The sequence below is a fragment of the Populus trichocarpa genome, chromosome 4, assembly GCF_000002775.5.
Source record: "Populus trichocarpa isolate Nisqually-1 chromosome 4, P.trichocarpa_v4.1, whole genome shotgun sequence".
Lineage (NCBI taxonomy): Eukaryota > Viridiplantae > Streptophyta > Magnoliopsida > Malpighiales > Salicaceae > Populus > Populus trichocarpa.
The window spans coordinates 21,885,088-21,956,639 of record NC_037288.2 but is presented as its reverse complement, the minus strand read 5'-3'; the positions used below and the strand labels follow the sequence as shown (position 1 = coordinate 21,956,639).

Below are 71,552 nucleotides of genomic sequence, written 5' to 3'. Positions count from 1 at the left end.
TTCTTTTTATATATATATATATATATATATATATATATGTCAAAGCCAAAAGTGCTCCACCTTTGACGAGACTACATACCCAAAAAATTTGACAAAGACTTTTTTTTTAAAATTAAAAATTTAAAAACTATCACAGTATCAAAAACATTATCGCAACAATGTTGTCTCAATAACTTTGCCGGAAAGTGTTACATCTCCGTAAAATCATTTTAATTAAGATTTTTTTTCTTCAAATTAGAAGTTCTAATGCTTTAAATGTCAAAGCCAAAAGTGCTCCCTTTGATAAGACTACATACCAAAGAAATTTGACAAAGGCCACCTTGGAATTCGTTACTTCGGTTTCACATTATTTCCACCTGCTGCTGATGTGCTCACCTTGGAAGCTTTGAAATTTATAAGCTATTTATGAGTACTCCCTTTTTATGCAGTAGGAGAATATCGCGGGCGAAGGCCAAAATTGAATATCAAGAGACGACGTCCCAAAAATTGCCTCCTGAAGTTCGCCAGTACCCATGCTTGTTGATATTGTTGCCACAAAGCAATGATAACCGTACGAATTGGTAAATGGTGAGATATATTTTCGGAATGCAAAATCTATTCTTCGATAAAAAAAAAATTATTGTTATATTTTTATTTATTCAAATTTCATGTTTCTTTAAATTATATTTGATACAGATTAGATTGTTTGACTTAAAGACGTGGATGATTTTTTTGAATAAGATCCATATAAAAATATATATTTTTTATTTTTATAAGATGCGTTTTATGTTACAAAAAAATTATATTTAAAAAAAAAACCGACCATACCTCTAAATCAAATACTAAATATGTTGTGATGTGTTTCATACAATTTAAATATAACAAATCAAGTTATGAATTTGAATAACCTTGAAGTGTAAAAACTTGAAACATCTAATTCATAAAAAATAAATAAAAAAGTGGAAACCCATAGAAAATTTGGAAAAATGAGTACTGCGAAGCCTATATCATTTTCATAGTCGTATCTCTATTTATATATGTAAGACTTTTTGGATATGATTTTATTTTTAGATTTTCAAAGTTACTTTTATTTTTTTTCTTTTTTTTCAAGTATTTAATGTTTTCATGTTTTATAGGTTTCTTTATGGGTATTTTCCACTGAAACTTAGGCGAATTTGGAAGAAAGAATGCATGGTTAGGTGACAAAGCATGCACTTGGATCAAATGGAAATGTGCCTGGAACATTCATATTTTGAGAAGTTTAGCCACCTTCTTATAATTGGCCACTTTCCTTCTGTGAATAATATCCATAGATTATTATCAAAATAAAATGCAAGCTTTAGATTAATTAAGAGATTGAAGGAGCTTAAAAACCAAAAATTGGTCACATAATATATCTATTAGGATAGTGTATGTTTATTATTGTGGTAGTTTATGCTTTTTTTAAGTGTTTTTAAATTATTTTTACCCTAAAAAACATAAAATTAATATATATTTTTTTGTGTTTTTAATATATTGATGATAAAAATTTAAAAAAATATATATAATAAAATATTATTTTAATGTATTTCGCTACATAGTCGGAGATATCTATCGCATCCCTAATGGATACAAATCCAAAACATTTAAAACTCCCATAAGGATGTGCTCCCCATGTAAGGTTCAATGCTAGCTAGCAATATCAATTTGGTTTTTCCCTCTCTTTGTTTCAACTTCCAACTCTCTGGATATCATATGTTGACCTTCAGAGCAGATGCAGGAAATTCCAGCAAGAGACTTCATTCCATTAAAAGGCCTATATATCCCTATAAGGGTGTTGACAATATGTAATTACTGTACAAGTTTGAAAATCTTTCGATGATTTCCTTGTACGTTCCAGATATTTGCAACTAGAAACTATGCTTGAAGATCCAACGATGAACAAGAAATCGTATTCTAGATTCTGTAGTTGAAGTTCCATTTCAAGATATTGGCTACTCCACGTCTGCCTTTTTAATCATTTACATCTGAATTTTTTTTTAATTAATTTCAAGAAAGAAAATTCCAAAAAAATGAATTATTTTTCGATGTTTGGTAATGTTAATGAAAAATAAATTAGAAAATATTTTTCAGTGTTTAGTTATATCATATAAAATGAGCTGGAAAATAACTTATTAATGTTTTATTTTTTTCAAGTTTATTAAAATAATAAGGAACAAATCTTACAAATTAAAAAGTTGAATGAGAATGAAATTGAAAAAAAAAATAATTTCATAAATTATCTTAAATAAAATAAATAATAATCAAAATAATATAAATCAAATCTAAAAAATAAAAAAATTGAAAGATGAAGAAATTAAAATAATAATAATTAACATTTCATAAATTATTTCAAATAAAATAAGTAACAATCAAAAGAATAAGGATCAAATTTGATAGATAAAAAATTTCAATTAAAAAATGATAAGGAAAAAGTAAATAACAATTATAAAAATTAAATTCTAAGGAATGAAATTAAAAAATAAATATTCAAAACAAAATATATATAACAATCAAAAATTTGAAGATCAAATTTGATATAATTAGCAAATAATATGACATTTCTAAATTTTTCACAACTTCCAGAAAGTGTTTTCTGTCTAAAATAAAAGAAAAATACTTTTTTAGAAACCAAGCCAAATTTTTCTTGAACTGGAAAGTATTTTTTGTTTTTAAAGGTAAACAAACAAAAAAAAAAATTATTTCCAAGAAACAAAACAAATGCTTATTCAAAAAGTCAAGTAAGAAAAAAAGACATTTGTTAATTTGAAAACTGATAGCTTGTACTAAGCTATGCACGTCATCCAATGGAACAAACCAACAAGTAAATGCAAATATTGATTTTTTCAAATTATTTGACTAGTTTTGCTTATCAATCCTCAAGGTACATAGAAGGTTCTCTTAAAAAGGAAAAATTGTATCGATCGAGCTTGTTAGTTAATCAGGAGAGGGGACTAGAGTCATGCTTGTTGCAAAATCATAATAATAAAAAAAATTTCTTGTTTAGAATGCAGTAACTTGCTGCCCGCGATTAGCGGCGAGGCTAAACTATATTTTTATATATAAAAAATATTTAGATATTAAAATGAAATAAAAAAATATATAAATAACTTTCATAATAAATATATAACAATGCTAATTAGAGTTAAGCCAACACGAGATATCTTGCTAAATTCGCAGTCCAGATTATATGATTAGAATAACTCAATAAAAAATAAGAAAAATTATAAAGCCTTTTTAAAAAATGTGATAACTTTTTTAAATCTGTGACTTGAGTCATTAGACTTGAAACATTTAATCTAGAAATACTATAAAGTTCAATTCCTAATAAATTAAATATACAACGATGAAATAAAAAAAATCTCAATCATATAAATTTTTTTTAAAAATAATTATTCAAAAAAAAAGAATCAAAATCACTATTACTATTATTATTAATAAATAATATCATTATTATTATTATCATAATCATCATACTCTTCATTAATATTATTATCATTACTATCACTGCTACTGATCTTCATCGCCTTCTGGTCCCTTCCATAAAACACTAAACAAATAAAATTAATCAGTGGTTATCAGGGTAGGGAGAGGCTTTAGATGTGGTTCACCAAACACAGATACGAGTTTCAAGAATTAAGGGAGAAGCTATCAGACAATTATAGAAACTTTTCCATTGAAAACACTGTTTGTGTTATTTTTTTTAGGAGACAATCGATCCAACAGTTAAAATTTAATTTATCACTAAAAAATATTAAAAAATAATATAAATCATATCTTGAAAGACCTCACCTGACAGTTTAAATTATTGGGTTGAGATGATTTTTTGACATGGTATTAGAGCCTTGATAACCAAGCAATTACGAGTTTGAATCCCACCATCCCTATTTATTTGATAAAAATTAAGCACAATGTAATATAGATCTGTGCAAGTTTTAAACTCACCTAACAACTTAAGCTATTGAGTTGAGATGATCATTAACACAAAAAAAATCTTAAAATCCAAACATAAAAAAGAAAAGGAAACATCTAATTAAGAAGATTCATATAAATATTATATATTTATATTTCTTCTGCTCAATTAGTGAATTGCGAGATCGAACTCAACCACCATAGCTTTGGTTGGGTAGATAGAAAACTAGGACTGCGCGTGAGTTAAAGAAATGTAAGAGTAAGGTGGTATAGAAAAATAATTATAACAATTTAAGAAAGGAGTGCCAAATGTAGTAATATTCAAATAATTTCTGTCATGCGGCACATTTCATGAAAAACATATACATTTCTTCTTCCTACATGAGCTCCAAGCTACCGACTGCTACCCACCGTACCACCGTAGCCAACAGGCATCAGACAGCAACGAGTTATCAATTATTATAAACAAAATAAACGAGCACGTAACCTTATTTTTTCAAACCAAGATTCGTCATCTTAGACGTTTAAAGGTTGAGGAAATTGTTAAATTTGGACACATCGAGAGAATACCACATGGATTTATTGTGAAAGTTCTATCAGTACTGTTATTACATGACTCCTGAAAATAATTCTATTGTTGACTTGCAACTTTCTCTGTCTTGCCATGTTCAAAATTCAAACCTGTCAGGTACATAAACCTGGGCACCATCAATTGTGAACGTCTGTCAACGTGTTGCAGTTGGCTTTTCCGGTGTTCATATTGCACATGGAAGCTATAAATAAGCAGATTACATGCCTCTCCATTCATCGTCGAACAACAACTTCAAAGTCGCATACCGAAGCAAAAAAGAAGAAGAAAATACTGCGAAGTAGTTTAGTCTCTGAGACATGGGAAAGCTAGCAATCCAGCTCCTCTTTTTGATCACTTTCTTCCTCGTTCTTGTTTCGCATATCCTCCCGATAACATCTCAAGAACTTGGTGAGCAGGCTGCGGTTATCATGGCGCATCACTTGTTCATATTAATTTTGTTCGCCACACACGTATAGATAGATGCACGCACACAAAATTATGAGATCAATGACATGAAACATGCAGTAGGCAACAGACATGCACGGCCTTGAATTTTTAAGCATTTCTGTTCAACTTTTCTCCATACATAAACTAGCATGTTGTTTCTTAGCTAGCAACTGCATTTCAGATTAGTATCATATATAAGTATTTTGTTTTCTTGGGCTTAATTTAATTATTAATTTTTGTAGTTTAAATAATCCTTGACAAAGCATTCATTAATTTCATGAAAAAAAAAAAAAAAAACAGAATAAGCTATAGTTTTGCATGCGACTCTCTTTTTTTCCAACTATTTTGTGAAGCAATTTTTAAGTTGTATCTATTACTACGTACGTACCAAACATGCGAATAATTTATATTTATAAGTTGGTTGATTGTTTTTTTTTTCCCATCTGTTATGGTGCAGAGGATGAAACGGAGTTTGATTACAATCCATATAGTGAGAGGGGACCGGCTCACTGGGGAAGGATTCACCCTGAATGGGTTGCATGTAGCAATGGATCTATGCAGTCTCCTATTGATCTGTTGAACGAAAGAGTTGATATAGTCTCCTATTTGGGGAGACTCAATAGAAGTTACAAGCCTGGCAATGCCACTCTTAGGAATAGGGGACATGATATTATGGTAAGAAATTAAGGGAGGATTGAACCTATAATATTAGAAAATAACTAGGAAGAATTACAGCATAACTATCAGTAACCTATTCCAGTTTATCCTGTTAAACTTAAGACAAAAGGCATTTTGGCTTGCAGCTACACCTTATTAGTTGCAAGATTGTTTTCAGAAACCTTGTCATGTTGAAAAAATGGTGTTCGGTGAGATATGTTTATCTACCCATGTACAAGCAATAACTAGGTAGCATTGAAATAGGCATCTGCCCCACCCCTATATATGATCTCTCGCTCTCTCTATATAACAATCTGCTGTGTTTTCTTTGTTTAATTTTAATAATTTTGTCTTTTGATGCAGCTGAAATGGGAAAGTGGTGCAGGAACTATTGAAATAAATGGAACTGAATATGTACTCAAACAGTGTCACTGGCATTCACCTTCTGAACATACAATCGATGGCAAGAGGTATATATCTGATATCAATTATCCAATCCCTCTCTTTCTCTCTATCGCTATGTATAAATATATTTATAGCCATATATAACTGATGACACAAAATCTTTCACGTGTGTAACTCTCTCTATATATGAATACAGGTTTGCTTTAGAGGCGCACATGGTTCATGAGAGCCTCGATGGAAAGGTTGCTGTTGTTGGGATTCTGTACAAGATAGGAAGACCAGACTCTTTCCTGTCATCTGTGAGTAGTGTATTTAGATGTCTCTCTGTAACTCTCTCTATCTTTAATTTTCTCTAATCATGTGCTTGTCCTGTGTTTCGTTAATTAGTTGACAGAACAATTAGAATCCGTTGCCGGCACAAATGAACGAGATACCGTGGTTGGCGTAGTCGATCCAAGGAACATTGAGATAGGCAGCAGAAAGTACTATAGATACTTGGGCTCCCTCACGACTCCTCCTTGCACTGAAAATGTTCTGTGGACCATTGTGAAAAAGGTTTTGATCTGCCCTGATAAGAAAAACATGTGCTTTCATTCATGATGTAGCTATATTTTGTTCTAAATATTACAATCTACCCTGACAGGTGAGGACTGCCACAAGAGAACAAGTCAGGTTGCTTCGTGTAGCTGTTCATGATGTGAGTTCCCAGGCCTATCCATGATTTCCCATGCATAACAAATGGGAAACTAGAATTCCCTGATTATTGATTGTTTCAAGTTTTAATTCTTTACTGCAACCTTTGTTTGTTCATTAGCTGCTGCTGCTGCTGCTGTTGTTAGATATATATGCTGATATCATTTGATAAACATTTTGCAGGACTCGGACACAAATGCAAGACCTCTACAACCACTAAATGGTCGATCGGTGAAACTTTTTGTACCAGAAGACAAACATGACTGAATAAACTATTTGTCCAGGCATTACTGATTACAGGATAGAATATATATATATATAGAATAAATGAAAGAGTTTGGATGAGCAGCAGAGAGTTTTTCGCAATAGGATAATATAACCTTACATGTAATATTTATTGATCAGTCGCATATGGTTTAGCTATTCTTAAGTTCCTATTTCTTATTATTTCCTCATTCATTTATTGCCAATAATTAAGTATTATACATGAAATTTACTTATTTATCTTCATAAATTTCAATTTTGTGGGTCTTTATATATTATATATATAGTTCTACCTGCTACAAGAGCATTACAATCAGTAGTGCAATGAATTAAACCTTTGAGAAGCTAATTAATCAACAGAATTTCCAGATCAACAAATATTAATTAGAGTACATAAAATCCTGTATAGCTTCTTGGAGCAAAAAATGGTTCATCTTTGAGAGCCTTGCGAACTCTCTTGAAGTTGTAAGGTATTGTGCTTTGGAGAGAAATCAGTCTGTCATTCGATTAAAGAAAGTGGCTTTAAATAGCCTTTACAAAGCAACAGAAATGGAATATTTTGGGCAATTAACACCCTGACAACTAGGAATTTATTGCAACTAACACCCTAACAATTAGGGATCTTATTTTAACAAGTCAATTCAACTGAAACTAAAAATAACTTATCATTCCCTCTCTTAAACTAAATGCTTTTAAGTATTTAGTTTATCTGAAACCTCACATACTCCCAGCATCTGTCGCAATTTCTGAAACTGATCTAACTTCAGTGGTTTAGTCATCACATCAGCTACTTGTTCCTTTGTGCCACAGAATTCCAGCTTAATAACATCATCTTTAACCAAGTCCCGTAGAAAGTGGAACCTCACATCTATGTGCTTGCTTCTACCATGCATGACCGGATTTTTTGAAATTTTAATGGCAGAGCTGCTGTCACTCATGATTACAGTGCTTCCTTCCTGCTGATAGCCAATTTTCTCTAGTATCCTTCTCATCCATATAGTCTGACATGCACAATTTGCAGCTGCCACAAACTCAGCCTCAGTGGTTGATAACGTGACCAATGGTTGCTTCCTTGATGACCATGCAACAGCTCCTGAGTTCATCAAAAACACATATCCAGAGGTGCTTTTTCGATCCTCAATATCTCCTGCATAATCACTATCAGTGAATGCAAGGAGTTCTTCAGCTTCTCCCTTCTTGTAGAATATCCCATAATTCACTGTCCCTTTTAGATATCTCAGTGTTCTCTTTGCTGCTTGCAGGTGTAGTTCAGTAGGCTTAGACATGTAACGACTAATTAAGCTTACACTGAACATAATATCAGGTCTGGTTGTGGTGAGGTACATAAGGCTGCCAACTATCTGCTTGAAATAAGTTTCATTGATTCTGACTCCTCCTTCATCACTATGCAATTTTGAACCTGGTACAATTGGACTACCCACAGCATTGCTATTTTCCATGCTGAACCGTTTTAGAACATCCATTGCATATTTCTTTTGGTAAATATATATGCCATCAACAGTTTGCAAGACTTCTATACCAAGAAAAAATCTCATACCTCCCAAATCAGACATATCAAATTCCCTTAACATGGACTCTTTAAATCTACTCATCATAATATCATCATCACCAGTATATATCAAGTCATCCACATAAATACGTACAATGAGAATCGTACCTTTACTGCTGGTTTTAACAAACAATGTTTGTTCACTGTGACATCTCTGAAATCCTTCACTTACAAAGTGTGCTTCAATTCTACTAAACCAAGCTCTTGGAGCTTGTTTTAGTCCATATAAGGCCTTCTGCAATTTATACACTTTGTGCTCATTCCCTTTCTGCTCATACCCCTTTAGCTGCTCTACATAGACATCCTCACTTAATGTTCCATGAAGAAAGGCAGATTTTACGTCTAGTTGGAAAATCTTCCATCCTCGCTGGGCTGCCAAAGCAATGATCATGCGAACTGTGTCCATTCTAGCTACGGGAGCAAAAACCTCAGTATAATCCACTCCTTGTTGCTGGGAATAGCCCTTAGCTACCAGCCTTGCTTTGTATTTGTCTACCCCTCCAAATTCATTGAATTTGGTCTTATAGATCCATTTAACCCCAATCATCTTGGCACCTGCGGGCAGCTCAGTTAGCTTCCATGTTTCATTCCTCTCGATTGACTCCATCTCAGCATCCATTGCCAGCCGCCATTTAGGACTTAGTTGAGCTTCTTCAAAACTGGTTGGATCTGCATGTTGCTACCCAATTTTTGACCCATGTTTTGATAAATTTTCAGAAAAATTCAAAAATAGCGAAAAACATTGAAAATCCAAAAAATACTTTTTTAATACATTTGCATCGTTTTTAGCATTTTTAGCATCGTCTCAAAAGAATTTAAATTTTCAAAGACATTTGGAACGCGTTCAACTTTTAACGCGTTATTTTTAAAATCATTGATTTTCTTCATTGAGTCGACGTTGATATTGCTCGTTTTCAAAAAATACAAAAAAATTAAGAAAAATCAAATTTACAAAAAAGAAAGAAAGTTGAGGGACCAATTTTGAGATCCATGCAACATTTTACCTATAAATACTGGTCCACAACTCAAACAAAGGGGGGGACAATTTTGGACAACATCAAAAAAATACCTAACCCTAAACCCATCTTTTTCTCTAAGGTGCCCCCCCTTCCCGTTGGAAAAAACCAGAGAGAGCAGGGGCGGCCGCAAGCCTCCCTTTCCCTGTTTACAGAGGCTGGCCGCCCCTCCCCTTTGATTATCTTTTTCCCCTCATCGTCTCCAACAGACCCAGCAGCCCCTCTCATCGCCATTTCCCCTGCCATTTCAGCCTTCGACCTCTGCCTCTCCACCCTCACAGCAGACCACCATACAGCCGCTGACCCTCCTTCCCCACAAACTAGAAACCAGCCTTCTCCATCCTCACCGATCTGTCATCCTCCAGCTCACAGAACAAGAGCCCCCATTTCCATCCTCTCCGAAAACCAGATCATCCTCTTCCTCCCATTCTCCCTTGGCCCCCAGCCCCCCGGTTGGAAACTTTCTTCCCCACAGCTGCCCAACGCCTCCTTTCTTCCACAGCCATCCCCACCTTCACCAGCCACACACCAGGTCTTCCCTCTCTCAGCCGACTTCCTCTCCTCCCCCACGACCGAACACGGCCGCAGCCAACACACGGCCGCCCACAGAGTCATCAGCGCCGGCCTCCACCAAGCCACACAGCAGCAGCCGATCCCCTCCACCACCAGCTTGGGAGACGCCATCCTCACCTTCCCAGCAGGAGTCCCCTTCACAGCCTCCTCCCACCGAAGAACCCAGCGGCGGCCGACAGCAGCAGCGCCCACAGACGCCGCCCCCTTCCTCATCCATCGGCTCTCCTTTGCACAGACCGGCATCCAGCAGCAGTCCCCGCTGTCTTCTTCATCTCCTCCCACCAGTCTTGCAGCGGCGGCTCCTTCCCATCACAGATCAACGTCAGCCACGGCAGCACCGCCCGATCTGCCACCCGAAGCAGAGGAGAAGAAGAAGAAACACATGACATACCGATCTGTAGGAGAAGCAGATTTGACAAAAAGAAGAAAAAAAACCGAAACAGATTTGAAAAAAACGAAATCTAAAATCTAAAATCGGCTGTTTGTGCGTTTTTGTTGTTGTTGCAGATGATGTAGCTCCTCACCGTTTGCAGGGAGGGGAAAAGGAGAAGAAACAGAGTCGGGCCAACCCATTTTCCGGTGATTCTCTCACGGCGCGTGAGCCCACGCGCCACCAGATGCGGTGGCGCGTGGGAAGATGCGCCACACTGTTCCCGGCGTCCATGGCTTCACAGACACGTTCCCAGCACATTCTAGGATTTTTTAGAGTTTGTTTTTTTGTAATTTCCAAAGTGTAATGTACTTTTTGTTTAGTGGTTTTTGAATTTGTATTATTGGTAGTGTTGATGTAACAAAAAGAACAAAAAAAAGAAAAGAAAAGAAAAGAAAAGAGAATAATAATAGTGAAAGTGTATGGGTGTGTTTGTATATGTTTTTATGGATGTTTTATTTTTATTTAAGATAAAATTGCAAAGATTAAAGAAGAATTTAATATTTTGATTGGATCACGGTGAAGAATTATTAACTTACATGTAAGTTGTATTTCTAATATCCGATGAAAAGACAATTATTAAAACTTCTTTAATACATCAAAGTCACGAAGCAGCTTACCTCAGGTAGGGTGCGTTAGGGGTGCTAATACCTTCCCTAACCACAACCAGTCCCTTACCCGCGAATCTCTGACAAGACCAGTACATCCGGTTTCCTAGTAGCCTTCAATAAATTACTAGGTGGCGACTCCAACGAACCAATCAAATCAAACATAACAAAGAAAAATCGCCAGCCGATGCCGCGCGGATTTTTGACGTGCGACAGAATGGCGACTCCACTGGGGAAGGTATTGTTTCTAACAATATTGGACTAAGCTTTGTGTATTTGATGTGTTTAAGTTTTTGCATTTTTGTCTTGTTTTATTTTTGTTTTATCCGTGTATTTTTAGAATTGTTTCATGCATCACATGTATTTATTTTTTAAAGCACACACAAGCTTCTAAGTTAGGTGGTGAATTAGCGATCTGCCCTATGACTATTGGTCAGGGTTCAGATGCGTGAAAAACCGAACTCATATCTGAGTGCCTGCTTGGTAATGGTGGGTAGACGTACCTTAACTATTCTTTGCAACGCCCCCATACTGTCTTTACGAAGAACGTCACTGGGCAGATATGAGACCCTTTTGAGACCAGGTAGAGAACCTACCCATGTTCACATAGTGAATAGAACATGTCCTTAGGTTGTATGTGCTATTTTTATTTGCATCAGGGCAAACCCTTCTTAAAGCATCTTGAACTCAAGACTTGTGGGTGACCCAATGACCGTCACTCAGAAAATTTTCATTGTAGAGTTTGGGCAAGAATCAAGATTCTTGTTTCATCATACAAGAGTTACGACCATATGTCACCCCTCGAAGGGCGAGTTCATCATATAGTTTACATGTTCATACATTTATCATGCATGTACCAAGTTGAAAATAGGTTCCCCCATCCAAGGTTTACTACATTGGAATGAAAAGATGGATAATAAAGAAAGGGGTCAGAGAGGCTCATTATCAAAGGGAAGTTGAGAGCATCAAAGGTGAAGTAACTAGACTCAGATCTCCCTGAACAAGTGTTGAGCATCAAATGGAAACAGAATGTCTGCACGATTTTCTGTGGGAACACTGTTTGTCCATGTCCGATGGAAGTTGCACCTCTCCTTTTCAGTCATGAACAACAACAGCAATGCCTTCAGTCATCAACTAATGACAACCTCTGTTCTTGTTCAGTTGCCCTGTTAATTGTTCATCACCTCCATATCTTCTAAATGGCACCAAATAACTGCTAGCCTTCTGTGCATGGTGCATTAGCCTTCTTTGAAGTTACCCCAACTATGAGCTCAATTCCAGTTCAGTAGCACAAAATGTAAAAAACCATGATTATACACTGAACTTCTATGTGGCAGAGCTCTCTCTGTAGAGATTTGTTTGTGGATCTGCCAGTGGGGAATGCAAGAGGGGATGTAGTAGTTTCATATGCTTTGAAACTTTCTCTCACCAGTGGCACCAGCAAAACATTGTAGTAGGCAGAAGAGTCAGACCTGGTCTGAAAATATTAGCAGTCGTCAAACTTCAATGTGGCAGAGCTCTCTCTACAAAAATCTGTTTATGGCTCTGCAAGTTGGGAATGCAAGAGGGGATTTATTAGTTGCATATGCTATAAAAATCTCTCATCAGTTTCAGCCCAAAGACACTGTGGCAGGTTGAAGAGCCAGACCTGGTCAGAAAAAAAAAAACATGAGTAGACATCAAACTTCTATGTGGCAGAGCTCTCTCTGTAGAGATTTGTTTGGGGATCTGCTAGTGGGGCATGCAAGAGGGGATGCAGTATTTTCATATGCTATAAAACTTTGTCTCACCAGTTTCAGCATCGAAACACTGTAGTAGGCAGTAAAGCCAGACTTGAGCTAGAAAACAGGAGCAAATATAGAACTTCACCGTGGCAGAGCTCTCTCTGCAGAAATCTGTTTGTAGCTCTGCAAGTGGAGAATCCAAGAAGGGATGCAGTAGTTTCTGATCATCTATAATTTTCTCTCATCAGTGTTAGCTTGAAAATGCAAAAGTAGAGAAAAGAGACAGACCTCGGCTGAAAAATAGAAAGAAGATTGAAACTTCAACAGAGCAGAGCTCCCTCTATAGGTGTCTGTTTGATGCACCATCAGTGAGGAATCAAAGAGATGTGTTGACTCCGACAAAACCCATGCAACCACCGTTTTCTAGGTGGTATAATCCAGACAAGAGATGTGTTGTCATGGTGGGGTCCTCAGCCATTTCAATTGAACAATTGCAAGAATCGAGTCCGGAAGTTGGTGAGCAAAAGACGAGAGGAATCTGGGAAGGAGCTTGTCATCGATCATTTTATCGCCAGAACATCCTCAGAATGACGAGTGATCGGAATTGCTTGGCAAAACAGAGATATTGCCAAAGAGGCTGATCTAAGAAGGGGTTAAACTGTCAATCATTTTTGTTATGGATTTTGCCATCTTGCATTTTGTTTTGGGGTCACATCTCATCCTTGAACAAAACATGTCTTTCCTTTGTCTTCCTGTTGTTTTGAAATCAAGAGATGCTTCTTTCAAAGGGTATTTTGACAAAATATGTTTGATCAAACTCCAACATGCAAAGTTTAATCATGAACATTAAAAGTGTTTTGATTGCAGAAATGACTTGATGCTTGAAAATGACATGAGGTGACCAAACAATTTCGAACTCATACCTCCTGAAACTGAACCACACATCATATAGCTAGTTTTAGCAGTATGCATAATGACATGTAGTGGATTCAATAGTTATGGACTCGTGAATCATGATTCTTACAAGTTCTAATCATTACACTGGATGAGGTCAAAATTTATCGATTCTAACCGACCTTGCTTGAAATGAGAAAAGGCCATCTTTGTTATCCTTTCACATTTCTTGAAATATTATCCCTTGCAGTCCCATTTTGAGTCTGGTAAAATATTTTCTTTCAAAAAGAAACCTTGACTAGGATCACACCCCACACTGGGGGCAATGAGAGATATGTTATTAGGAAGGATAAAGACACTGATAGAATCAATGATAAAAGAAAGGCTTAGAATAAAAGCCCAATGATTGAGAAAGGGAGAACAAGAAAAGCCATAGATTGAGGGCCATCCAAGAAAACTTTGAGGAAGGTTATGTAAAAAAAAAAAGTGGAAATGAAGGAGAATGCCTATCAATTCTAAGAGGGGCAAAAAAAGGTTTCAATGGAAGAAAGACACAACAAATGCCAAAAGTCAACACCAAAAAAAATCAAGTTTCATGTCTTTTGGTGTGTCTAGGATAAAGCTTTTAGTGTCTTCAAAAGTTTTTAGATCGATTATTCACCATAGAAAAAGTTAGATTTACATTATGACCTATGTTAAGAGAATTCTGATCTTTGAGATTAACAAGGTTATATGTCACTTTCTCCACAACGACAACGAGAAAGAGAGTTGATGAATAGTTGATGTTGATCCTAGGTCGTTGAAACCCTCAAACACCTTTTGAGCCTGTGAATTTCCCTTCTTTCATAAGCCATGAACCATGGCCTGTATTACGTGCTTTTAAAAGCCCTTTTTAATCAAGTAAGCAATCTGAACCGCTAATTGGCGCTCTCAAAACTTGAAGAGCTTTTCCATAAGAGTCATAGCTCCATGGATTAAGCTACTGGTTATTATGCATGCTGATAAAATTGGTGTAAAAAAAAAACAATCTTTCTTGATGAATCCTCAAGTTTTGACTTGAGTCTTTTGTTTTTTGAAATTCACATAAAGGTCACCTCATCACAAACCATCAAAAGATATACTCCAAAATCAAAGTCTAAAATGGATACAAAGAACCATGAAAAAAGTCATTTTAAACTTACAATGGGTCATTTATGTTTTCAAAATACAAGACAATCAAAGGACTATTTTGAATAGTGTGTGTTGGGTCTTTGACCAAAAAGCTTGATTTTCAAAAGATCTTTTCCAAAACTGATATCTCTTTGATTTCATTTCAACAATTAGACTTGAATTGACATGATCTTTGAAATATGAGAGTTGATTCCAGAACAAGAAAGATTGTCGAACAAAGAAGAACATCGATTGAATTTGCAAAATCCCTGACAGAAATGACATCAACACTTCTCGAAACTCTTTGAAAAGTTGACCACCTGGGGGCAATACAGTGGACCCTGAAAAGGAAAACAAGCAGTATTCAGATCAGCTGAGGGCAAAGAAAAATCAGATGATGAGTCGTCAAAGTCCATCAAAGTTATGTTTAGCATCTGACAATGACAAAGAAAAAAAACTTGTTGAGTATAAACAGATGAACAAGCATTCAGATCATTACTGGGGGCAATGTTGTTCAAAGACAGTCAGTGATTTAGTGAACTTCAGCAGCAATTGATGAGCAACGCTGCACTTGAAGGGCATTTTATTATCTTCATCTTGGGGTTACCCTTTGAAACATGGCTATGACAGATGTTATCTCATAGTTGCATTAGAATGAATGTCAGAAAGATGCACACCACCAAGACTGACTGTGGGACCATATGTTTTGGAGCTCAAAGATGCACTTCACCGTATGAATATGGGTGATAACATGAACATCATTGATGATGTCAAGACTTTTCTTTCCACTATCTGATTTGACAAGCTGAGAGAAATCCATGAGAAAGAACATTGAGCTTACAACAAAGAACTTTTCACTGCAAGCTATGAGATGCATGTCTGGACGACTGGATGATTTCCATGAAGACTGGTGATAACATTACTTGAAGAGTATTGTTTCAGCTTGAGGCAAGTTCATGACTGATTAACAATCTTGATGGGTGTTGGCATGATGCACACAACCAATCGAAAGATAATTTTCAGAAGAATCCAGGAGAGAAAATCCTTCATGATGAATCAAGCAACACCGCACTTGGGGACAGAGTCAAGCTTGATAAACAACAAGAGCAGTAACCGTCGAAGACAGCCCAGGATGGGCACTGCACTTACAACTGAGTGGATGGCTAGCACATGAATGAGCCAATGCATCGAAAGAACCAATAAAGCTTTGGAATGCAAACAAAGGCACCCTATGACGATGGATCATCAAAGGGGGGAACCTATATTTCACAACAGGTAAGGATGCATGCATGTCATCTAACCTCAAAGCATTGCACATATTTGTGATTTGTTACAGAAAGATCCTCAATGAAGTCCAGCAAGATTGTGGACAAAGAAAGAATCATTGAGTTGATGATGACCGAGAATCGGTTTAGATCCTGGAACGAGAAGAGAATGAGATGAACCCTGCCAGTAGGAGAATCTCAAGGAAACGAGGAGATTAACCCCAAGTCTTCAAGTCAACCTGCAACCAGAAAGCGCCAAATTTGTCAGCCTTATCCTGCCAGGACTGCTCCAACCAAGTCTTTTTGCCAGGTAAGTCACATTCTATCTTTGGGTAGGTCACCCATTATAACGCGACCGCTTCATATTTTTTCTATCCTCCACCTGGGTAGGTCACCCATAACAATGAGACCACTTCACATTTTTTCTATCTTCCACCTGGGTAGGTCACCCATAACAATGAGACCACTTCACATTTTTTCTATCTTCCACCTGGGTAGGTCACCCATTATAACGCGACCACTTCACATTTTTTCTATCTTCCACCTGGGTAGGTCACCCATTATAACGCGACCACTTCATATTTTTTCTATCTTCCACCTGGGTAGGTCACCCATTATAATGAGACCGCACTTCACATTCTTTCCATTTGGGTAGGTCACCCATCATAATGAGACCGTTTTCCACATTATTTTTCTTGGGTTCGTCACCCATACAATGAGACCATCATTTTTCTTGGGTTCGTCACCCATACAATGAGACCATCATTTTTCTTGGGTTCGTCACCCATTACAATGAGACCATTTGTTCCACATTCTTTGTTTTGGTTTAATGAGGTCGCCAGATGGGATCTCATGTAGCTTTGGTTAAAGGGAATCGCCAGATGGGATTTCAGGTTAACCGAGTTACGTAATATCTTTTAGTTTTGGTTTAATGAGGTCGCCAGATGGGATCTCATGTAGCTTTGGTTAAAGGGAATCGCCAGATGGGATTTCAGGTTGACCGAGCTACCACACATTTTTTAGTTCCAGTTGAATGAGGTTGCCAGATGGAATCTCATGTAGCTTTGGTTAAAGGGAATCGCCAGATGGGATTTCAGGTTGACCGAGCTACCACACATTTTTTAAGTTCAAGTTGAATGAGGTCGCCAGATGGGATCTCATGTAGCTTTGGTTTAAGGGAATCGCCAGATGGGATCTCAGGACAAAACGGAAAAAAAAAAAAGATTTTCTTTACAAAGCTTACTATGCAAAACATTGAGGAGTTTTGCTTCGTAAGCATTGTAAAGAGGGGGCATCTGTTGCTACCCAATTTTTGACCCATGTTTTGATAAATTTTCAGAAAAATTCAAAAATAGCGAAAAACATTGAAAATCCAAAAAATACTTTTTTAATACATTTGCATCGTTTTTAGCATTTTTAGCATCGTCTCAAAAGAATTTAAATTTTCAAAGACATTTGGAACGCGTTCAACTTTTAACGCGTTACTTTTAAAATCATTGATTTTCTTCATTGAGTCGACGTTGATATTGCTCGTTTTCAAAAAATACAAAAAAATTAAGAAAAATCAAATTTACAAAAAAGAAAGAAAGTTGAGGGACCAATTTTGAGATCCATGCAACATTTTACCTATAAATACTGGTCCACAACTCAAACAAAGGGGGGGACAATTTTGGACAACATCAAAAAAATACCTAACCCTAAACCCATCTTTTTCTCTAAGGTGCCCCCCCTTCCCGTTGGAAAAAACCAGAGAGAGCAGGGGCGGCCGCAAGCCTCCCTTTCCCTGTTTACAGAGGCTGGCCGCCCCTCCCCTTTGATTATCTTTTTCCCCTCATTGTCTCCAACAGACCCAGCAGCCCCTCTCATCGCCATTTCCCCTGCCATTTCAGCCTTCGACCTCTGCCTCTCCACCCTCACAGCAGACCACCATACAGCCGCTGACCCTCCTTCCCCACAAACTAGAAACCAGCCTTCTCCATCCTCACCGATCTGTCATCCTCCAGCTCACAGAACAAGAGCCCCCATTTCCATCCTCTCCGAAAACCAGATCATCCTCTTCCTCCCATTCTCCCTTGGCCCCCAGCCCCCCGGTTGGAAACTTTCTTCCCCACAGCTGCCCAACACCTCCTTTCTTCCACAGCCATCCCCACCTTCACCAGCCACACACCAGGTCTTCCCTCTCTCAGCCGACTTCCTCTCCTCCCCCACGACCGAACACGGCCGCAGCCAACACACGGCCGCCCACAGAGTCATCAGCGCCGGCCTCCACCAAGCCACACAGCAGCAGCCGATCCCCTCCACCACCAGCTTGGGAGACGCCATCCTCACCTTCCCAGCAGGAGTCCCCTTCACAGCCTCCTCCCACCGAAGAACCCAGCGGCGGCCGACAGCAGCAGCGCCCACAGACGCCGCCCCCTTCCTCATCCATCGGCTCTCCTTTGCACAGACCGGCATCCAGCAGCAGTCCCCGCTGTCTTCTTCATCTCCTCCCACCAGTCTTGCAGCGGCGGCTCCTTCCCATCACAGATCAACGTCAGCCACGGCAGCACCGCCCGATCTGCCACCCGAAGCAGAGGAGAAGAAGAAGAAACACATGACATACCGATCTGTAGGAGAAGCAGATTTGACAAAAAGAAGAAAAAAACCGAAACAGATTTGAAAAAAACGAAATCTAAAATCTAAAATCGGCTGTTTGTGCGTTTTTGTTGTTGTTGCAGATGATGTAGCTCCTCACCGTTTGCAGGGAGGGGAAAAGGAGAAGAAACAGAGTCGGGCCAACCCATTTTCCGGTGATTCTCTCACGGCGCGTGAGCCCACGCGCCACCAGATGCGGTGGCGCGTGGGAAGATGCGCCACACTGTTCCCGGCGTCCATGGCTTCACAGACACGTTCCCAGCACATTCTAGGATTTTTTAGAGTTTGTTTTTTTGTAATTTCCAAAGTGTAATGTACTTTTTGTTTAGTGGTTTTTGAATTTGTATTATTGGTAGTGTTGATGTAACAAAAAGAACAAAAAAAAGAAAAGAAAAGAAAAGAAAAGAGAATAATAATAGTGAAAGTGTATGGGTGTGTTTGTATATGTTTTTATGGATGTTTTATTTTTATTTAAGATAAAATTGCAAAGATTAAAGAAGAATTTAATATTTTGATTGGATCACGGTGAAGAATTATTAACTTACATGTAAGTTGTATTTCTAATATCCGATGAAAAGACAATTATTAAAACTTCTTTAATACATCAAAGTCACGAAGCAGCTTACCTCAGGTAGGGTGCGTTAGGGGTGCTAATACCTTCCCTAACCACAACCAGTCCCTTACCCGCGAATCTCTGACAAGACCAGTACATCCGGTTTCCTAGTAGCCTTCAATAAATTACTAGGTGGCGACTCCAACGAACCAATCAAATCAAACATAACAAAGAAAAATCGCCAGCCGATGCCGCGCGGATTTTTGACGTGCGACACTGCACATACAACTTGAGCCAAATTAGCTTCAAAGTCCTCATCAGAGAAGGCCTCTCCAGTGACATAGTCATTCAAGTATGATGGGGTTCGATGAGGTCTTCTTCCTTCACTGCCATTTGTTTCTGTTGTTGACCTCTCATTGCTAGTACTGTCTGCTCCATTAGCTGCTGTTGACCCCTCATTTCCAGCTGTTGACCCCTCATTTCCAGTGTTGTCTGCTTCATTAGCAACATCACTAACATCAGCATTATCTCCCATGCCATTATTTTCAGCATCTTCACTTGTATTAGCATCATCTCCATCATCTCCAGAATCAGTATTTCCAGTATCATCTTCAAATACAACATCATCATCCCATTCCAGATTCATCAAAACCTGTTCTTCAACACTTTTATCCCATTCCCATTGTTTTTCTTCTTCAAAAATAACATCTCGACTGACTACAATCCTTTTTGAGATAGGATCATATAGTCGATATGCTTTAGATTCATCACTAACCCCCAAGAGAATACAAGGAAGACTTTTATCAGTCAACTTAGTTCTTCTAGCATCAGGAATATGGGCATATGATAGACACCCGAACACTCTAAAGTGTTCCACAACAGGTTTTACTCCACACCATGCTTCCTGTGGGGTAATGTCTTTTACAGCCAAGGTGGGACTCCTATTCAATACATATATTGCCCAAGTTACAGCCTCGGGCTAAAAATTCTTTGGGATTTTCTTTTCAGACAGCATGCTTCTTACTAAATTCATTACTGTTCTATTTTTCCGTTCTGCGACTCCATTTTGTTGTGGAGTGTATGCTGCAGTTAACTATCTCTTAATACCATGTTGTTTGCAAAAATCATCAAACTCTTGTCCATTAAATTCCCCCCTCTATCAGTACGCAAACATTTAATGGACAAACCAGTTTCATTCTCAACATGTTTCTTAAAACATTTAAACATGTTCAAAGCTGCAGACTTCTCACTCAAAAAATATATCCATGCTTTTCTACTGAAATCATCAATAAAACACAATGAATACCTCTTCTTGCTGTTAGAGATTGGAGAAATTGGACCACAAATGTTTGCATGTATCAGCTGCAATCGTTGTGTGGCTCTCCATGTGCTTCTCCTCGAAATTGGCCTTCTGTGTTGTTTCCCCAGAATGCAGGCAGTACATGTCACGGTTGATGCAGGTAGTTGTGGAAGACCATGGATCATGTTTTTAGCTTGTAGTAATTTTAAGCCTTTATGGCTTAAATGCCCATACCTGCAGTGCCAAAGATGAGCTATGTCTGAAGTTGTTGTCTGAAAACATGTAATCTTCTCCTTCGTGTGCTGAGTATTTGCCAGCAATAAGAACATCCGGTTTGCTGTCATCTCAGACTGTATCACAAGGCCTTTCTGTGGATGATATATATGACATTTTCCTGTCTTGAACAGAATCTCAAAACCTCGCTCTTGTAATTGCCCAATACTTAGGAGACTGTTCTTCAGTTCTGGAACATAGAACACCTCAGTGATGACAAAGTTGTTTCTATTTAGAAGTAATCTCACTCTTCCTTTCCCAAGAACAGACATCTTGGTATTGTTTCCCAACTTCACGGTCTCCCGAAATGACTCATCTATTTCACAGAATGCAGCCTTGTTTCCACTCATATGATTTGAACAGCCTGAATCTAGAAACCAAAGATCTCCTTGAGTTGCCTGGCTCATCTCAACAAATGACATTAAAAGCATTTCTTCGTGCTCATTCAACTGAGCATAATTGGCCTCCTTCTCCCAAGCTGGGCACTCATATTGAAAGTGCCCAAGCTGATGGCACTTGTAGCATTCAACGGTAGCTTTGTTCAAAGCTTGACGACCTCTCCCTCTGCCTCTGCCTCTATAATCACCTCTGCCTCGTCCTCGGCTTCCATATCTATCACCTACTGTCACTTTGAATGCCTGTTCCTCACCATGGCTTCTTGAAAATTTTTGTTCATGCACAGTGAGCGAACTTTGCAATTCGTCAATGGTGAGAGTGTCAATATCCTTAGATTCTTCAATTGAAACAACTACATAGTTGAATTTTTCAATTAAAGTTCTAAGGATCTTTTCCACAATAATAGTATCCTTCATTTGTTCTCCATTACTCCTCATTTTGTTCGCTATACTCAGGACACGAGCAAAATATTCAGTAATAGTTTCACTTACTTTCATTTCCAGAACTTCAAAATCTCTTCTTAAAGCTTGAAGAGTGGATCGTTTGACCCTTGCGCTGCCTTCAAACTTCTTTTTCATGGAATCCCAAATCTGTTTTGAGGTTCGCTTCTCCAGGATTTGTTCAAGGATTGTTCTGTCGATGGACTGGAACAAATAATTCTTGACCTTGAGATCCTTCACCATCAAATCATCCAATTGCTTGTGCTGTTCTTCAGATAACTGGTTCTGGGTAACCAGTTTCAATCAAGCTCCAATACCCTTTGGACCTCAAAAGGTTTTCCATGAGCATGCTCCAATGGTCATAATGACCATCGAAACGTGGGATAGCTGGTTGTAAAAAACTCTTCTCTTCACTCATCTCGCTTTTCGCTCTGTGTTTGGGTCTCTCAAGAGAAAACAACTGCTGTGTTTTCTTCTTCTCGCTCTGTGTTTGGATCGCTCAAATGGTCTCTCTTTTCTCTCTGTGTCTGGATCTCTCAAGGAAGAACAACTGCTTGTGTTTTTCTTCTTTCGGCTAGGGCAAGCTCTGATACCAATTTGTAAGGTATTGTGCTTTGGAGAGAAATCAGTCTGTCATTCGATTAAAGAAAGTGGCTTTAAATAGCCTTTACAAAGCAACAGAAATGAAAGATTTTGTGCAATTAACACCCTGACAACTAGGAATTTATTGCAACTAACACCCTAACAATTAGGGATCTTATTTTAACAAGTTAATTCAACTGAAACTAAAAATAACTTATCAGAAGTCACCAAATTCAAACATGAATATCATCAACGTGTCTGCTGATATTGCTAAGGAGCAAAAACCATCGATCTCTCCATTGATCTTTAACAAGCATGTAAAAGAAAAGATGATCCTCCTCCTGCTCTCGCTTTCAACATTGCAAAATTCACATGTTCGAGGGAGTTATCGCCCTACGTACCCTTTCTCACCTGCTTTTCTTTACTTGTTAGCTGACCAGGCGACAGAGCTGTGTTTGAAGGAGGACCCGAAGGCAGGTTAAACCAGTCAACCCTACAAGTTTTTTTTCCTCGAAAATATGAATATAATCCCAGAAACTTCTACGAGAAAAGTCACCATTAGGTGTCATTTTCTAACTAACACTCCTGCCATGACTTTAGAAGGAAAGATAATACCGCTGCTATAACAATTAAAATTAACAAAACATTAAAAACGTGCGGCTAAATTGCTATAATCACATCCATAAAATATTATTTATTAGAATAATATTTTTTATTTTTTTCTTGTTAGTTTTTTTATTATTCAACAACTCAATTCTTTTTTAATTTTATTCTAAATTATTTTAGAAATTATGCTTATTCAGATATAACTTAATTACTATAACCACAAACATTATTCATTATAATAATGTTTGGTATTTTTATTTTTTTATCCATTAAAAATTTATTTATTTTTTAATTTTATCTTTTAATATTAGATTTATTAGGTATTAGACTTTATTATTTTTTCTCTTTCTTTTTTACGATGTTATCTGATCTTATATGCTGGATTATAAGTTTTGTAAGTTAATCTAATTTGATTTAGATTTTTTATTTATTTATATGATTTTGTTAATTTTTTTTATCAATTATTAAATTTATTAAATATAATCACATAAAATAACCTTGACTATTTTTTTTTTGTTTATTTAAAAACACTAGTATCACATAAACATTCTTGGGCCACCTGTAAAAGCTAAATAGATAAAATTGAAGATACGGTAGTCAAATAGAACTTTAATTAAAGGTTAGGTTAATAGACATGTCACCACTTAATTTATGTAATTCACGCGGTACCATCATGTTAGGGGAATAAAAAAAAAAAAAAATCAAAGAGAGGATGCTTTGAGAAAGGTTTTCTATTTTTAAAAATTTTCTGTATTTATTTATTATTAAAAAAATTGATTAATAGAAAATATTTTTTAATTAATAGAAAACACTTTTCTGTCAAAAAAATTTAGCTTGATTTTCAGAAAAGTATTTTTTTTTTATTTTGGGTGAAAAATACTTTTTAGAAGTTGTGAAAAATTTAAAAATATCATATTATTTGCTGATTATGTCAAATTTGATCCTCAAACTGTTGATTACTATATATTTTGTTTGAATTTTTTTTTTCAAATTCATCCCTTAAAATTTGATTTTAATATTAATTTTTATAATTGTTATTTGTTTTTATCTTATAATTTTTTAAATTGAAATTTTTTTATCTATCAAATTTGGTCCTCATTCTTTTTATTGTTACTTATTTTATTTAAAATAATTTATGAAATTGTAATTATTATTATTTTAATTTCATCATCTTTTAATTTTTTTATCTGTTAGATTTGATCTCTTTTATTTTAATTATTATTTATTTTATTTGAGATAATTTATGAAATTAGATTTTTTTCAATTTTATTCTCATTCAACTTTTTAATTTGTAAGATTTGTTCCTTATTATTTTAATAAACTTGAAAAAAAAACATTAATAAACTATTTTCCAGCTCATTTTCCACCATAACCAAATACTGGAAAGTGTTTTCCAACTTACTTTCCATAATACTACCAAATATCGAAAAATAATTTACTTTTCTGGAATTCATTTTCTAAATAAACAACTTTCCAAAAAAAACTATTTTTTTGTAAACAAACATGATCAAGATAGATAAAATTAAGAGTTCCGTAATGTAATAGAAAATAAATTAAATGTCAAGTATCAAATTTGCATTTTTGTCAAAAAAGAAAAAAGAAAAAAAACTTGTAATTCTCGTCGAGAACGATTAAGTTATTTGAGTCGTACTAGTTTAGCTTACGATGCTAAAGGGATCATCTTAATCGTAGCTATTTTTCTTGTAACAAAATATTTTTTTTTGCTTTTCACAAATTTTGAGAAATTATTAGGTCATAAAAATAAAAAATTATCACAAAAATATTTTTTATAAGAGGTAAGAGTTCAAGTATAACCAGACATAAACAAGAACGAATTTATTTAATTATTTTATTACAATATTATTTTATACTAATTTTATAATAAAAAAACTGAAATAAAATATCAAAATTAGTATTTATATTAAGATAAAAAAAATTGTAGAAGGAAAAAAAGAATGAAAAATTTAAAATATCAAAATTAGTATTTATTCTTTAACATCAAACTTTATTATGACATCAATTTGAGGAATTTAAGGAAAGATATGGATATAAAAAAATATATAAAATAAAAAAATTCCTGGCTCAAAGTAATAGTTTTCTATTTTATATTGTTTAAACTATAATTACAAAATTAAAATATAGTTTTTTTTATTTGAATAGGTATTAACTATTATTTAAATTTTAACTTGACTCATAATTTATCAAATCAAAGTGCGGATTCAGTAATTTTTTTTCTTTTTTAGTTTTTTTTGAAAAAAAATTTAAAATGTGTTCATTTATTGAATTTATAGCTGGATTTATTCAACAAAAAATATAAAAAATACATTAATACTACAAATATTTTATAAAAAATCAAAATAAAAATTATTTTGTTATAATTTGTATTTATGATAATCTAATTTTGGAATATTAATTTTATTTTATTCAAATTAAGAACTACAATAAAAAAATTATATTGTTAACTTTTAAAAAAGGGATTTTTTATAATAAATTTATAATAAAAATTAAATTTATGATAAATTTTAAAATGTATAAAAGTATTAATATTTAACATTGTTAAGAAAATGTTTGCATGTAAAGAAAAAAAATTGTATTTGTTCATGTTTTTTTCTAAATTTTAAAACAGTAAAAAATGTATATATTTTTTTAACTAAAATGGGTTTTTTTTAACTAAAAAACTCGTTTGTGAATGCCTCCAAACACACTCATATGTTTCACTCTCAGGACACTAAAAATCTCACTCTCATGATTCTCACACGGATAAATTGGAATTCTAATCGCACTAATCCCTACTTCTTATACTCCTCCTCTTAAATTTCATAATCTAACTTCAGAAGAACGTAATATTTTCAGTGCATTAGGGTTTCGTTAGGTAACGTTGGTGTGATTGCTGAAGATTTTGGTACTGCCCTTTTTCTTTTGTTTTTTTCCTTCGTGCAGTAAATTAGGGTTTATGGTTTAATGATTTTGAATGGCATTGTACTGATTTGCAATGTGGTTATTTGCACCAAGTCTTTTGATTTGTTGAGTTAGGTTTTCTCTTTTGTTTTAGCATTACACACATGCCTTTTGGTTCTTGATGTTGGGTCTGAAGCAGAACACACACACACACACACACACACATATACTTTGCGAAAATTTTAAATTTACAGTGTTAGATATTTTCTGAGCCTTTGATTGATTTTGATTGTATTTTTTTTGGTTAATTAAAAATATTGTGTTTTGAAATTCTCAGAAGTTGGTATAATATTTTCGTTTTGTAACATTTTCGTGCCTTCATGTGTTGCACAGGATGAGCGAGGCAGCTTAAAGGATCCGGCCTATTGGAGTGATACGAGATATTGCGGCGAACAGGTGTGCCCTTTATAAGATTGCTTGGAATTCTAGTAAATTTTTGATAGGTTGAATAACACAAGGAAAGATAGGACTTCTTAGCCATGTAGGGATGCTCGAATTTATTTTTCTTGGTTGCTCGTTGAAACATCATTATTAAGCATTGCCTGGTTCAATAGAATCTTATATAATTTTCTGTGGTTTACAGCTTGAAGGATGGCAAATGATACTAAAGCTAGTTGCAAAGCTAAGGATGAGGAAACCAATGGTTCAAAAAGGGAAAAACATTGTTAGCAGATCATCATCTAGTTCAGGTAGTGCGCCTGATACATCTGCTCTAAGAAGGTCAGCCAGAGAAACATCATCAAAGAAAAGCATGGCTCCAAGCCCTTCAAGTACTAGGAAGTCTGAACGTCTTGAGAATCGGACCCCTACAACTCCTGCAGTCATGAGGAAATCCGGGAGAGTTGAGAAGCAAAGCATGTTGAGTCCTTTGAGAAGGTCTAAGAGGGGTAAGAATCAGTCATCATCCAGTTCTTTTGGTTCAAAGAAGTCTGGTAAAAGCTTGGGCTCATCAGTTATGAAAAAAAAGCACAGGAAAGAGAAGAGTGTGAAACTGTTGACTCTTGAACCTAATGAAATCGGCTACAGTGAGAAACATATTATCAAAGCTGTTCAGGTTGAAACAAAGATAACTGATGCTCGTGTTTACAGGTCATTGTTCAAACAGCAACAAAAGAAAGCTAATCTGGAAGGTAGCCTAGTAATTTTTCTTCATTCTATCTTACTTTCCATTCATAAGTTGTTTCAAATCCTTTTTCATGACTAGTAAATGTATTGCAAAATCTGCAGCATTTAATGATGTCATGAACAGTGCAAGCAGGCTTTTATTCTTTCAATCCAGCGTCAATCAAGTTATTTCTTTAATCATTCTTATACTTTTCTGCTGGACTTGCTAGGTTTTTGTGAGGAGACGAAGAACAAGAAGGCTAAGTCATCTCAAGGATATTGCAGCAATCTCAGAGCTAGTGCTTCTGAGAACGTTGATGGGGGTGGTGACTGCAGTCAGAGGGAGGTAGAGGAATTGATTGAAGAGTGCATTTTGAAAGATTCTGAGAAAAAAATGTTAGGAAATTCCGTTGTAGGTGAACCTGTGAAAGAGACGTTGGAAAATAATTTTCTGTTCTGATAAATCTTTAGTTCATGGCATGCGCTGTTAATTCTCTTATGTCTATAAATCCTGTCATGTTGGTTTGAAATTTGTTGCCAGCAGAAACTTGAGATGAAAAAGGTTTCATTGGTTAAATTGTTGCAGTTGTCAGCTGGAGGTTCACCTGAGTTTGATAATAATCATCTGGACTTTGTCAACTATCTTTTAGAGTGCTGGCACAGGGGAGAGAATGTTGTTCTTATTGATGATCAGGTGTGTGATCAGTTACTCTTTGTTCTAGGCTTGCCAGTGAATCTTTTACTTCATATCTGTAACGGACCAATGAATGGATGGTGCAACCTTGATGGTGATCAAATGATCAACTGTTAGTTAAAAGACATTTTGAAAATGCAGTCTAATGATATTGTTGTCTATACTATGTATGTTTTTATATAAATGAACTTTGTCATATTCCTTTGTCTGTAACTCAAAGATTTAGCATGTTAGAAGTTTCTTTTCTTTATGATTTGCACCTAACCCCTTTTATTGGCACCATTCAATTTTGCCATGCTATTGTGGTTCCACACTCTATCATACAAGGTCTGGATGATCATTAGGTTGTTGATTAACTTTTGTTCGTGGTTTAACTAACATAATAGTTGTTCAAGATCTGTCTTAGGAATTAATGTAAATGGCTGTGATGTGTTTTTTGCAGGAACAAATTGCAAAGGTGATTTATTTTATTTTGTCAATATCATCCAATGCCACTTGGCCATTTCTTATCATCACGACTTCTGCTGCACTTCATTCATGGGAAGAAGGGCTATTTCGTTTGGCGCCATCTCTATATGCTGTGGTTTATCATGGAAACAAAGACATACGGAAAAGTATTAGGACGTTGGAGTTTTACAGTGAAGGAGGTTGCATTATGTTTCAAATACTTATAACCTCACCAGAAGTTATTATCGAGGTCAGAATGCATGATTATGTGGGATATCAGTTCTCATGTTGATTTTGATTGCTTATTAAGTCGTCCTTGGGATAAAATAACCAACTGATTTGCGTGGATTTGATTATCATAGTGCATGCTGCTTCTATAGTTTGACATGCAAGATGATTTATTCATGGAATCTGTTGTGATAGAGAAAGAAAAGAAAACAGGAAAGAGAGTTCTATGCTACTCTACTTGCTTATGAAAAAACTATTGCCACATATGCAGATTCTTATTTGTTGATTTGCTGTGGCATTTATATTGACCTCTATATGGATCTGCAGGATCTAAATATGCTTGAATCAATGAAATGGGAAGCCATAATAGTTGATGAGTGCCAACGCTCCAGAATTTATTCACATTTTAAACAAATTAAGCTGCTAAGCACTGCTATGCGGCTTCTCCTTGTAAATGGTCAGCTTAAGGTGGGTGCATTTGTTTTCCTCCTTTTGTTCCCCATATGCTTTATTCTTGCTTTCACAGTCATTCATGCACTGGATTTGCAGGATGGCATCACTGAGCACTTGCTGTCTCTGCTTGTTCAGCAGAGTGATCCGGATGGTAGTGAATGCTTGGTGATTGATTCCAGCCATAAGACTGGCATTTTTAAGGAAAGGCTGTCACAATACATTGCAAATGGTTGCAAACCAGATTCCTCAAGGCTTAAAGAGTACTGGGTTCCTGTACAGTTATCCATCATGCAGCTTGAGCAGTATTGTGCCATTCTACTTTTGAACTCCTTATTACTTTGCTCATCCTCAAAGAATGATCTTGCTGGTTCCCTACATGATATTCTTATTTCTGCTCGAAAGGTAGGACCGATATGCCTTTTATATCAACTTCATTTGGTGATTTTTTGACTCTTAACAATGTGAAATCTATTATTTTGTTTCACCTCCGACTGCATTCATTCATATGATTTTGTTTTACATCTGTTTAGGCCTTGGCATTAAAATTCATAATCATAACCTGGTATATCCAGTTTCTTCATTTGGAATTATCAGAAACCATGATTAATAAATATTTTTGGGTAAACTTGTGGATTGGGACTCTGACAATATCTTTAATCATGGAGATTTGTTGCTCATTGATTGGATCAATAGGATTTTTGTATCTGTTAGAATTTTGATATGTTTATCAGTTGCTAATGAGATATAAGGTAGATGTTGTACTTGTGCTTTTCCAATAGCAAGTGATGTATGCATGGTAATTGTGGACAGTGCTGTGATCATCCCTACATCATGGATCCATCGCTACAAATTTCATTAACAAAAGACAGTAAAGAAGCTGACATTTTAGATATTGGAATAAAAGCTAGTGGCAAGCTACAACTCCTGGATGCAATGCTTTTCAACATAAAAGAGAGGGGATTAAGAGTGCTAGTTCTTTTTCAGGTACATGATTCATGATCTGATATCATTTTTGTTTGCAAAATATCTTTTTTTGCACAAGTTTTTTCTTTAAAGTCTCAATTATACACGCTCAAAATCATTGTTAGTTGCTATTATGATTGCTTTGAATATTTATGTCCATTGGTTTGGGACAGTGTTATTTTCTGTATTGGAGTACCAGACAAGGTTCTTACATTGACTTTCCTCCAAGAAACGGGCTTTCAGTTTCTCATTATGTTCCATAATTTCTTTGAGAGAGAGTATGCAAATAACCATGCTGATTGCTTTATGGAAATTACATGAACTGGTCTTTCAAAACAGAATATCATTGGTATCCATGGATCGGGTTTATTCTATTTCTATATAATGCATATTACTCATCAAGTAAGAAATTTAGATATCTATATCCTCCTATTCATCTTGTTTCGAGTGCTATTTATTAGATATATAGTACTCAAAAGATGAAATTATAAATGTCATACATATATACTTGTATAATGTTAATATCGGGTATACTTACATATTATTTTAGATTAAAAAAACTATTAATGTTCTACATAATATTAATGTATATATTTTGGATCGGACTTGGATTAGGTTTCGGGTTGGGTTTGACAATATTCATATCTTATTCATTACCTATTGACTAAAAAAAACTATCCAAAACAAGCCCACCCACTCGGATCAGTTCAAGTTTTTATTTATCAGGTTTGGGTTAAATTGTCATCTCTAAGGTAGCATTTGGTTATGATGAAGACAATGGAGAGAACAGTGGAGAGGGGGCATTTTTCCATGTACCTCCAGTTTTAAAAGGACATAAATTCACTCCAAAATTATCATAGAGACATTTATTATATGTCTATCTTTGTTCCTCCAACCAATATTTTTTTGTCCCTTCTGTTTCTATCTTTTTTGTTCTATGACACTAACCAAATAAATTCTAAATGTCATGAAAAACTGTTACGGTTTTCACAAGTGGTTTTTTGGCCAGCTCCGCTTATTTTTCATTTCACTCCATTACAACTCTTTTGCTGTGTTACATAATGATATCAGCTGTTATGCTATAAAAACCTAGTTTTTTGTCCAATTTTTTTCTTTTGGTGACTGACAATCATCTTCAACCATTCACATTTCCACACACACACACTCATTTCTTTTAAGTATTTTCAACTAGATCAAGCTTCAATCTTCAAATTTTGCTTCTACTAATAAGAACCAACTGTTTATTTGAAGATGAAGGTAATAAATCTCAACATCTTTACATTTTTCCCCCAATATTTTTTAAGAAACTTAGAATTAGCAAGATTATGTTGCATATTCTGTAGTTGTAATCTGTTAGATTGGTGCATGCCTAATCCTGAGTTTGAGAAATTATTTATTTATTCTGTACAGGATTTTTAATAAGTTTTTGTGATTAGTTTTTTCAAATTAATGTTAAATTGAGCTTCAAGTTTTTGTCCGTATCCTTTTATTAGTCATGACTCATGGGTCATGTAATCTTAATTTAATTTGTTCAACTTTTTAATTTATTTTGGAATTAATGTATTAGAAGCTTTATGAGTAATATTTTCAGATTTATGTTTAATGAAGTCCTTTCTTAATTTTTTTAATTATCTATAAATATCATAGATTCTCATGAATATACATGCAATATCCTCAATGCATGCTTGTAAACCGTGTCTACTGTAAAGTTTTCAACATTTGAATGGATAGAATAGATGGTTCAAAATATCATGTAATAGATCATTTGTTGTGTTTTAATAGCAGATCATAAATCTATATTCATTACTCTTGCTGAGCTATGATGCAAATCTAAATTAGTTTTTCGATGATCATCCCTTGGAAGATTTGAATAAGCCTGCCTGAGTCAAGCATTGTTGAGCCTTGCAATATGAGGTAAACATTGAATTCCTCGACATAAAGAATCAGGATGCAAATCTAATGCATGCGCTGAATCTCCTGTAAAGACCATTTTTCACTGATTCCTCTATCTAAACTATCAAGTATAGTTTAAACAAAAAAGTCATATCAAAAGGGCTCCATTTTCACTGATCTTAATTTAATATGAAATGGTTGCTCAATTTTTGGATATTGAGAATGATTTCAAGTCCTTGCACATGATCATTATGATATCTGGAAAGATTCCTATGATTAGTGATCTTGCTTACCTTTGTGAACAGCCTGTTATTTGTTTTACTATTCCTCTCTTTTCGATGTTTGTTCTTGCCTGATATATTTTTGTTCTTAGTCAAATTATTCTGTGCATATTTTTCTTACATAACTCATTAGTTTTGATTTACAGTCTAGTGGAGGTTCTGGAAAGGATAATGTTGGAGATATTTTAGATGACTTTATACGTCAAAGATTTGGCAAGGGTTGTTATGAACGTGTTGATGGGCATGTACTCCCTTCAAGGAAGCAAGCTGCTTTGAAAAACTTCAACAATCTTCAGGAAGGGAGGTTTGTGTTCTTATTAGAAACCCGTGCTTGTAGTCCCAGCATAAAACTTTCATCTGTGGATACTGTTATCATATTTGCCAGCGATTGGAAGCCAAATACTGATATAAGGAACCTGCAAAAAATAACGCTTTATTCAGAGTCTGAACAGATAAATATATTTCGTCTATACTCTTCTTGTACTGTGGAAGAAAAAGTTTTAATTGTTGCAAGGCAAGATAAGACACTTGATAGAAATTTACAGAGGATAAACCAGGGTGCTAGTCACATGCTTCTGATGTGGGGGGTTTCATATCTGTTTGACAAATTGTCAGAGTTTAATTGTGGCAATGACCCTGCCTCCAGTGGAACATTGTTGTCTGAGCAGTCACATATGAAAGATGTTATACAGGAGTTCTTAACCATAGTAACTCAGAAGGGAAAAGACAAGAATCTAATTAACTCTATAATTTTGAATGTTAAACAAAATCAAGGAAGTTATACTACTAATCTTCCATTGCATGGTGAGCCAAAAATTCAATTGTTGGATGAAGAGCTGCCTCATGTATTTTGGGAAAGGTTACTTAAGGGAAAACAGCCACAGTGGAAATATAGTTCTGGTTTGTTTCAGAGGAACAGAAAAAGGGTTCAATATTTTGATGACACACAGAAGAACCCTGAAGTCGAGGCTGATGAAGTTGTAAAGAAGCGCAAGAAAGTGGCCATTGATAACTCCAATTCACCATCTCTAAAAGCTGCTCCAATAGGTAAATGGATAATTGCATTGTTGATTCACCTTGTGTTGTTCCTTATCCTGTATACACAGGTGGTTGGTTCTCTTGTTAGAGTATTGCCGCCCTAACAATGCGAGGATTGCTGAATTACTTGAATCAACTTTCACAGTGTCTCCTGTTCATGCAGGAACTTCTGGAGCTCCAGTGTGTAGCATGTCTCAATTCATGCCAAGTTCAACTGGTTGTCTTACTACAACTGATGCAAATCATGTTTCCAACTTCACCCATTTGAATAATAAATTATCACTTCTACCAAAAGCTAATACGGTTGATTATAATGAAAGAATGAATTTACATTATTCTCGGAAGAGTCTCCATCTCGTTTTGAAGCCAGAGATAGAAAAACTTAGTGAAATTTTACAACTCCCAGTATGTATCTCATCCCTCTGAAGAAGTTACTTTACGTAGCACATGTTAATGAATTTTGCAGCAGGGTCTTTGATATGGTATATTGGGTCTGCCTATCCACTCTATTCTTAATACTTTGAGTTGGTTTCAGAATTGATTTTAAGCATACAAATGAAGAAGAAAAAAATCCTGTAAACTAACTTCTTTTTGTTCATGCAAGCATCAACCTTGCAATGATCCTTACAACTGTCAATATATCGAACAAGTGTTTGAGGTCATAATAGGATAATATGAATTTCCAAAACCTGGAGAGCATTGTTGTATTTCCAAAACCTGGAGAGCATTGTTGTTGGACACTATAATTTCATTGAATTCCTATTTGAAATTGAGTAATCTCCAAAAATATTGTTCTTGAAATTGGTTTCTGTCTCAATGGTTTCACAAATTTTCTCTCTTGTCCTCCCTTGAAGATGGATTTTTTTTTCTATAGTTTATGTATCTAAGAATTCTGATAACATTGATCAGGTACCTTTGCCCTGTCTCCTCAAGTTTCCCTACAGGTAGTGAGAGGCAAATCTCACGGGCCATGTTGTAACATTGCTTCCTCTTTTTGATTGCTGAGAAGCAAAAAGGAAAGCTTGAAAGAATAAAAGAAAACCCTCTCTGGCTTTAGTTTGCATACCAGAATTCAACCAACCAAATTCTACCCTCACTTTACTTCTGGGAAAATTAAATTTCTGTCTTTCAAGTAATCACTGCTTTTGATGGGTTCCTTTTCTTTAAGGATATATTTGTATGCTTTCTGCTACTCTCGACTTACGAATTTATTGGAAGTTTCTGGGTCATTGATCTCAAGCTTATGCTGTGGTCTTTCTTTTATAATGTCATTATGTTGATATGTTTCACTTTTGTTTCAGGAGGATGTCAAGGTCATGGTTGACCAATTTCTGGAATATGTACTGAATAATCACCATGTCAGTAGAGAGCCAGCTAGCATATTGCAAGCATTTTTGATATCCTTGGTTAGAGCCCTTTTTTCCTGATATTTCCCTGCTGTTTGATCACTTATTTACTTGTGATGCAAATTCCTCCCCTCTGATTAACCAGTTATTCACCACTAAAAAACTGTGCCTTACCATGTCTTTATCAATTTGGATAATAGATATTTAACATGCCTGTCTTGTTGAGGAGGTTTTTAAAATGTTCATTCCATTTGCAATAACTTTTATATCTTCACAGTTGGTTTTGAATTTGACAGATCTCTAAATTATCTGCCTTTGCCAAATCAGTTCATTCCTTTATTTTCCATGGCTGTCTTTACAAGTGTACATCAACCGAGTTTCAAAAGTCAACAAGCAGGGCTGAAGCTTTGTTTCCTCTGTTGGGGTCAGATTGACATCTTGGATCTAAAACAGTAGTACATAGGAACTACAAGGAGGAGGGGTCGCAACAGATACAAGATTTGCAGCCTAAAATATTAATCCGTATATTGAGGAAACAGAAAGGAATTGTATCTTTAAATAACCAACCTGATGTGCTAGTATGCCTTTTGCTGAATGCACTTTTCATTCTCTTTGTGAATATGGTGATTGTTTTAGGTGTAAGCCCATGACTTGTGAAGGATTATAGTGTGGGCTTTTGATCTGAATTAAGGATTGAAGTTATCATATCTGATTATTTTGGAGATAAAAAAATCTTCTGTATTCTTCTTCATCCTCTATTTAAGATTACCAGGAAGACGTAGATAAAAGGAATTATGAACATGAAATAAGACAATTAGAAATGTGAAATTCAAAATGCACTTGGAAGTACAGTCTTGTTTCTTAATTCCTATCTTTTCCTTCAGGAAAGAGATGAAAATAATGTCAGTGAAAAATATGCAGCTGATAAATTATTCTTTTCCATTTTGAAAGGGCCTTGAACAAAATTAAAACACGTTAAACTGAAATTCTACTGGTAGGACTTTTTCCATGAGAAGGAAAGAACATAGTTGATGAATTGTTTTCTTTTTGTTTTTCCTACTAATTGGATTTAAGAAATTCGATTCTGACATTCTTGAATCCAGTGGTCTCTCTCTCTCCATGTTTCTGCACTGCCTCCCTTTCTGGTGCCTCTGCCTTTTCATTCGTACATATTTTGTGCCTGAGCATTTCTATATTTGGTGCTTCTGCTAACAGCCTACTGTACTTTGTGCTGTTCAAATTGCAGTGTTGGACTGCAGCTTCCATGATTAAGTACAAACTTGATCGCAAAGAATCACTTGCACTGGCAAAACAGCATTTGAACTTTTGCTGCACGAAGGATGAGGCAGATTTTGTTTATTCAAAGTTGCGATATCTGAAGAAAGTATTTCTTTATCATACAGGAAATTTTAAGTTGGCTGGCTCTCCAAAAGCTGCAGAATTTTCAACTAAAGATCTCAGTACAAATCAGTCAAATGGAAGACCTTCACTGTCAACACCATCTAACATGCAAAAGGTTAGAATAGAGGTTGAAAACCTGAGACCTAGTCAAGAATTCTTCATTGATCAGGCCCTTTCCCATCTAGGATTGACACAGAAAGATTACTCAGAAAACATTGGAGAGAAATGTGATGAACAGATGAACAAGCTATTGCAGAGGCAACGAGAAGAAAGGGAAGAGTTCAAAAAAAAGTACGAGGAAGAAAAGGCAGAACTTGAGCTTATGCAGAGAACAGAGGCAGCTGTTATTCATTTACACAGTAATAGTTCAATGAGAACAGATAAACTCAAGGTACTGGATAATGTATTTGCAAAAGAGTTCAGAGAGCTTAAACGGAAGATGGAGATACGCCTTAATAATGTTTTGGAATTTCAACTGGCTACAAGGAACAAGTTGCAAGAGAGGAAGGCTCATTGGATTGGAGTGAAATTGTCTGGATTACTAAATAAACCACTTGCAGATGAGTCTGGATATGATCAACAAAACGCTGCAACTTTGAATTCTTGTTCCAAAGAACAGACTTCTGAACGAGCCCAAAGCATGCCAGATGGAGAGGTTCTATTGGAAGCTCTTGAAACTGTGAGTTTGAATGAGGATGTATTTTCTGGGGTATTGTCTGCATCTGAACCAATGTTTGATGGGGCTAGTTCCAGCATGCTAGACAGAGAGGTTCCTTTGGAAATGCCCCAGACTGCAAGTGTGAGGAATATTTCAGAGAATATTGTCTATTTGAATGCATCTTCAGGTGAAGGACAAATTCCTGTTACACAGGTTGCAGTGAGAGTCCTTGAGGCTATCAGCTCTAGTGATGGCCCAGAGAATACCATTCATAAATCATCATCTGAAAGTCGTAATAGAGATGCATTAATGGTGCCTGATAGTGAATTTCCCTTGGGAGTGACTGAGATTGTCAGTTCCACTGGTGGCCTGGAGAATGCTGCTTCTGCAAATCCTTCACCATCTGAAGGATGTACTGTCAGAACAACTTCATGCATGGATGGCAGAGAAGTTCTGTTGGAAGTGCCTGAAACCGCTTCTTTGGAAGCTGAGCATGGTAACAGAGTTATGGAGAAAGATGGAATATCGGCTATGGTATCTGATAATGCCACTGAAGAAGATCAGCAGAATGGATTGGTGTCTATGCTTAATCAAGATTCTCAATCTGATAATATTATTGCAGTCAACCAGCAAAATGGAGAGGTTCTTTTAGGAGTGCCCCAAACCAATGAAGTTGGCCTGCAGGATGAGGAGGTTCCATCAGGAGTTCATGGAACTCCTGTAGAAGGGAGTGCTAGTAATGGTGGAGAGAACACTGGTGTTTATGTTACAGCCTTTTCTATCGGTACTGGAGTTGATCAGCTGGCTGGAGTGCTTCCATCAGGAGGGTTTGAAACCGCTACTAGTGCAGAATTGGAGGGTAGCCGCACTCAGCGAGAGATTGACAGCATACATGCTGTAGCCTCAGATACTAGTCAATCAGCGGAATCCTCTAGACTGCAAGATGGAGTTGCACAAGTTTGTGATAACCAGATTGCTTTTCAACAAGTTGATGCCTCAGCATCCCAACCTCTTGTTGTAGCTTCTGGCCAATCTCCTAATGATGCATCTGTCACTGAGCATCTGCTGGAATTGTTACTATCAACTGGCTCTCCTACTCCTAGTGGTTCACAGCCTGCAACTTCATTTGCACAACTTTCACCTATTGACTCGATAGCTGTTGGTGGATCAGGGATGCATATTTCAAACATGAGGGCTGCACCTGTTACCCCTGGAATTAGTAATCGTCCTGGAACTGCACTTGCTGTGCGAATGCCTGTATCTATGTCTCAAGATCCACTTCAAAATGAGTTGGATAGATTAAGCAAAGAAACTGAAGAAATCATCAAGATCCATGAAGATACAGTTTGTTTCCTTTTCTCTTAGTTGTATTTCGGTGCTCAAAACATGCCTTGGGTTTTTGCTTTTATATGAAAAATCATTTTCTATTTTGCAGAAGCTGCAGTTGAAATCTGATTGCGAGAAGGAGATAGTGGAGGTTGTAGCTCAAATTCATAAAAAACATGATATTAAACTTCAGGAGATAGAATCTGATTTCCAGTGTAAGAAGAAAGAGATGAATGACAATCAAAACAAAGTTCTTATGAACAAGATATTGGCTGAGGCTTTCAAGACCAAGTGCATGGATAGTAGGGCATCTAGCACCCTTGGCAAGCAGCAAGGTGGGTATTATTCCTTATATTGAAAATATGGAATTGAAGAAAAAGATGAGTCATGAAAACATAACTAGGAATGCATTTAATCCTTGATTGATGGGAACCTAAACTTAGTTGTCGGTTGCTTGAATGTTTGCCTTCAATATTTGCTTGTATACTATGTCATCGCTGGTGAACTCCTGACCTTATCTTTCCTGGCAGAGATCACCTCTAGTGCTGTGCAGCAGCTACTTCGGCAATCTCAACCCACTGCTCAGAGGCCTCCTATTGTTGCTTCATCTGGTGTTTCTGCAGATGGTCATCAAACAAGTCCCTCACTTTCCCCTCCCTCCCCACCTCTAGAGGTTGTTCGTTGCTCATCACTTTTATCAGGCACCCCTACCAGACCACCACATATTGGTTCCATCTCTCCTATCACTAACAATCTCCAACTTGGTAGTGGGATTCGAGCTCCTGCCCCACACCTGCAACCTTTTAGACCTTCAGCATCCATATCAACAACTGGTCTTTCTTCCTTTCTACATGGGATGCAAAGTCAACAAGTACCTTCAACTTCTCCCACGCTTTCTGAGATTCCTTCACGAGCTCCAGCATCTGTGCAACAATCTGGTCCTCAGACGACGACAAATTGTTGTGAAAGCATGGGGGTCTCGCCTTCTAGCACATATCTCTCTGGACTTGATTCGTTAATGGATGGAGGTTATCAAACAAGTACAAATGCAACTCAACCCTGCAGTTTTCCTCCAGTAACAAATTTGATTTCAAACCCAAACCAGTTGACCCAGCCAGAGCTTAGCATGCTACATAGTGTGAATAGTGTGCTGACAAACCCAGCAAGTGAGGTCTGTTTATCAGATGATGATTGACATGTGGTTTTATCTATGTACTTTATATCGTTTAGTTTCATTTCCGTAGTATATAGTTCCTTTTTTTGTCTTTTTTGGAACACTATTTTCATGAGAACTCAGGGCGTTGCTAACTTTTTGGCTGCAGAATTTGCGGGTGTAAATAGTTGAATGCATCATCTATGTATAAGCTCGTTTTTTATCTTGTAGTTTCTCATGCGGTTTGAATTTTTGATGTATTTTATGCTTGTAGTTTTATCATCTGTGCAGTGCCTTGACCAGGTCTGCTTCTAAAGTTGTACCTGAAATGTTTATGAAAATATGATTTTTGCTTTCGGAGTGGTGGAGAATAATCTTTTCGGCTGCGTAATGATGAAAGCTAAGCCTTTACGAAATTACATTAAAAAAAAAAAAAAAACTATAGGGCCTTGGAGAATCAAGGCGAGATGTAGAGACAATTTCCTGTTCACCACAACAGTGACTTCCTTTTTGGGTTGTAGGGACTCTCCAGGCCTACAAAGCTCTGTTTTGCTGAGCTGTGGGATTGCCTTTTTGGGTTGTAGGGACTCTCCAGGCCTTCAAAGCTCTGTTTTGCTGAGCTGTGGGATTGCCTTTTTCGGTTGTTTTTAATTGCTTTTTATCTGGGTTGTTGGATCACTCAGGTTTTTTGGGGCTGGGGCTAGGGAACATATTGATCGGTAGAGCTTCTGATGTGTTTGGTTGGGCTTGGAACACAGTTTGTTTTTTCTTAAACTTGTGGTTTAGCTGCTTAATATTGTTTAGGCTGCCATTGTTTCTGTCACAGGAATTGCAGTTGTCTCCAAGCTTTTGTTAGTAGAGTTTCATGCTGCCTATAACTTTCATCCTTAAATCATGGCACGCGTGTGTTGGGTAGCTGCTGCCTAAAATCCTGAAAACCATTCTCTTGGCTGCTGCGTTGTCAATGAGGCATTATACTGTGACAAGAAAAGGTGAGAATTTAGATGTTTTTGAGTTGTGTGAATAGACACCCATTAAATACACGTTAAGGCCTATATGCTTCTGGTGTTGTCCTTTACGGGGGGAAGAGTTTTTCTTTAGTTAACATTAATCTTTTCTGGCATGTCAGGACTCGACTGTTCCTGTTCAATCAGTTTGAGAGTGTCTTGCTTTGTTTATTTTTTATTTTTTTTATCTTGGCATAGCATCCATACTAGTTGCGTCTTTGTCACCAATATATAAGGGCTTATGTCCTGTTTTAGAGTTTTTGGCTTTGGGTGCTTTCTGTGTCTAAAGTTTAAAAGAAAGGTTAGGTTAATTAAAATATATTCTTGCTTTTCGTTTATAAGCTTTTTTCTCAGAATGTTTGTCGAGCAGCCTATCGTTTTTTACCCTTTATTTCCTTCTGTCTTGTTTTGTTTGGTTTATTGCTATTGGCTTCGCAAGGCTTGAAATTATTTGGCTCCTGCTGATTTTCTTTTTTTTTTCTATTCATCAGGTTGCAGTGTTGTTTATTGTCCACCTCAGCCTACGGGACCTGTGCTGCTTGTTGGCTTTGGACTGTCCTTTCAAGGTCAGTGAAACAGGCTTGAGGGTGTCTAAGTTTAATTTTAACATTTCTTCCTTTGTTGGTGCTGTTGGTTGAGCAGTCCTTGCTTTTTTACCTGGGATTGCAGACTGACTTTTATTTCCTTATGTCTTCTTTTGGTCTGTTTATTGTAATTGGCTTCGCATGGCTGGGAATAATTTGGCTCATGCTGACTTTCTCCTCATTTGTTCTTTTCATCAGCTTCCAGAGTTATTTGTGGTCCAGCTCAGCCTACGAGAGTTGTTCTGTTGTTGGCTTTAGTATGCCCTTTCAAGCTCAGGGAAGGAAGTTTGAGGGTGCCTAAGTTATATTTAAACTTTTCTTCTTTGTTGGTGTTCTTAGTAGGATTGTTATTGTTGTTTGAATGGGGTGTTAATTTGAATTATTTGTACTGCACCTTATGAATGAAGTTACTTCTTATTTTCTACTTGATTGACTTAAATTTCATCATTAGGTGTCTTGTTAGCTTAAGGTTTGTTGGATATTGCATTATCAGGGAGAAAAACAAACCAAAGTCCAATGCCTTTTTATTTTTTCTCCAAGTTGTTAGGAATTTGTAGAAGGTGATTAGACCGTCGGTTAATTTTAAAGTTTTTATTATCATATTTTTAGGTTAGTTATTTTTTTTTTTTCTAGAATACACGTTGACCCTTAGCTTAGCCCCCCCTCCCATCTTTTCTCTTTTCTAACTCTTTAGCTATGTAGTATTTTGTTTCTTAAACTCTATATCTTTAATTTAATTTAACCCATTTCATCTGTGAGTTAATATTTTAATATTCAGAAAATACCCTTAGCTTAAGATTTGATGTATATTTGTGCTAATTTTTCTTTCATGCCAAAATATAATGTGTTTTTAGGGAGCGACCTTTAAAAACACTTTATCCTCAATATTAAACTCAAGAGGTCTTCTTCTAATTTTTGCATAATCTTCTATCTATTTTAGGCTGCCTTCATTCTATCTTTTATGATCCTCACTTTCTCAAATGCAATTTTCACCATTTCAGAACCCATTATCATCTTGTCACCTACCTCTTCCCAACATATAGGTATTCGACACCATTGACCACACAAAGCTTCATAAGGAGTCATTTCCATTGTAGTTTGATAACTGCTATTGTAGGTGAACTTTACAAGTGGCAAATGGTCCTCTCAATTTTTTTCAAACTCTAAAACATATGCTCTCGATAAATCCTTAAAGGTTCGGATTGTTCTTTCAAATTGTCCATCCATTTAGGTGAAAAACAGTGCTGAAGTTTAATATCGTTTCTAAGGTATTTTGTATATTTGGCTATAAACGAGATGTGAACCTGGGATCATGATCTAAAACAATTGACATAGGTATCCCATACAATCTTATTACTTCGTTCACATATAATTTAGCCAACTTATCAATTGAGTTTAACATCTTCATAGGAAAAAAAAAAAAACAAGACTTAGTTAATTTGTATACTATCACCAAATGGTGTCATTACCTTTTTTTTTTCCTTTGAAAGAAGAAACTGAAAAGAAAAATAAACTTAAAAAAAGATAAAAAAAAAAAAAAGACTTGAGTCAACTCAGGTCAACTCGTCAAATCAAAGACTTAGATTATGAGATCAGGATACCTCCATATAAAAAAAATTAAAGAAAATCACGAATCCTAATTTTCAACAAACTTAATGCCAAATGATGAAATTGAAAAATAAAATGAATGTAAAAAAAGATTTTATAAAATATCGATGTCAACTCAGGTTAACCTTTTAAACTTGTGATTCAGGTCATTAGACTAGGGTTACCCCATATAAAAAAAAATCACAAAGCCTAATTTCAAATCAACCCAATGTTGAAGGATGAAATAAAAAAAATAGACACAAAGCAAAAAGAAAAAAAAAACAGAGCAATCAAAAGAATAAAGATCAAATTTAATAAAAAAAATTAAAATGGCATGACATCTTTTAATTTTGGTTCGACTAATATGAATTTGGAGGAGATGAGAGAGAAAAGAGGGTGGAGAAGGAAAAAAATGCCATTGGCGCCTTGCTATCGATCATTGACCTATACGCGTCACCCTGACAGACATAACTCAACGCATCACTTTAAATGCTACTACGAACAACTATGCTTGTCCACTAGAGGAGGGTGCACCCACTAACTGAGCACGCTAGTCTTCCTCCACATGCTAGAACGTATGAACGCCGGGCCAACCATGTTGTCATACTCATCTACTTTAGTCAACTATATTTGTTTTAGATTCAATTTTGGTCCTTTAAAACTTAATTATTTTACATCAACATTATTTTATTTTATTTTGCTAAACTGACCATCAACTGAGTGCCAGATTTTTTTCTTGATATTGTGAGAACCTCATATCTAGGTAACCAAAATAAACTACAAAGTCTAAATCCCAATTAAAATCGATTAGAATGGATTAAATTATAAAAAAAGTTGAGTGACCGATAAAAACATAAACTCTTCCACCGACCTTTCAAAGTAGTCCTTGATATTAACAAAAAAGGAACTGGATATTTGTCTAAGCTTCAAATCTGATTTTCGAAGCTATAATTCTTTTAAATCAATAAAATTAAATTTTATTTTATCAAACCAAGCATCAACCGAATGATGAAATACTCCTTTGACATTGCAAGTTTCCTATACACAGAGATAAAAACAAATCACCACGATCAATTCCAAATCATTACAATGTTTAAGAACTAAATTAAAAAAATAAATTAAGAAATAAAGTGAAGAAAAATTTAAAGACCAGAAAATAAAAGAGATTTCACTGTGTGCATCCAAAATGAAAACTAAAATACTAATGCGTTTTAGTTTTTATTTTAATTTTTAATAAATAAAAAATTTGGGGCTGAGGAAATTTAACAACTTCCATATTGAAAGTTTTGATTGTGTAAGGTGAAAAAATAGGAAAAAATAGACTGTAAAAAGGTAATGTTTAACAAGCAATGGTCAAACTAACAGACAAGCTTCAGTGGGAATGTTTACTTTTGTCTTGATGTTCGAAGCAATATACTTTAGAGTAAAAAGTTCATGATTTGTCCTCCAAAGAATATTAAGGTCCAGACTTGTTACACGGCAAGGATTATAATGTATTCATATTTTTTTTTTTTAGTTTAATGTGGATGTTCGGGCTAGCTTGCGCACACCTCAACTAATCCCACGGATCCTGAAGTTAACGACCATGTAAACTTCCAGTGGTCATCATATGAGCAACCACATGGTTCGAACCTGAGACCACAGAAGGAGCAAAGCTCTTGATTCCAAGTTCTTACCACTAGACCACCACCTAGATGATTTGTATTCATATTTTTATTATTAAGTGAAGGGGTTTCGAATTTTTTTTCAACATATTTGTTTTTTAATTGATGAGAAAAAGGATTTTCTCAGCTTACTTATTAGTTACAATAATCTCTTTCTTGTACGAAGGATGTTTAATTTCTCTATATTCATTTAATATTTAATAAATTTTTAAAATACTAATCCAAATATTTGAATTAAAAAAATAAACATATCTTATTAATTACAAAAATGATATTGTTTTTTATAAATATATATAAAATTTATTAGAATTAACTTGGCGGAGTTTCATGGTCTGTTTGAAAATATAATAAAGATATATTTTAATATTTTTTAAAATTTATTTTTGATATTAAAAAATAATAATCTTAAACTAAAATAAATATTTAAACACTCGAGTGGCACGTGATAGCCTGCAAATGCTGAAAGATGGCGCCACCTCGTTTTGAGTGTTCAGGATTGATATGACTGACTCTCTTTGACCATTAATAACCTCCCTGGTCTCACCTTCACTTCCCTCCTTCCGCTGCTCCTCACTTGCTAATACACTACACCACACATACATACAGATCCGCATTTGCATTTCTCCGGTACGCAGACGCCGCAGCAGCAGCAGAAACGATAAACACAGGTCAGTCTCCACCTTGCTTCTTTCTTTCTGAAAACGAGAGGTAGACATAATCCTAATCTCTCGCACCTTCTTTTCCTTTTACTCTAATTCGAATTTCTTAATTTCTTTTTGTATAAATTAGCTAGTACCAGCGATATTCGTGAATTAAATCGAAAATCTCTTGCTATCGTGTCGGCACCATGACAGCTCTATACAATCCCAATGGTAGTGTGTTTTTGGCCACATTCTCCCTCTCAATTTTTCTTAATCAACATATCTCCGGCCGTTTGATTAGTTGAAATTTGAATGCATTTGGCGTGATTATAATTTGATCAAACGGTCAACATCTAGGTGGGGCCTAGTAGTGACAGCCGACTCGCATTATAAAAGGTGGTGTGTGTGTCTGTATATATATTTGTATATAATATTATATGACAAATCTGTCTTTGAAGGCAAGTCTTTTTTTTTTTAATTTAGAAATTGTAACCGTTACATTGAGGCTAAATTATTTTTTTCCGATAATTTAAAGTGTCATCTATATAATTTATTACATTATTTATTTTTAACAAATTCTACTAATAAAATCTGAATTTTAAAGCAGCGGTTAAAAACACGCGGGCAAACCTGAAATTTTTAAAAATTTCAAATCTTTTTTATATTTTAGATTATTTTAATACACTAATTTTAAAAATAATTTTTAAAAAATAAAAAAATATTATTTTAATATAAAAAATATTTTAAAAAATAATTATAATTACACTTTCTACGACTACGGGTTCTTTTAATAAAGGAGCTGCCACAATTTTCAACTCTAGCAACCACGTCCAGGACCGGAGTTAAATTAAAGTTTTAGCATTTAAATAATAATTTTAAAACCCAAATCCAACTCGAGTCACGACAAATCTAAATTAGTGGTCGGAGGATCGACCCGGATTAGGAGGGACGTCCCTAAAATGATTAGTCAGCAGGGTCAGTCCTTGGAGCTATCTAAGATATTACAAAATCATGGGATCTTACAAAAGAAGATGATCTAATGAGATGTTTTGTAATAATTATAAAACAGAAACATAAAATTATGTAAAGTTTCCACTTTTAAACAGAACCCACATCACAAAAAATGATTGGTTTCTGTTTAAAATTATTTAGTGAAACTCTTAACTAAAAAAGGTTGAAGAGTCACTTTCATGTTTGCAATTAAGTAGCTTTCAAAGAGGTGGTTTGTGTATTCCATCCCATTTTTCTCTTTTTGTATGTAATATAATTAAAATCTTGATTAGCATTTGACCAGTTGAAATACTACTACTGATCGGTATCCATCTTGCTGTCAAATGTCTGTTTCTCTTCCCCTTTTCGGACCTTGTATTCCCACCTGCTCTTCATAAATTGTGATTAGTTTGCCGTCTCCTTTAGAATCATCCGTTCTCCTTCTTTCAGCTTCTTATAGGTTTGTTTCCACTTTACTTAGCTTTCATTCATTGCCAATTGATGTTTGAGATTTGAGGACCAGTTTGGATTGTTTTCCTTTAATGTATTTTTGGTTGGCTAAGTTGGGCTCTTCCTTTCTCTTCCTATGGTTGATTGGGGGAGTTAACTCCGTGTTGCCTCTACTCTAAAAGTGCTTATGCTATGCATTTGATGTGTAACCGTACCAGGGCTCCTCTTTTAATGAATGGTCTACATGTCTTCGTTTCTTTGGACACTTCCATTTTGAAAGCCGATGTATGGACATATTTCATCATCTTACTGGAAATTTATCTTAGAACTGTAGATGACTGCTTAATTAATAATTTCCGTGGAACAGTTATCACTGTATTTTGCTGTTAGCACCGTAATTGAGTGCAATCTAGCACAGTGTAAGTAGTATCTTGCTTTAACAATTAGCATAGCGTGTGTAAAATTATTGGAACCTTCAAGTGTTTGTTGACCAACTATGAATTTACCAATTCCTAACTACCAATTTCTAGTTACTGTCGGTGCTTTGCTATATATGCAATAATACATTGAGAAACCTGGGGGCTGTATTGGTGTCCAGATCATCTTGGAATGTGTGAATTTGTATGTATGAAGCATGTCATCTATCCGTATGTTTAAGCTTTTGTTTACTCATTCTATAGAAGTTCCAATCACTCTCGTTTACCCTGGAGTTTTATAATTCATGTTTTGAGTTTTCTACTCCACTCATATGTACTCAAGCTTTTGCAATCTCTTGTTTGGTGCAGATTGGACCTGTTATGATTAAGGAAGTTGGATGAGCAAATGAAGGTTTCTGTTTTCCACCATGAGTTTCTCTCTTCTTCTTTTTTTTATCATTTACTAGTCAGACTTTTAGCCTAAACCAGCAAAAACACACCCGGGCGCTGTATAATTTTAATATGATACCTTGTTCCTTTAATATAATTCAACTGGAATACTGAAATTTTGTTTTGTTTTTTTAATACTATGTTATTCCTATTGTTACTGATAGGCAGAATAACTTCCTGCAAACTTTGCAAGATCAGTCTACTATTGTTAGTTAAAATGATTCAGATGCTCTGCGACTTCCTAGAAACTAAACTTTGTAATCTGATGTTTTAGTCTTTGAGCTTGTTCTCTCTCTTCTATTCAGCAAGTATTTGCCATTTCGTCTTCATAAACTTTAGATTTTTTTTTTTGGAAGGCCACTAAATATTAGCATTATTGCTAAAGCTAACTGTTAGTATGCTGAACAAGTAGAAAATTTTCGTTCTAAATTGGGACATTGAGTTGACTGGCACTTTTGTTTTATGCTAGTGTTTGAGTAGATGAAGCTTCAACTGAAAGTTGCGTTTGCTTGTCTCGTTGGCGTAGTCTGGATCCAGCAAGGCTTTTGTGGTCAGTAATAAAATCTGTTCTATCTGTAACATTTGATTCTCTACCCTTTACTACAATTAAAACTGCCAATCCCATTTACAAGTTTCTTTTGTATATCTATAATCCTGGGAAGGCTAGGCATCTCTCGTCAAACATGTTTGAGTTAAGGTTACATTGCATTAGGTGTGACAACCATTGCTACTACACATGTATCAACAGTGCAACCCATTGCTTGAAGGTGTTTGCTCAAAGATGCCTAGGCACTCAAGGCTACCTCTATTATTCTCCTACTAGGCAATATATTGAAACATATGTAGGCTACGTAAGATGTTTTTTTGGTTGCAATTTACTGCATTTGTTAATTTCAAAATGCCTAATTGATGGTGCTGCACATACTTTTTCTTCATCTACATAAATGCAGCGTGTTTCATTTCTAGTTAATCGGATGGTGCAGATGAACTTTCCACTAAATCAGGCATCAACAATTGGACATGTACATGTTCAGCATCATATCAAGGAAATCAGAGCTATACTAAATCTAATTGTTCTACATCCTGTTATTGCAGTCCAGGTATGCCGCTTCATTATGCTATAATCATCCAGGAGTTCTACAACTTGCTTGATCTGTAATAGCTGTTGCTCAACAGTTGACAAAGCATACTTCTGACTCTCTTTTTTACACTAATAAATATTAGCCATTAGAAATCTCTCCTTGTAGTTCTTAGGCTAATTTCCCTATCATCTCCCAAAAAGAAAGAAAGAAAGAAAGAAAACACTAAACGTACCCTGTGTGTATACCAAATGTTTCATGACTGTTTCAGTCTGATTCTTAATTAGAACTTTATGTTAACCTAGGAAGCAAGGAAGAAATGAATAAATTATTGTAGTGTTTAGCAAATTATATCCAAAGCTGATATGCTACTATTGAAATATAAATAACTTCAGTTTTTTTTTTCCCCCTGGTGACAGTGTTCAACAACTAAAAGAAGCACAGAGTTTTTCTTATAGATTTGCTGGGTTTGTTCAAGTTATTTACTGTGTAACCTCCACTGGCAGATTCATAAGGCACTGTATTGCTCTAATATGCTCCAACTAATTGTTCTCAGAATGAGTGGTTTTATGATTGGTGAAAGACTAATTTTATTTGGATCCACAAACGTTACCATGACTGACTTTTGGACCCAGGCTTTTTATGAACAAGTCCACCTTTTACCATACATGTCTGAGTATGTTATGATTTCCTGCATGAAAACTATTGGTTATATTGTCTTATAGTTGGTATCCATGATAATTGTCTGCTTCTGATGCATGAAACCTTGAATGAAGTAGCCGGTCGACAAAGCAGAGGTACTTGGACATGTACATGTTCTACTGATGGGTTACCAAAAGTTGCTGCTGGCAGTCAAGATACTACCTGTTTTACAGCTTGCAACTGTACCTCTGGTACTTCTTTCCTTTTAACTCCTGACATAATGTTTTTCTTCTGCATAATTCAGTCCCTTGGATGCTGCTCAGTTAATATTTAAAAAATTGATTTTTCATGGTATATCTCCGCTAGTTTCTTTTGGATAAGATTTTTGGCTGCTTAACTTGTTTGATGTTACGATGAAGAAAGGATGTGAAGCAAAGTTTAACATCTAACTAAATGATCTCTCCAAATACCTGTATTGGCTTTGAAGCATGTTTCTGTTTCAATCATGGGTCTAGCCAGTTTTACAATATTCTATGTTTCTGTTTCAACATTGGATTTTGCGCGATTAAATGGGATAATGAAGCTCATAGGATGGTGGAACTAAGAGCTATGTGATTGTTTTTTGTGTCATCAATGAAATTAAAGTTCGCTGGTTAAGAAAATATATCATTGATGGACAATTCACAACTTTATGATTTGATTTGTTTTGTTCATCTCAACTGTGCATTATAGGAACAGAGGTTAAGTGAGATGGACCAAACCATACGCGCATAATGTGCTTGTAGATGCTCATATATACATTATCATAGTATTTTATTTCCTTGTCTCTCTGTGTTCTTGTAACAGGGACAAATTTGATGAATATCATACTGATCCAAACACTTAAAAACCTAGTTCTTTCTCAAGTTTTGATTGAAACTGGAATAACAATAACCATATAGAACAATCAACTAGGATATCCAGATACGATATAATAAGAACAAAATGTTATTCTTTTTTGTATTTATCCCAATGACATATTTATATGTTTTTATTATGATTTTCTAGATGCTTAAGAGTGTTTAAATCCACTGGCCAGTGGTGAGGTGAGTCATCCATTGCCTGACCTGTTCGCGTATGCTTGCTTCTTAACAGGATCTCTTACTGATGCTCAAGCTACAAGAAAACATATTTCTAGCAAAATAGTTGTGGTCATCCTATTATGTGTCATACTCACAACTCTTGCATTTCTTGCTTCAACAACATGGTATCTCTGCAGAAAGGACAAGTGCCCTATCCAGTCACCAACATTCTTGTCAGACAGAGAAACAAGTTGCAATAGTGCTACTAACTTAATTAGTCATAGGGCATCTTCAGTGTCGGAAACTAAAATCCGTGTTGATTCCCCTATTAATCCTATATCAGGTAGATGTCAATTGTTATTCCCCCATCAATCCTATCAATTGTCCATTGCTTGTCATGATTCATCATACAAATGTTTTCCATTTTCTCAGGGTGTTTTCGCAAGGCTTCTTTCTTGTGTAGGAGCAAAACAGAGATTATACATGGAACTTTAATCTGTTTTGCATACTCTGAATTGGAACATGCCACCGATAAGTTCTCCCATTCAAATCTTATAGGACTTGGGGGAAGTAGTTATGTATATCGTGGTCAGCTCAAGGATGGTACAACTGTGGCAGTTAAGCGACTGAAAGCTCAAGGTGGAACTGATGCAGACCTCCTTTTTTCAAGAGAGGTACCGCCTCAGCTTGATACCACTTTTTCCTTATTTGCTAAACAACAGCATCTGTATTTAGTTATTTCTTGAAGTGTAAACAAACTGTTTGTGCCTCACAAATCACGTGGAACCTTGTCATGTTGTTATGAACAGGTTGAGCTGTTAGCAAAACTCCACCACTGTCATGTTGTGCCTTTGCTTGGCTACTGCTCGGAGTTCCGAGGGAAGCTTTCTGAGAGGTTGCTGGTATTTGAATACATGCCTAATGGTAACCTGAGGGATTGTTTGGATGGAATTATGGGGGAAAACATGAACTGGCAAACTCGTGTTACCATTGCAATAGGAGCTGCAAGGGGCTTAGAATATCTCCATGAAGCAGCTGCTCCAAGAATTTTGCATAGAGATGTCAAATCAACCAATATCCTTATGGATGAATTATGGAGGGCAAAAGTAAGAATCTGTTTCTTGGGTCTCTATTAAAAATGTTGACTCCAATTAGAAAGACAACTTATTTTAGCAAGGGCAGACTCGAACTTCAATCCTAGCCCCTTTCCCCCTTTTTCAAGGAGAAATTTTTTTCCTACTGCAACTTTATTTGGGACAACTGTCAAATATTCATTAGAATGGGCAGGTTCTTATTCAAAATAACTAAGTTGAACAATGAAACCATAAATGCAATCAAACATTTATTTATGATGACAGCTAATATACGCAGATTACTGATCTTGGTATGGCTAAACGTTTAAGAGCTGATGGAGTTCCCAGCAGTTCCAGTTCTCCAGCAAGAATGCAGGGCACATTTGGATACTTTGCACCAGAGTATGCAATGATTGGAAGAGCCTCTCTTATGTCAGATGTTTTCAGTTTTGGTGTAGTTCTACTTGAAGTTATCACTGGTCGGCAACCAATCCATAAAACAACCAACAAAGTAGAAGAAAGCCTTGTCTTATGGGTAAAAAGCATCTTGATTTTGTTGCATGTATTTATATTTTATATCCTCTGGTTTGGGTAGCTCACGAAACTACATCTTTTCCCAATTAATTATTTCTGCTGACTATCCCAAATTGTGATATTCCTTGATTATGCTAAAGATGATGTCTTTAGCAGATGAATCATCATTGATGTTATGGAAACATAGAAAACTGTCTCGAGTACTATACTAAGCAAATTGTGCCTGCAGAGTAATATTACTCATATGCAGTTTATAATCCTCTTCTTTTGTTTTTGTAGGCTACCCCTCTTCTCCAGGATAGCAGGCGAGTAATTTCAGAGTTGCCTGACCCACGCTTGAAAGGGAATTTCCCAGAAGAAGAGTTGCAAATAATGGCTTACCTGGCAAAGGAGTGCCTGCTGATGGATCCTGATTCTCGACCAAGCATGAGTGAGGTTGTACAAATCCTCTCAACTATAGCACCAGAAAAATCCAAAAGGAGAAACATTCCCGTGAGTCTTTTTCAGGTAATTTAATAATAGCAAGTCAAGCTTTTTAATTTACTCTTTCTTTCAAGGCTACCAACTATCTATGATGGTTTTTTCTTACTATTATTCTTGGTAAACAATGAGAACAATTTTGATGTAAATTCTGTGTTTAATTGCTTGAATTTTGTGTGCCTTTTGGAACTGGAATTGCTGGAAAACTATTACTTATCTATATTTCTTGCTTATGTATCAAATCTGGTTTTCTCATTTATTTGTTTAGTTATTCTCTACGGAGGTGAGGTAAACGTAGTGCTGCATTAATAGATTCTGAGAACATAGATGCAGGCAAATCATGCTTCTGTATGCCAGTGATTGAGTGAAGTCGTCCCCACTAGCCAATTTTATTGTCTGAAATTTCCTAAAATGCCTCCCGCAGACATGCACATTTATCCTTTTGATTCATGTTATAAATGTCACCGCTTATGTCTGACGCAGATGTCTTCAATCCAGAGTGTGACAACTGATCCATACAAAGAAAAACCTGACAGTCGAGCTGAAGATCCTGTTGATGCAGAGGAAGTACTGAAACGAGACAGGTTGTCAATTCAACAGTCAGCTTTTGATGTAGACCGCAACCTTTTTGTTGGAAGCTACATTGAAGGGGCAGATAATATTTCAACCAAGTATATGGAGAGGTTAATCATCTCGACTTCAAAAGCTCACAGTTGGGGTGCCGCAGATGATGAGGCCGTAGATTTAACTGAGCCTCGGTTAGAATCTTTCTGTGTGGAAAATGTTGAATCTACTTGAAAGCTGCTCCCTCCCATTGAAGGCAAAAAATACTTTGTTCCGGTACAAACTCTTTTGGTTTCTTACACAGAGGAGAAGCATGCAAGTTTTAGAGGATTACCCTTTCTAATGTTGATTTTTTTATTCATTTAGTTTGAAAATGAAAAAGGAATCTTGCTCATATCTTTATTTATTTGTATTTAATTGTTCCTGTACAAAAAAAAAAGTTATAGAAAGCTCGTTTTGTGTTTATAATATGATATATCTCACTAACAAAAGTTGATATAGTTTTATGCATGTGAAATGGTGCTGATCAGGAACAAATGAGATATGTCATATTCAATTGCCAGTGAAACGAATGCTTTAAACAATAATAATACGTAAATATTTCATGTTTATATTTAATTAATTGATTTAATTTATTTTATAAAGCGAAAAAACCAAGAAAATATTTGAGGATATATAAAAAAAAAAAAAAAAGAAATCAAGCAAATACAAACGAACTTTATAAACTTGGATTAATCTCTTAAACCTGCAATTCATTAAATTCCAAACTTAATTTTAACCAAGGACCTCAATACCCAACCAATTTAATAATGAAGGATGAAATGATTTAATCTAATTTAATTAAAAAATAATTTTTTTTAAAAAAAAGCTAGACTTGACAGATAAAAAAAAAAACCCCGAGACAATACCTAACCAATTTAATGTTGAAGAGTGAAATAAATTATTTTATTTTAATTAAAAAACAAAATTTCTTTTAAAAAAACTAGATTTAATAAAGATTGATAAAAACGTTTTTTTGAGGTAACTCGTGTTATTCTCAAAACGAATAAAAAATCCTATAGAAAGAGAAAAAAAGAAATGTTGAATGATGAAATTGATAAAATAATAATAATAAAAAAAAACATAGCAAACTCGGGCGAACCTTTTAAACCCAGATTAATCTTTCCAACCTGAAATCCATTATACTCTAGATCTGGGCTCAATCAAGAAGCTCAACATTTGACAAATTTAATATTGAAAGATAAAATAGTAAACAAAAAATCAATCTAAAAGAATTCAAGGTAAAAAAAATAGCAATTAAAAAAATAAAAATCAAATTTAATAGGAAAAAAAATTAAAATAGAATAAAATTATATCATAGACTTTAAGCTCATTCCTCTCAATGAACTAACACAAACACTCTTGTTAAAATTTTAATGAGTGGATCCATAATATTTTATTTTGATTTTACATAGTTAATAAAGCTAATATCATTTAAGAGTTAGTATTAGACAATCTTATATCTATGAGGTATATGTCTAGACTTATCATTTTACGTATTACCTTGTGTTTTTCTAATTGTAGACTAACGGTTGCAATATATACAAATTGCTGGTATAGGTTTAGGCCAACATGGAATGTCTTCTAAGAAATTTCAAATCCATTCGAGTTCCTCTTCAACTTTATCAAGAGCAATAAACTAGGATTTCATTATGAATCTTGTAATACATGTTCGTTGAAAGGATTTTCAAGACCTAATTAATCCATCAAAGACATATCCATTTGTGAATTTTGAATTCTTAGTATCATATAACCAATTTGCATCATTATAACCTTCTAGTGCCATCGAGTAACCAATATAGTGTGGCCCATAGTCCAAGATGTACCTCAAATATTTGAGAACATTATTTATTACTTTTCAATGATTTATACTTGGATTATTGGTAAATCTATTAAGTTTTCCAACTAAGGATGCAATGTTTGATCTTGTATAGTTCATAATATACATCAAACTCCCTATTTTTGCAAAATATCCCAATTGATGTATTTCCTCACTTTTATTTTTAGATATATGCATACTTATGTCCATTGATATTTTGACAATGTTATTGTTACCTTTCAAAAAATTTACTTATAAGTTTCTCAGCGTAGTAAGATTGGGTCAATACCAATCCATTAAACATCTTAGTAATTCTTTTTTCTAGTATGATATTTGCAACATCCAAGTCTTTCATATTAAACTTATTAGTTAGCATTTTCTTTGTAGACTTAATTATGTAATTATTACTTCCTAAAATTAGCATATCGTCTATATAGAGATATATAATGATATAACTTTTATTTGCATTTTTTATATAAATATATTTATCAACTTTGTTGATTTTAAACTCATTTGACAATATAACTTTGTTAAACTTTTCATTCAATTGTTTAGGTTCTTGTTTCATATCATGACTTGACAAGTTTATAAACTTTTTTTTCCTTTTAAAAACAAATCTATTAGGTTATTCCATGTAAACCTATTCTTAAAGGTATTTAAGAAAATCATCTTTATTTTTATTTGATGTATTTCAAGCTTGTTAATAGCTATGCTGATTATTAATATTTATATGAAAGTTATTCTTAACACAAATAAATATTTGTCAAAATAGTCAATATCTTTTTATTGTCTGAATCCTTTAACAAGTCTTTTATATATTTATTCACTCATAATTTATTTTAAATAAGATAATATTCCATGTTAACGTATTTTTGTTGGAAAATAATTTTTAACAAAATCTTAACCCTTAAAATAAGTAAATCCTACTTTTAATTTTCTCTAAAATGTGCCAATTAAACAATTTTTTAAAACAATTTTCTAACAAATCTTTACTACCTTACATCTGATGAATTCTTTTAATATAAAATCTTCTAACTTGGTTCTGAATTCTTAGATATGCCTTTTGGTATTTGTTTTGGTAAGTCTAAGTCGCGGCAGTTGAAGTAGTTGTCCATATGCAGAGGCAGAGCTAGCCATGTTCAAGTGTGATAATTAGTTAGGTCGTCCATTTTGCAAATCCTATATTTTGCGCAACTTTTGAATGGTAGTTGAAGGTGTGACCTGAAGAGAGGATGTTGAATAATGCTCTACCAATTAATATCAACCATCTAACTTCCACATAGAGGATACCATCACCCTCCAGAAGTATTCTCCCTCCATCTTAGGTCACCAATGGATCCACCACCACCACCACCCACAGCTCCACTGCTCGGTCCAGAAAGCCATGGTGGAGGATGCTGGGATTCATGGTAAGCTGTTCCTTTTACTTATACATTTGCTACATCTGGAGGAACATGCAACATCGGTAGCTAGATCTTGACCTTATACTATATATTTTATTAATTGCTGACTGGGAATAATATTAACCTTCTGCAGTTTATGGTTTCTGTGCTGCTGTGGCCTATTTTCATGCTGCTGCCCTCCACTGTTTGAGCCTGTGCCTCCTCCTCCCTAAAGCTGCGTTTCTTTAGATATAATTCTTTGGTTCGTCAGAAGAAACCAGAATACATAGTTCATTGACACTTTTATCTTCTGATTTTTTTCCCGAAAAATGTTGTGATAACAAGATTTCTTTTGTGTTGATTCAAACTTTTTTTTTTTCTTTTCCGGGTGTTGTGTGGTTCTATGTCTATGTTTAGCTGCTGAATTTTAAGTCGCAAGCCGGCCAGAAACGTAGCTTCTGGGATTTGTATTTGGTATAATTTGTGGGAATTTGTGTTTGTGGAGTTAATTAAGACTTTGTATATACTTGTAGTTCTGTTGCCTGCGCTCTGCGTGTGATAAACATACTCCTGATTTTTTTTTTGTAGACAAATAATGCAAACCCATAACGTTCACCTCATCAAAACCCTGTACAATTGAACAACCATTAGTATGAAACTCCATTTATTATGAAAAATCTAAGTTAAAAATGGAGACAGTGCAGAATTCATTAACAATGTCATTGAAATAAAAGCCAATGATCTAATATTGAAAACTCTCAACCCAATTGCTCGCCCAAGTCAAAAGTGAAATTAAATGTATAGAAATTGCTATGATGTGAGCCAATTGGTCCAAAACCAACTCGGATAATTAAAAAAAATAGAGGTCGACCTAAGAAATGACATTTCTCGGTTGTTTTATTATTGAGATGGTGACATTAAATCACTCACAGTTAATCAGAATAAACATCAAATATGTAACTTTAATAATAAACATGACCATAATACTCTAACTCGATCGAGTATCTATCAATTTTCCTTCCCTTTCCCTATTCTAGCATAGCTTGGATCTTATTTGAGCTTGGATAAGATAAAAATAAGTCTTAAATTGAAGATTTATTAGAGAATAAGAAATTGAAAGAAGAGGGGTCAACTCGGGAGGATGAGATTCATGCCCTAATTAAAAAGTTATTATTGAATTAGAGATTAAATCAAATGAAAATTGGTTCCTAATTGGAGAATTATTAGCCAATTAGAGATTAAATTGAACGGGTTAAATGAGATTCATGGCTTAATAGAAGAGCTATTAATGAATTAGAGGTGAAAGTAAAAAAAAAAGGTTGACGCGTGCAAAACAAGAATCAACGTGTGAATTGACGCTATTAGTTTTGAGCGGTGCGTGTGGTTTCTTTTTGTCTTCAAATGTGATATTCTTTAGTGTTCCTAGAATTGTTTTGGTATTCTTGTCTTTTTTAGGTGACACGTATAAGGTGATTTGCGGATGACGCAATGTAAATGATGCTTTTTCTTTTTTCTTCCCTTTCATCCCTTCATTTTTTATCTTTCCTCCTCTGGATTCTATAATCTAATTTGTTTCTTCTTGATTTACAACTTTTTTTATTTTTTAGCTACTCTAGTTTATTTTTTTTTATGATGAAAAACTCGATCAATTTTTCTTACTACTAGGATTTTGTTTTTTGCCTAAGCAAGAAGGCTATAAAAAGATAACAAAATTGAACTACAAAGGCAATCGGAAAATAGATTAACACAAAGGATTAAATAAAAAAATAAGATAGAAAAATAAATAAAAAAATTGTATTGTATGAATTCACAGTGAAATAGAGTGTACGACCACAATAATTGCAACCCTAAATTGCCTAGGCGGTTTAGTTTTTCTTAATTCTATTGAGACTAATTAATTGATCCACATTAAATAGTTCATTCACCAATATTAATCATTCTTAATTTTTTATTTTCGTTTAAATAAAAAAGCCTTTTTTCCCTTATCAATTTTTTCCATTTTTCTTGCATCTCTTTTATTTATTCTATTTTTCAAAAAAAAAAAGAAAAAATAAATAAATTGAAGAAGAAAAAGGAATTGATCGAAGGAATAAGTTTAAATGTGTTTAAAAACGTCGGATTAATTATGTTATATGGTTTCTAAACTATAAAGGTTATTTAATTTGTTTTAAGACTAAATTATAATTACATAAAAAATTTCATATCTTTATAATATGAAAGCTAACAAATCAAAAGAAAAAAAATTTAAATAAAAATATTCTTATTATTTTTTACAAAGCATAGATTTTATTTTATTTTTTTTACTTGTGTCTGTTTTTTTATTTAAAATAAATTTAAGAAAATAACTAATACCGTGCATTATAAAATCTCTTTTTAATATAATTTCAGAGTAGAAAATATAACAATATTTATTTTATATTATTTTAGTACATATAGACATGTTAAAAAAATAAATTCAAATTTGGTTGAGAATTAAAAAAAACAAAGTTGAATTTAGGATAAATGACAACAATCATTATCATGAAATTACATACAAAAAGAATTCTAAATTTTGAATATTCGTCATATCCAATGTGCCCTTAATTATTATTCAAATAAATTAATGTTATTCATGTATTAAGAAATAATCATACCCTATTGTTTTAAAAAATAAAAAAATTATATAATACATATGATATAAATTATTTTTTTATCCTATTAATAATCGGAGCAAGTAAAAACCACAGCAAAGCAAAATAAGCTAAACCTCCCTCTCTTTCTCTCTCTCTCACAATGGCCTCCAAAGGTGGTGCAGCGCCAAGCACATACACTCCCACTCCCGCTCCCACTCCCACTCCCACCAAAAAAGCCCAACGTCCTCCATTCTTCACTGACTCTGACGTCGACTGGACACGTTCCGATGGCCGTGGTTTCCACCAGTGCCGATCTGCCTGTAATATATCTTTCCCTTTTTACTGTTTATCATTGTTTTTTTTTTTTTTTTTTAAAAAAAAACTTGCTTAATAGTAATTAGCCTTTAATAATCTTCTATGATTACACTGAAGGAATGATCAGTTTTTGCAGGTGGGTTTACTTTTTTTTTCCTTTTTACCTTCTTGGGTGTTGACTTCTGATTCTTTAACTTATGCTGACATGTTTTAGGCATTCTTGTTCTTCTTTCTCTTCTTTTTCCCTTTTCTATATAACATGAAGGGCTGTGCTATCTCAATGTTTCACTGTAATATGTGCTTTAGGGTGTCAATGATTATGAAAATCTGTAAATTTACGTTTTTTTTTTGTTTCTTTCTGTTGTTCATCGAAATGATTTCCATTAATTATCGTTGATTTTATTATCTTACATCTTTATGTTCTGTGAAAGATGCTGCATTTTTATTGTGTAATGGTGTTATGCTAAGAAAATAAATAAATGAATGAATTGGTTCCCTTGTTTCTGGTTCTTCATTTATTTTCCCGATGATTCGAATTCTCATACTAGGGGCATGGAATTTCGGAAATTTGAGGTTTCTGTCTCTGTGTTTAGAAATCTGGTTTCCTTTGCATGGAATGATATATTTACATCCTCTCTAAGGATTCTCGTGGTGTGGACATTCCATATAACTGCCTGTCAGTCTCTGTCTCCTTTTGTTATGGGGTACCATTGTACCAACTTTTCGGTGTTGGGTTGAGCACATCCATGGATGGAATTGATTCTCATGTTCTATTAGCAGAGTTTTTATGTCCTAGATGCTAAAACCCACCAATTTCTACTTTATATGGATTGCCCTCATCTTAAATATGAATGTGATTCGTTACCACTGAAATGAAAATTTTATTTCGACGTTTTAAATTTTAATTGTTAATAGAGAGCATGTGGCTCATATTTCTATTTTTTTTTATCTGTTTGCATGTACCATTCACATAAGTAATCTATTATCATCCAGGGATTATGCAGGAATGATATTTTTTTGTTTAATTTACTTGAACTGAAATGTTTTTCGTTTGCAGTTTTCCGGACTGGTGCTGTCAACTCTGCTGCAGGATCTGCTTATGCTGAGTTTGGAAATACAAAGGTCATTGTTTCTGTGTGAGTATTGCCTTTTCTATATTTGTATCTCATCGCAATATTTCTAGTTTTTTCGTTTTGGGTTTAAATTTATAGGTTATATTAGCATGATGGAACCATGATAGGAGATGTAATTATTACAGCAACCATCATATATAAACTTAGTTTTACATCGTACTTCCCTTTTCAGGTTTGGGCCCAGAGAGAGTAAGAAAGCAATGATGTATAGTGACAAGGGCAGGCTTAATTGCAATGTTAGCTATACCACTTTCGCCACCACTGTTCATGGACAGGTATGTGAAGCAACAGCATCTACAATATTTTATGATACTCATCTTCAAACACCTATTATCCTTTTGAAGTTATTGTAGCCAATATGATCCCCCTTTTTGTCAGGGATCAGACAACAAAGAGTTTTCCACCATGCTTCATAAGGCATTGGAAGGGGCAGTAATGCTGGAAACTTTTCCCAAAACAACTGTCGATGTGTTTGCATTGGTGTTAGAATCTGGTGGCAGTGAGTTACAGCTTCATACTAACCTCGAAATCTCGGTCTATTGGAAAAGAATGTTATGTCTAGTTTGCAGGATAGCACAACCATCTTTATGACTACTAAGCAAAACTTGCACCGGGAATATTGTTTTTCTGTTTACAATAAAAAACTGTAAAGCTTTTTCATGCTCTTAAGTTTTCTTGTTTCTGCAGCCTGGTTTTCCGATAAAATTTTAGTGGCTATTAAGAAATATTTTCTTTAAACTCATTAACAAGATTATGTTTTTGCAGGTGATCTTCCTGTTGTAATATCTTGTGCAAGCCTTGCCTTGGCAGATGCTGGGATTATGATGTATGACCTTGTTGCTGGAGTTTCTGTGGTACGCTTCATGTATAGACTTGAGGTTTCCTGACACTGTTCTAGCTGTTATCTGACATGAAGTTTATACATTATATGCATTTACACAATTATCCAATGCAAATTAGTTAAATATCTTCTAGTATTTATTTTAATTTTAGTTAGTCTGCTTGATTGTTGTTGATGTGTATAAACCAACTCTAATCATTGGACACAACTGCAAGTTTCAGAGCTTACAAAGAGTTATGCTCAATGTAATTATCGATCATCATTCTATTGCCAATAATTTGACCTGCCAACTTCTTTTGCTGGTCACTTAGGGATGAGAATGCTTGGGAATCTTAAATCCACCCTTTATGAGTTGAGTTCTTTATTCAAATGTGGTCTTTCATTCAAGTAATTTATTTTTGTTTCTTTCTTTCTTCCCTCCTTCCCTGCTTCCTTTCTTTCCTTTTCTCCCCTAATTTTGCTTATATGCATTCTCCTTCACCAAAAATATTTACTGATTGAGTTTCTATATACCATGTGTTCAGTATGTGATAAATTTTAAATAACCTATTACCATCTCTGTTTGTTTTGAAAATGTTTCTAGTTTGAAAATTGGAGCATTGATTAGTATTTTCATATATTTATTTATTGCTAATAATTGATAGAAGAAAGATGTGTTTTAATATCTTAACAGTAGAAATTTTATTCGGGTGTTTGGTGTAATTTAGTCTCAGGGACAAAATACTTTGTAATGGGTAGTTTTCCCAAAGTTTGAACTAGAAATAGAAATTGACTGAACCTATTATCATCCTGGCCTGTTCCTTTGTTCACTACAGAATTTGTTAGCTCTTAAAAGGCCGTCTTGTAGTTAGTCCCATTGAACCTGATAGTGGGAAAGAAAATTTGAGACATCTAAATTATTACACTATGCTAAATAACTACTCATTTGATGGTGTGATTGTGCTATGACATGGCTCTTTATGAATATAGATGGAGATCCGGGAATTTAGGTGGTCACGTTAATATTTGTTGCCTTACTGGACTGTTTTTCCTTTGTCTGGTATTACTTTGCTCTAACTCTGTAGAAATCATTCTGAGGCCGTTTCTAAGTAAGTTGATTGTGATTCAGTAGAAACATGTTAGTGTAATGATTGGCTCAAGAAGCTTTCATGTCTTTAAAATGTTAGTGGAGTTCTATACTTCATTCGAGATATAACCAGCTGCTTTAATGACTTCATCTCATTTGTTTAATTCACATTTGTTTCTTCCATGTTTTGTAAATTAGCTTCTTTGTTTTGCAGTCTTGTCTTGGCAGAAACCTCATCATCGATCCAACTTTGGAAGAGGAAAGTTTTCAAGACGGAAGCCTGATGATCACTTGCATGCCTTCTCATTATGAGATCACGCAGCTTACCATTACAGGGGAATGGTCAACTGCAAATCTGAATGAGGTGCGCCATCTAAACTGCTAACGTCATTTGTTAAACTACAGGAGAAATTATACCCTATACATAGCAGTAAGCAATCTAAGGTGTGTGAAGTTTAGCTGGACTGATTTTGCTTTTCACAAACAGGCAATGCAGCTTTGCTTGGATGCTTGCTCAAAGCTGGCAAAGATATTGAGGTCCTGTTTGAAAGAGGCTGCTTCAGCTTCAAAAGATTAGAAAGAACCTCCTTGTAGTGATTTTGCTAGCATAATACAGATCACCTTTTAGCTGTTTTTACCCTCTCTTCCTTTCCCTCTTTAAACAACAAAGAATTCATACAATTTTGTGAGAACTTTCAATTTTCCTTATTAGTGCTCACCTGTCTCTGCATTTTTCCTTCTTTTCGCAGCTACCAGTATATTTCTCTAGCCAGCTTCTTACACTACAAAGCAGACTGCAGAGTGATGTTGGATTCCTGTATAATATTCTTTGTTTATAGATGGATTTATTGCTTTTCGTCGCATCTTATGGTTGCTCATCTCCCCATGCCAAGTGTTATTATGGTGTAACTGTTGCATTTTTTCTCGTGTTAGCAATATCGTTTGGGTTGCTTTTTAATTATTTATGATGGATCCAGCATTAAAATGCTAGTAGAATTTCCATCCAAGATGAATTTTAAGAATATCTAAACAAAAATAAATACATTAACAGCGAAAGGAATTTTCTGCAGTAAAATTGAGATGAAGGCATAGCTGAAGTCATTGCAAGGCAATATGAAAACAAAAAGATCAATGACTAATCTTGGTGTACTACCATCTTGAGATAGGCTTAGGCACCGTCTAGCATAGTAGTGCATCTACTGTTTTGTTAAATTTTTTTTTTTTATTTTGAATTAATTTTTTTTCTGTGTTTTTATATTATTTTGCTGTGTAAATATAAAAATAAATTTTTAAAAATAAAAAATATTATTTTAATATATTTTTACATAAAAAATACATTAAAAAACAACTTAATTTCAAATTCACTCTTAGAAAGCTAATAGAAGCAGAGAAAAAAACATCTCTTCGTTCGGTTAGAAGGAAGGGAAGGGTAGCTGGCGTGGGCGAGACCAAGGAGAGAGAAAGAGGAAGGGTGGCCGACGCAAGGTGGAAAGAGAAGAGAGGGAGAGAAGAGAAAGAGGAAGGAGGAGAAGAAAGGAAAAAAGAAAAAAAAAAGAAACATAAAACTAAAAAAAATGATATTTGAAAAAAATTAGTTGTACCATCATAAAAGTATACCGACGCCACTTCCTATTTTGAGGGACATGGTGTTCCTTCTTCATATGTTCGTCTCTTCGTCCCTCTCTACTGCCTCTGCCACTCTTTAATTTCCAACAATTTAATCATAAAAATTCATTTTATAACACTACCATATATGTTTTTCAATTCCTTGAGTAGCATCCCTGTCATTTGCTTTGTATTCTCAGATTTTTTTGTTGAAAACAATATTACAATGTATATAAGCTATTTTATACATGCTCATATGTAGCCATGGCCACCATTGTTGACATACGAGGAGATTGAATTAGAAGAGTGGAAAATGTTCATCAGACCCCATTAGTTAGCAAATGAAGCATAGCAGAAGGATTGGGGGTCAATGAAATGACTAGTTTGTAATGTAAGAGCTCTCCCTCTATCTTTGTTGAGTGTTTATAATATTGTTTTTTCTGTGTGACGATTACCAGTTTCTAAGCAGATAAATTATGTTTTCAGAAAAAAATACAGTGCTTTGTGAATCTTCTGTCATTTTAATGCCCGATAAGATAACATTTTTTTTGTTGAATCTATGCATCTATGCTTAATGTAGAAGAAATACCCTCAAGATACATTCATCTGGGCTTTGTTTATTAGGCAAGAAATCACGAATTGTGCTTTCTTGGGCTGGTTTCAATTATTTATATGATAGATGATGATGCGTTTGCCGGTTTTTGAGCACAACCTAGGTTGCGTGCCATAATCTTAGACTCTATTCAAATTTGTCATAATTCAATACATATATAATAAACGTTCTTTAGGGTTATCAAGTGTTTCTGATTCAACATATATTGAATTTGAGGAAAATCCTTTTAAATGGTGCCGTGTCTTAACTTTTTGCAGATTTAAGGTAGTATTAGAAGAAATTTGTTCTCGTGTTTGACTTGCATTTTTCCTGAAAAGGTGGGATAGTCCTTCTCTAGCCAGCTTGATGTCCAAGTTACTACAGATCTTCGTGTCTTTTGTTCGCATGATACATGGCTTAAGAAGAGGCCATAGGTCCGCTAACTTTTTGTTTTCCTCTTGTGGCTTTAAACTAATGTCTTGTCAGTTTCTGTTGATTCCGTGCTGCATATGCTGACAAATAGATGATTTATACCCTCATATTTGCAGCACACCTTTATCTTTCTTTTATTGCAGATCAAATCCATTAATTTAGGCCACAGCTTTACTCTCAGTGGAGCAAAATGGGTTTGGGGAATTCAGGATCTGTAAGGTATACCTTAATCACCTTTCTATTTCTTTAATTCTTATCATAATCTATCATTAGATTTCTAATTCTTCTCCCTCATTCATCCATTAGTCCACAAGTGGTAGCTATATAGTTTCATGTTCATGACTAATTTCGTTGTCCAAGTTCTTACTGAATAAGTGGGATTGTTGATCACTTCCTAAATCTGAGACTTGCATGTAAGAATGTTTCAGGTTTACAGATGTTGTTGAATTAAGCTTACAGCCGACACTAATCATTCGAGTCTAAAAAATCGTGTAGAGTTTCCTCCGAGGATTATGAGAAAGTGAACAAAACGATATTGGATCCTCGAGGACCATCAGTGCGGAGATGGACTCAGATCTTTTTGGTAGCATGCTTAGTTTCTTTGTTTGTTGATCCTCTATTCTTTTACTAGCCTCGAGTCTGGAATGGACCGTGTACCCCTTGAAGCAGTCCTCACAATTGTCAGATCAATAGCTGATGTCTTTTACGTGATTCAAATTTTCATTCGTTTTCGTAGCGCCTTCCTCCCGTGTTTTTGGGAGAGGAGAACTCGTTAAAGATTCTAAAAAGATTGCGTTAAGGTGCCCACAGAAGAATTCTGGATTGGCCTTACTGCCTCGCCTCGCCTCGCCTCTTCCTCAGGTATGCATGCATATTCTTCTCTGTCATAATTTCAACAGGCAGACAAAGGATTTCACAGGTTAATCAGGGCCGTTTTGTTGCTTTATCTGCGTTACAGATGTTAATTTGGATTGTAATCCCCAATCTTAGTGGTTCGACGATGACCAACATTAAAAATCTTCTTCGGTTCATCATCATTTTTCGGCATCTCCTTGGGCTCTCCACATCTCCCCGTTTTCTTGTTTTTTCAAGACTGCTTTCACATGAAGTCCACAAAATAACTTCTAGTCCTTTTGAGTTGGTTTCATTATTTGAACCACTTCTTTAAATTCGCTTAAATCTTTGGGCTGCTATTCTATGTATCAAAGTTATTCTCCACTGATACAGATTCCACTTGCAGAGATACCTAAAATCAACAACAGTTCGCCTCGAAGAGTGGAGAATAAAAAAAAAAAACAAAAAAACTAAAAGATCTAATGTTTTTACCTTATTAAATACTATTAATTACAATAATATTTTTTTTACCTTTTGTGTGTACACATACACATATTTCTCTCTCATTTCATTCTTCAACATTTTATTTATTAGAGACCAAACTTCATAATTTATTATGATTTGCTTTTTATATGGTTATTTCAATTTCATGACTCATACCACAAGTTTGACGAGTTAACATGACTGACTTAAGTTTTTTTTAGTTTTTTTTAATTGATATATTTTTTTCAATTTATTCTTCAAGATCTTCAACATTAGGTTGATTAGGAATTAAGCTTTGTCATTTGTTTCAGTTTGTTTTATATGAGTTTATCTTGGTCTCATGATCCAGGTCGCAGGTTTTGCGAGTCAACTCAGGTAGATTCATGTCGTTTTATTGTGTCCTTTTCTTAAATTGATTTTTTAAAATTTTATTATTCAACAATGAGTTTATTATGAATTAAGCTGCATAATTTGTTCGTTTTGTTATCTATGGGGTTCTTCCATTTTAGAGAATAATATAAATCATATTTTGAGACCTCACCTAACAGCTTAAGCTTTTGGGTTGAAATGGTTCTTTGACATGGTATCAGAGCCTTGATGACCAAGCGGTCATGAGTTCGAATCTCATCATCTCTATTTATTTCATAAAAATTAAGCATAAGGTAATGAGAGCCTGTGCAAGTTTCAAGCCCGATCTCACCTAACAGCTTAAGCTTTTGGATTGAAATGGTTCTTTGACATTCCAGTCTCATAACTCGGGTTGACTCGAGTCGTATTTTTAGTTTACTTTCTAAGAGGTTATTATGGTCCCATGACCCAGGTCATTGGTTTGGTGGGTTAACCTGCGTTGACTTGGGTTGTTTTTTGGGACTTTTTTTTATTTTTTTTTCAATTTCATCTTTCAACATTGGGTTGATTTGGAATTGAGCTTCATAATTTATTTTGATTTTCTTTATATAGGGTCATCATGGTCTCATGACTCGGTCGTGAATTTGGAATGTTAACTCAGGTTGATCTATACCAATTTAATATGTTGTTGTCTCAATATTTTTTTAAAAATAATGTCGTCTTGATTTTTGAGTCAAATTATATTTTTACCAGTGATTCAGGTTGCCTTTGGACTCACTGAGTTGACCCAGTTACATCAGTTCAACTCCCACTCGATTTAAATTCTTTTATGCAAGAAAAACGTTAGCTACACCTGAATGTTTCTTTTTACATAAAAAAATTGATCTGATCGTAGCGTAGTGGGTGCCAACAATCTAGTATGCTCTATAGCTAATCGGTTGATTACATGTAACATTGATTTTATTAATGTAAAACAAGTTAATTATTAATAAAAATGTTTTTTTTTATCTTTAATAATAATTTATATTTTATTATTGAATCTAATATTTGACTAATAAATCTAGAGTACAGATAAAGTATGTGAGATAAAAATGCTTTGCAAATGAAATTATAAAATTATTATAATTATGAGATTTCTATTTCATCAAAGTATTGCTCTTAAATGTTCTTCGTCAATATTCTATTAAGGCTGGACATTAATTAGAGCTGTTGAAACCAATGCATATTATGTTCATTATTTTATAAAAGTACATGATTAATGCTCTCATAAGTTGAGATATGAGGGGTACTTGAAACTAATTTGTATGTGCTTTTTAAATGACATGTATACTGAATTGACCCGTATGAGAATTCTATATGAAGAGATCATTTATGTTTATGGAAAAGCTCATGTAACAGTTGTGTAAATGATCCTTAGATTTTAGATCACCAAGTTATCTTATATAGTGAATGTTATGCTTTGATTCTGACTACACGCCCTAATCAAGGGTAACAAATGAGCAAATATTTGGGTATAACATAAAATATATGAAGGTATTTGAGTAATCAAGAAATGATTCATCACCCTAGGTGAATTAGAAAAAATATTTCATCTTTTCTCAAATAGTATTGATTGTGAAATCCTTGACCAAGTCGAAATGAAATTTGAAAAGAGTTTCAAATTTTATTCAAATAATCAATGACTTTAATATTGAGAACAAAAATAATTTAACAAAACAGATATACTCCATGCTATAATGTCTAAATCAGAACATTCTTGATGAATGAATAATAATTACACTGAGAAACTAGTCACCGAAATATTAAGTCAAACCACTTATGACTTTCCTACTATTTGGGAGATTATGATAGGTTGCTAGATATTGTATGTGATCATCAAATATAAATCAATCAATTATTGTATTGATAATAAATGAAATTATTTAATTTATTTAATCCTATTTTATTTAAGATTATAATTTATATTTGGGTTAACTTATTAGGGAATCTAATGGGTCACACACATAAGAATCATTGTTTAAAAATTAAAATAGAATGATTAATAAAGTGTAACTTGATTGTAAATAAGTTTTAGAAATTGGAGACTAGAATGTAATTAATACATGGGATTACAATTCTAGACCTAGAAAAAATCAAATACGGACTTGATTGAAACAAATTTCTAAAATTATTATGAAATAATATATACGATATTATTTAAGGGGACAAATTGATATTTTATTATTTATAAGGTTTACATGTTTTCCTATAAATAGAATATTATACCTCTTGTTTTTTGAACAAACAACACATAATAACTAATTTAGTTACAATGACATCTAAAACATAATAGAAAAGAGTTAGTATTCAAATGTATAACATTCCATTTCTAGTAAAAGGATTTATAAAATTTCTCACTGGTTGTTTGTGTAAACGACTTATGGTTTGCAGTAACCTAATCTTAAAGTAATTATTTAAAGCAAAAAAGAATTGCTAATATTTATATAAACCCTAATCGATTTTAGATCTGTCTAACATAATCTTTAAGATTCCTAAAAAATTTTAAATTTATTATTTTCTTTGCATATATATATATTAAACTTATAAATATAGTTTGTTTGAAAATACGATTAGTACAAGTGGGTGGCTACTAGGGGTGTTGGTGAAGAAGCTCTCCTCAAAGGCATGCGTATGGATTTGGGAAGAGACATTAAACGCAATCTCTGCCTTGATTTAGTTCGGAGAGTACGTCCCACTCTTTTAGGCACACCCACGCTTCTACTCAATATAGGTGCTTTGTAATCTGTTTCTCGAACTAAACATGGATGATGTGGTTGAAAATTTGTAATTGCATTTGTGGACAGAATAAATTATGTTGCAACATTTTAATAGACAATAGAATCAATTACTACAATAATGAAAAGCAGTTTAATTCCAGCTATACCTAGTGCAGAAAGCTGAAATGTCTTTATATGCTTATTTATGCAGTGATTCAAGGGAGATAAGTGATATCTAAGTTTGAAGATATTATGATTATTTTGTCTAAGGATAATTAGTTGCAGTCGAGGCCAATTTGCTATTTTTTCTGTTTATTTTCTTATTTGATCATGCTATATAGGCTATTTAGAATAGGTTACCATACAAGGTAGAATTTTAAGTGCCCAAAAGTGTGTTAATGATGAGTAATTTCGTGGTTTGTGATTAACATGCATTTGTTTATGAAATACACAGGTTCCATTATTCGATCAAATTGATGAAAGGATGCTAGATGCAATATACAAGAGGCTTAAACTTGTATTGTGCATGGAAGGCATATTTATTGTGTTAAAGAATAATATAAATCATATTTTGGAATCTCACCTAACAACTTTAGCTTTTTGGTTTAGATGGTTCTTTGACATGGTATTAGAACACTAGGCAGAAATTACATTGTGTGAGCATCCGCAGGGACCATCGCAATGTTTTGTTTTAATTAAACTATTGGGCTGAGATGGTTATTTGACATGGTATCAGAGCTTTGAAGACTAAATAATCACGAGTTCGAATCTCACCATCCCTATTTATTTGATAAAAAATAAGTACAATATAGTATGAATTTGTGTAAGTTTCAAGCTCAAAGAGCTTTTATTTAAAATGATGTATTAAAAAATAATATAAATCATATCATGAAACTTAGATATTATACCTGACGTGATCATTTCAATGAGATGCTATTCATAATTCACGGCACCCTTGATTCCTACACTGCTAATGGTGGCCACATTGGATTTTTCAATTCCTTCCGCATTGGTCTTGGTGACTTTTGTGGTGAGGAATTACTGACATGGGCACCAGACACGCTTAAATGTCAACATCCTATCATCTATTCACTCATTTAAAACTATTTTAGAAGTAGAGTCATCTTCCCTTAAAGTAAAAGACTTAAGTTTGTAGTATCATAATTTAGAAGATTACACAGTAAGCAACTCAACTCAGACACGAGTTACATTTCTACTTGTACCAATAGAGAACATGGGCTGCTTGTTTCATACAAGTAGCCAAGACGAACACCTATCAACTCCATAACATGTTTAGAGAAATCTCCCCTATATTTGGCAGAATCACCTTAGAATACACAATTCTTAGAGAGAATGTAATTTTATTCTTAAAATAAAAATATTATATCTTTGATAAACATTTCTTGTCTATAAATCTCTAGTGCAGTCTTGGACTAACATATTTTTCAGGTGATGCCTAAAAGTCTTTTATCAATTCATCGAGAGTTGATATGAGATTCTCTATTCTTCAGGTGATGTCTAAAGATCTCTCATCAATTTATCGAGGGTTGATCTGGGATCTCCTATTCTTCAAATGATGTTCAAGGGTCTCTCACCAATTTACCAAGGGTTGATCTCAAATTCTCTATTTTCCAGTGCAGTCTTGGACAAACACATTCTCCAAGTGAGCATTCTAGTTTAGATTAAGTGTTGTAAGCTCACTCCAGAAGCTGGACGAACCAAGATTTTTCAGTAGATGAGGAATGAATATTACAAGACTCCCATGCTTCATTAGATGTATAGATTAGTAGTTTGTGTACATTAATTTGTAATTTTAGGCAATATAGAAAAGGTATTGTTTTCAACATATTCTATTATGTCATTGTTTAATTGTCCATAAACATTACAAGGTAATAATGTTAATAATGTTAGGAGATCTTGTTAATTAAACATTAAAGTAAACCATTTTATCAGTTGAAGTGATCCTTGAATTCTAAGTTGAAATTGACCTAAAATTTGGCGATGAAGATGAAAAAGGGAATTGAAATTCACATTCAGCTTGAGTTAAAGAAGAGCAGGCCACTAACCAGGTATTTCTGATCGTGCAATCGTGATTGCTTTATCATGAATGTCATCATTGAGTTTATTTCTCTCATGAAATGGGAGAAGATGTATATGTTCGACCATACTTGAGGTTGCCCTCTTTAGCGAAGATGTATGCATAGGGCTGAGCATTTTCGGTTCGGTCCGGTTTTGGACCAAAATAAACAACCAAACCGAATTTGTTTTTTTTTTTAGTTTTTGAACCAAACCGAACCGAAAACCGGTTCAAACCAATTAATTTCGGTTCGGTTCGGTTTTTTCCCCTTCCAAACCGGTTCAAACCGAAATGATTCCGGTGAGTTTTTTCTAGGCTTTTTACTGACCACATTTTTCACAGTAACCCAAAAAAGCAATAATGTAAATACATCAGCTTAATTTAATCTCAATATGAAGGAATGAAAATAAAAAAGAAATCACAGATTAAACAAATTAATATAACAATTACAATACCGTAAAGATCCTACACAAATTCAACAGAAGAACAAAGATTGAATGAAACAGCATCCGGTGGCTAATGAGAATTTGATAAGGAAGGAAAAAATAAACTACAAGCACCACAAAGCCACAACATTTGAGCCAAGAATATGCAAATCTTATTTCACTAAACTACAAGAGCACTGATATCAAATGAAACCCCATAAAGCCTGTAACTTCAGAACGAAAATGCAAGGTGGGAAATGAAGTGAACCATAAAAAGGGCTTAAAGATCTAAACCTATACTAAAACCCCATCAAGAAACACAGCTTCAAATGGGATAAAAATTGAAACTTGAATGAACAATTAAACTGATTGAATCCCCATCTAACCCTTCAAAAGGGTAGATCTTGATAAATCAAAAAAACTGGATCGCTTCCAAGCTCAGAAAATGAAGGAGAAGAAGACAGATTTGAGAGATGAGAGATAAAGAACATGGAAGAGAAGAAGATAGATTTGAGAGATGAGAGACAGAGACTAGGGAGAGAGGGCGACTGAGAATGCATTTAGGTTTAGGGATACTAAAACCCCTTCAAACTTGGGAGCCAAAGGAGCATGGAGCATGAGCTTAACAACTAACAAGTAATAATCGTGAAGCATGAAGAAAAATAAAAA

At 34.7% G+C, this 71,552-nt stretch overlaps 4 protein-coding genes, 1 long non-coding RNA gene and 1 pseudogene across 20 annotated transcripts; all 6 read left to right on the top strand.

The window, feature by feature from the left end:
* The first annotated feature begins 4,702 nt into the window (after positions 1-4,702).
* LOC18098216 (alpha carbonic anhydrase 7) lies at positions 4,703-7,202 on the top strand. The gene is made up of 7 exons (XM_006384862.3): positions 4,703-4,888; positions 5,385-5,602; positions 5,948-6,054; positions 6,186-6,288; positions 6,377-6,544; positions 6,633-6,686; positions 6,866-7,202. Exons 1-7 carry the CDS (start codon positions 4,798-4,800, stop codon positions 6,947-6,949), a joined length of 825 nt encoding a protein of 274 aa, XP_006384924.1. The 5' UTR covers positions 4,703-4,797; the 3' UTR covers positions 6,950-7,202.
* An 18,456-nt stretch (positions 7,203-25,658) lies between these two features.
* LOC18098215 (helicase protein MOM1-like) lies at positions 25,659-40,919 on the top strand. Of its 5 annotated transcripts, XR_008058959.1 has the most exons (18): positions 25,659-25,861; positions 26,251-26,313; positions 26,501-27,047; positions 27,252-27,433; positions 27,608-27,715; positions 28,158-28,412; positions 28,718-28,858; positions 28,940-29,245; positions 29,654-29,827; positions 32,127-33,027; positions 33,182-33,423; positions 34,320-34,424; positions 35,611-37,767; positions 37,859-38,084; positions 38,280-38,920; positions 39,729-39,894; positions 40,401-40,475; positions 40,692-40,765. XR_008058959.1 is itself a non-coding variant. In XM_052452005.1 (17 exons), exons 3-17 carry the CDS (start codon positions 26,516-26,518, stop codon positions 40,749-40,751), a joined length of 6,105 nt encoding a protein of 2,034 aa, XP_052307965.1. In that variant the 5' UTR covers positions 25,659-25,861; positions 26,251-26,313; positions 26,501-26,515; the 3' UTR covers positions 40,752-40,919. The 5 variants fall into 5 exon arrangements, 4 of the variants coding, with proteins under 4 accessions (XP_052307965.1, XP_024454700.2, XP_052307966.1 ...); XM_052452005.1 differs by lacking the exon at positions 39,729-39,894 and having other exon boundaries at positions 40,692-40,919; XM_024598932.2 differs by lacking the exons at positions 39,729-39,894; positions 40,692-40,765 and having other exon boundaries at positions 40,401-40,665.
* Positions 40,920-44,253: 3,334 nt separating this feature from the next.
* On the top strand, positions 44,254-52,594 carry LOC18098214 (receptor-like serine/threonine-protein kinase NCRK). 12 transcript variants are annotated; one of them, XM_052452573.1, is made up of 12 exons: positions 45,625-45,835; positions 46,611-46,653; positions 47,161-47,241; positions 47,675-47,791; positions 48,547-48,663; positions 49,547-49,816; positions 49,906-50,147; positions 50,283-50,579; positions 50,845-51,081; positions 51,360-51,587; positions 52,059-52,119; positions 52,174-52,594. In XM_052452573.1, exons 3-12 carry the CDS (start codon positions 47,172-47,174, stop codon positions 52,356-52,358), a joined length of 1,824 nt encoding a protein of 607 aa, XP_052308533.1. In that variant the 5' UTR covers positions 45,625-45,835; positions 46,611-46,653; positions 47,161-47,171; the 3' UTR covers positions 52,359-52,594. The 12 variants fall into 12 exon arrangements, with proteins under 12 accessions (XP_024454256.2, XP_052308531.1, XP_052308530.1 ...); XM_052452572.1 differs by having other exon boundaries at positions 52,044-52,119; XM_024598488.2 differs by lacking the exon at positions 45,625-45,835 and adding an exon at positions 44,254-44,412 and having other exon boundaries at positions 52,044-52,594.
* Positions 52,595-55,018: 2,424 nt separating this feature from the next.
* LOC18098213 (uncharacterized) lies at positions 55,019-55,910 on the top strand. Its single transcript, XR_002981314.2, has 2 exons — positions 55,019-55,391; positions 55,519-55,910. It is a non-coding gene; the product is annotated as an uncharacterized LOC18098213 (long non-coding RNA).
* A 2,176-nt stretch (positions 55,911-58,086) lies between these two features.
* Positions 58,087-62,194, top strand: LOC18098212 (exosome complex component RRP41-like). The gene is made up of 7 exons (XM_006384856.3): positions 58,087-58,296; positions 59,349-59,427; positions 59,597-59,699; positions 59,803-59,923; positions 60,190-60,278; positions 61,546-61,695; positions 61,819-62,194. The coding sequence occupies exons 1-7, from the start codon at positions 58,137-58,139 to the stop codon at positions 61,906-61,908; spliced, it is 792 nt and encodes a 263-aa protein (XP_006384918.2). The 5' UTR covers positions 58,087-58,136; the 3' UTR covers positions 61,909-62,194.
* A 2,235-nt stretch (positions 62,195-64,429) lies between these two features.
* On the top strand, positions 64,430-69,958 carry LOC18098211 (putative cyclic nucleotide-gated ion channel 15; annotated as a pseudogene).
* Positions 69,959-71,552: the final 1,594 nt, after the last annotated feature.

Coding starts and splice junctions, on each gene's coding strand:
- LOC18098214 (XM_024598488.2), top strand. CDS start 47,172: ATGAAGCTTCAACTGAAAGTTGCGTTTGCTTGTCTCGTTGGCGTAGTC. Junction 47,792..48,546: donor ATCCTGTTATTGCAGTCCAG/GTATGCCGCTTC, acceptor CCTTGAATGAAG/TAGCCGGTCGACAAAGCAGA. Junction 50,148..50,282: donor ACCTCCTTTTTTCAAGAGAG/GTACCGCCTCAG, acceptor TGTTATGAACAG/GTTGAGCTGTTAGCAAAACT.
- LOC18098215 (XM_024598932.2), top strand. CDS start 26,516: ATGATACTAAAGCTAGTTGCAAAGCTAAGGATGAGGAAACCAATGGTT. Junction 27,048..27,251: donor AAAGAAAGCTAATCTGGAAG/GTAGCCTAGTAA, acceptor TGGACTTGCTAG/GTTTTTGTGAGGAGACGAAG. Junction 33,028..33,181: donor TCTAAAAGCTGCTCCAATAG/GTAAATGGATAA, acceptor CTGTTCATGCAG/GAACTTCTGGAGCTCCAGTG.
- LOC18098216 (XM_006384862.3), top strand. CDS start 4,798: ATGGGAAAGCTAGCAATCCAGCTCCTCTTTTTGATCACTTTCTTCCTC. Junction 5,603..5,947: donor ATAGGGGACATGATATTATG/GTAAGAAATTAA, acceptor CTTTTGATGCAG/CTGAAATGGGAAAGTGGTGC. Junction 6,055..6,185: donor CATACAATCGATGGCAAGAG/GTATATATCTGA, acceptor ATATGAATACAG/GTTTGCTTTAGAGGCGCACA.
- LOC18098212 (XM_006384856.3), top strand. CDS start 58,137: ATGGCCTCCAAAGGTGGTGCAGCGCCAAGCACATACACTCCCACTCCC. Junction 58,297..59,348: donor CCACCAGTGCCGATCTGCCT/GTAATATATCTT, acceptor TTTCGTTTGCAG/TTTTCCGGACTGGTGCTGTC. Junction 59,428..59,596: donor ACAAAGGTCATTGTTTCTGT/GTGAGTATTGCC, acceptor TTCCCTTTTCAG/GTTTGGGCCCAGAGAGAGTA.